A 60,544-nucleotide genomic window follows, 5' to 3' on the forward strand; every position below is an offset into this window, starting at 1 on the left:
GCATTATCTCCAGAACACACCCTAAAATGCAAACCGCTTAAACCCTAAACAAGATAAATCATAAACAGAGGAATGAAAGAAAAAAAGAAAAAAGAAAAACAAAACCTAGATACAGAGAGATAGATGGTAAGAACTCAACATTCAAGTTTTTAGGATTTGCCAGCAACAATGATGGCTGAACAAGGAGGATGATGACTAGTAGGGTAATAAATAAAAAGGGTGATAATGAAAAAGTACAAAAACTGGGAAGAAGGAAAAAACAAGGTCAAAACGTCTTGTAAATGCCAAAGGGGAATTTCGTCCAGCTTTTACTGACAAGACCTCTTTTGTCCCTCGTTGATAATTTTTGAAAAGCATGGGTCCTGTTGATAATTTCGCCTAATGTTTGTCCCCCATTGGTAATCGACCATAATATTTATCTCTGAAAAAAATACTCTCTTCAAAAAAAGAAAAGAAAAAAGAAGGCTTAAATTTCACGTTTTGGTAGGAATCACAACCATCTTAATTTTTTAGTTTTTATTTGAAATGATCTTGGATAGTTGTGCAGCAAACAATGAGTAACCTTTATCTTCTAGGACATTCTATCCTACAAATACAGCCGGTGTGGGTAGGGCTGCCCCCGACCCGCATCGACCCGACCTGAAAATGACATGGGCTGGGTTTAGAAATCATGGGTCTTGGGTAGGGTCGGGTTTAAAATTGGAAAATCCGAGGGCTGGGTTTAAAGAAAGAAAAACCCGAAATCCGACCGGACTCATATGGACTCATATGGGTGTACTGTGACTTTTTAAAATATCTATTGAATAACATAGCGAATTATTTTCTAATATATTGATACAATTGTTTCCATTAAGGTGATCATCTCTGTTATGAGAAAACATAGTGTCCTTAAATTTATACACTTGCTGACATAAATGTAGAGATTTTTGGTGTGAAGATTTGTTTTTTTTCTTCCAACAATCTTTAAAATTAGTCACTATCCTACACTAAAAAATGAAAACCCGACCCAACCCGAGAAACTATCTTGGGTAGGGTTGGGTTTACGAATGTCAGGTTTTACTCTAAAAAATTAGAGCTGACCCAAAAATAACATGGGTCAGATTTAGAAATCATGGGTCTTGGGTAGGGTCGGTACACTACAACAAAAATGGTTTTTAGCAGCGGGCAAGACCGCTGCTCAAAGACGGCAAAACCGCTACAATTACCTTTAGTAGCGGTTATCTAACCACTACTAAATCTCTCGTCGCTATATCTTATAGCAGCGGTGAAAACCGCTGCTATATGGACCGCTTGTGTATGGAACTATGTAGCAGCGGTCATCACCGCTACTGTTTTCAAGTCTTAATAGTCTAGGTTCGCCAATATAGTGGCGGTCTTAGACCGCCGCTAAATATCGGTTCAGACCGCTGCTAAATATCTGAATATAGCAGCGGTTAAAACCGCTGCGGAAGTTGTCTGAATATAGCAGCGGTTAAGACCGCTGCTAAATATCTTCATATAGCAGCGGTTAAGACCGCTGCTGAAGTTGTTGTCACCGTGACTAAAGATCTAACACTGGACTGGGTTTTGCACCATACAGCGACGGTCATGACCGCCGCTAAAAGTTACAGTTTTTTTTTTAAAAATTTAATTTTCAGCAGATCCCTAAACACGGGAATATAAAATTTGTTTGATACACCTGTTTTACAATTAGAACCTGTCATATACACATCACATTTATAAAAACCAGAAACTGTACTATTTCAATCAGCTCCAGTAAGTCGAGCTCCACACAAGGCACGCTTTTCAGTGGCCAGAGCAAATGGCTTTGGAACAGTATAGTTAGATCTAACATTTCCAACAGCCACAGATCTTGCTGCCAACTTTGCAGGAGAGTTTAACTTAAAAACGAAAGACATGTATGTATAGAAAGTATAAGCACATATATACATGTATGGGCAAGTTTCTTACAGTGAGTAGAGCATGTGACTTACAAAGATTCTGCGAACTGAGCAGCATCCAAATCAAGCTCTTGTCTCATAACACAATTCATGACCCAGTCGCTGGTGTAAGCACACACCCCTTTCTTTGCCGCTGCCAATGCCTCCTCCATGTCTTCTTCACATGCTATAAAGATTGTTTTCGATGGCTTTTGCACTTCATCCAACCCATGAAGAACCTGAAAGTATGAAAATTAATCTGGTGTGTCTATGCATGGAGTTTAAAATACAAGGCAACACTTTGAGACCATTTCATTTGCACCAGTCACCATTGTAAGCATCCATATACTTCCAATAATCAATATTGACCCTTATGTGGGTAGGGATTGGGTAGTCAGGAACAAAATTCACAGCACCTATGTTACATGCATGAGTATGGATACTAGTGTCGGAATTTGACAAGGATATTGATTGTCGGATTCGGCTAACCTCAAAAAAAGGAATCATGGATTCGGCTAATTTTATTTCTTTTATAATATAAATGGTTATATATTGGAAAATTTTGAAGGATTCATGTTCTATGTTATCCAAGGTCATAACAGAGAACATGACCTTGGATAGGATAGAATGGAAGAAAAAGATCTGCATAGAAGAAGCCAACTAGAGCCAGGATTAGAGCCGAGTAGATTCCTTTGACTTTTTTCATGAAATTTTTCTAAAGGACTCATTTAGCCGACCCCAACTAGTTTGGGGCAAAGGCTTTGTTGAGTTGAGTTGAGTTAAGTAAGTGTAATGTTCTATTTTCATATAAAAAATTATTATTAGTATTATAATGGCAAATTTGTTGCAGTGTTTATAAAAAACAGATTAAAGAGATCTAGAAGTGTCCCAGTGAATCCTAAAGTATTGGTGTCCAATAATCAATATTGACTTTTGAGTAGGGATTGTGCAATCTGTAACAAAATTCCCAACACCTATGTTGCATGAGTACGGATGCGAGAGTCGTAATCTGATATGGGTATCGACTATCGAGTGTCAGATTTGGCTAACCAAAATAACAAAGGTTTGTGGATTCGGCTAATTTTAATTCTTTTAGAAGATAATATGGTTATATATTGGAAATTTTTGGTAGATTAACTGTATGTAATGTTCTATTTTCATATATATAAAACTTACTATTAGGATAGATAGCATGTTACAATTGTAAATTTGTTGGAGTATTTAGAAAAAAACAAAGAGATCTAGAAGTGTCAGTGAATCATAAAGTATTGGAATCCGACACATCTTCAACATGGGTAATTCTCTGGGTCAGAAGTAGTCATGTACCATAGCCCAACACTGATATCTTAAACATCAATCTATTCCATGGTTATATTTGGCAACAATCATTAGTCACATAAATGCTACACAAATTCAAAACCACCACATTGTAATTTTGTTGTCGAAACAGACTCAACAACACAGTCAAGTGGCATCAGCCACTCTTTTTTCCTCTTAAAGGAGGAGAACACTGAGAACAAAGAAACCAAAGGGAAGGGAGCCCTTTTGTAAAATGAAATCGTGAAAATTATGTTGAGAATTTCAGTTGCAGGAATAACCATGGTTTCAAGAGTGCCACAAAGAATCAAAGATGCCCAACAAATTTCAAACAAAAAAGGAAAAAAGAAACAATTGAGAACAGGATTATCAGAATGACTTTATTTAATACCAGATACTAAATGGCACTTCAACTGACCCACAAATCTGCTCTCCCTGAAACTGGCCTTGGGTAATTGGACGAAATTACCCAAGCTCTACATCAAAGGTAATAAACCACACATTAAGATGACTAGTAAAAAAGACATGTACATTTGCATAAATAGAACCATGTAAAAGTTTGCACACTAACATGCTAGAATTCCCATGCATCTGTTGAAACCCTAACGCTATCTCTAAACCCTAACCTCATTCTCATTCAACTCAAAACCCTAACCCCTATACCTACGCAATTTAAAACCCCAGACCATCCCTCACCAATTGAAACCTTAAACACCAACCCATCCCTCACCAATTTGATTCCATAAATCTTAATCCTATCCACACCCATGGATAGGTTTCCTTTTCTTGTTCTCTTCTCTGTTTTTTTTTTTGGTGAACAGAAAACTCATGGATGCTCAATGTTTGTTGCACTCTAGAGTCCTCCAGTTGATCTACTCTTTCGGAGTTAAATTAAGAAGTAAGATGTGCAATGAAGCTGTCTTCATGAGGACTGGACAGTGGTATTGCTGCACTTAAGCTGTGAACTGGTATGCCATTGTCTAAAGCCTAGTGTGCCTGTGTAGCAGCCATGGTTTGCGGGAAGACTGTTGTGTCTTAGTGTGGCTGTTGTGGTCTCTTAGTGGGCTGTTGTGCCTGTCTAGACTGGCATCCCTTCTTGTGGGTTGTTGGGACTAGCACGGACTGTTCTACTCTTGCATGGACTAAAGCCTCTTGTTCCAACACTGTAGAGAAAATCATCATCCTCCGTCCGCGATTATTTCATGGTCTCACTCACCAGTGCTAGAGGCCGGATTATCGGAGGTGCCAGACCTTTGATCGCTTCTAGGGCTGTCATCATCGCCACGACCCGATTTATCACTGTCTCCTCATAAGGGCCTAAAATAGCATTGACATGACCATTCACTTATGTTGATATTCAACTATAAAAAGGATGACATGAGTGACTTCTCATGTGCGCTACTCTGATCCTAACCAAACAACTCCTCATTAACATTTGATACCTACCTCAAATGATCTCATGGGTACAAAATCCAAAGGTGACACAGTCGCAACTATCTCATACTTAGCATGTAATGGGGACTGAAACATAGACTGAATTGTGCTAAAATTGGGATTTAAAAAAAATAGACTTGTACTGTGCGTAACAAGGGCTGAATCAGTGCAAAACATGGGCTGAATCAAAGGACTGAATTGTGAAAGAACTGGGACTGATTCGGGGGGTGAACTATGGACAGAATTGTGCTAAAAACTAAGGCTGAATCCAAGGACAGAATTGTGCTAAAAACTAAGGCTGAATCCAAGGACAGAATTGTGCTAAAACAGTGAGTATATCTATGGGCTGAAATGTGCTAGCAGGGAGCATATTCATGGGCTGAAATGATAGTAGCAGGGCTGATTTGTGGGTTCAAAATGTGCAGATGCTTTAGCTCTTAGCATGACAAATAGAAGAAAAGTATGACCTCAGGTAATTCTCTCAAAATAGCTTCCTCTATGCTTTAGCTCTTAGCATTCTTGATGGAGATGATGAAGATGCACCTAAGCAAGAAACTTGTATAAATCTCATGATGCCGCCATGTTCTTTGGCGATCTGGATGTGTAAGCAAGAAAGTCCAGTTATATAATTAAATTGAAAAAATGCAACCAAACAGCAGATTGGATCATGCCCATTGTGGAAGATGATAAATGGATATGCTATGCCACAGTCAAAGCTACAAAGATCATCCAGTTCAAAAATAAATAAATCAATAAACATCATGAATTGCTAAAGGATGCCTTAGAAACCTCTATACATGAAAATTGACACTTATATTATTCAATAGATAAAAAGGCATGAATGTGAATATAAAAGTGAGACCTGAGATTTTACCAACCATTGCAAGCTGTTCTGCCATAGCATGGTTCACTTCCTCAAAACTATAGTTTCTTGTCTCATACTCCCGTCCTGCCAGCACAAATTGTTTATGTTTATCAGCATGATATATCCCCCAAAAAATAGCTCAAAAAGAGCAAATCCTACATAAGAATACAAACCAATAAGATTAAGAACAACATTTGCCTTTGCCATCACCGCCTTGATTGAATTTTCATCTCTTGGGTTGTATTTCATCGGTACTATCTGAATGCATTAGATATCACAACATCAAAAGATAACCTAAAGGAAATAACATGAATTAAAAGAAGAAGAAAAAAAGAGTACAACCCGTGTCCCATGTACATCCATTTATACAACCAGCAATTCCAAGCTGGAAAAGACTCTTCCCAAATGCAATATTGGAATTAATGAGAATGAATGGCCTATCATTTACCTGGCCCAAATGACCCATCAATTTGAGATGGCGAGGAGAATCCTCGGGAACCTCGAAAAGGAACAAGCACTTGAGATCCCATTTTAGCTGATATGTGAAAAAAGAATATCAGCACCATGTAGCATTATGATGATAGTCTACGGAATTTCTTTTTGATGAGATTGAGATTCATTGTATCACAATATTATCGAGAAGAAGAAGCATTCGGAGTTATCAGGTTAACAATTCCAGCACACCCAACTCAAAAGTTATTAAACTTTCCAGCAAGAATACAAAAAGAAAAGAGACAAAACAAGACGAAGAGCACAGCATATGAATCCAGTATTAAAAAGAGAGGGAATGGCAATAAATTTCTATTCGGCTTACCGAGCTGTTGCACAACATAGCGACCATTTACTTTTTATATTAGCTATAAAAAAGAAACTATTTTATGAACCTTCAATTACATCCTTATACAATCTAAACAAAAGTTACAATCAAAACCATCTGCATTTTAATATTAGCTATAAAACAATTTCACGCGGTTAAAGTTCTTTTCAATCAACTTAAAAGTAGAAAATATAATGAAAATGCAGTTGAACGCATTACCTAACAGAAGATCTTCCGCCGGTACCTTTGTGCACAAGTGAGGGGGGAAATGGAGATAAAAGAAGAACATATAATCTGAGAAGAAGAAGAGGGAAAACAACCAACCTTTCCATCACCCAGTATTTCCTTGTATTCTCAGAGTTCTTGTTGATGCTTTTCCAAGACTGATGAGCCCTCTGTATGTGCAGTAAGACAGGCAACTTTCCTTCTTGCAACTTCCAACTGCTCTTCTATACTCTTCTTCTCAAACCTGATAAAATTATTGAAACTCTAAGCATTTGGGCTACATTCCAGAGAATATAGAGAAGAGAAAAGTATATAATTGATTTTTTTTTTTTTTGAAAATAAAACTAAATAATTGATTACCGCTCCTTCTCTAGTTCTATTTGCAGCTCTGCAACATTGAGACTGCTTCTCTGAACCTTGGATTGTGATACATCCAAAGATTGCCTTAGCTCCTGAGATACTTTCTGTACATCCAATAGTCTACTTCTAGTACTCTCCAAAGCCACTGAACTCTGTCGCCCATCATCTGTAAGTTTTCCAACCTGCTCTGACCACATTTTCAGCTGCAAAAGAAAGTAAATGGCTCACACACACAAAATAAATTGATTGTCTATCAGTGGTATTTCGTGCCAATAGTTGCATCAGAATGACCCATAAAGACCAGTGAGTAGCCACACATAAACCAAACAATAGTATATGATCGTGCAACAAAGATATCTGGATATCTAAAGCTGTAGTGAATGATCAAATAAATTAGAAGTTCAGTGACCCTGGCAAGGGGAATGGATACAGGAAAGGTGAAGTGGGCACAACTTCAGTCACATGCTAGGCTGAACTAACTGGGATTGTTGCCACTCCAAGTTGTGCTCATCAAGAGAAGACTTAAGACTTTGAACGTGGGCCCATGCTTTATATTCCAAGTCCCTAGCGTCAATGACATCCCTGCAGATGGAAAAGATATCAAAGCAGAAATTATGGCATCAATTTATATCAGAAATGAAGTGAACACTTCACAGTTCACATTGACTAAACCATCTCTTTCAAGTATGACATCATAGGCTGAATTAACAGTGCCTGTTTAGCAAAACCATCACACAATGAAGAGAATAACTAAAGTATGTATAGGGAAATCAAGTTAAATTCATCAAAGTTCCATGCTCTAAAAGTCATCTGTTACATGTCATGATGGAACTCGTAGTTCCCTGCCAACACATCTCCTCTCCTCCATCTCAACATTACCTCCTTCAACAATCCACCATCAGCCTCCTCTCCTCCATCTCAACATCACCTCCTTCAACAATCCACCATCAGCCCCCTCTCCAATACATCCCAACAACCATCATCTCTATATAAAGGTTGAGATTGACTGTAATGATGCACTACTTCAAACTTAGAAATGAAATATAAAGGTTCATACATCAACCATAGAAATGGAATAAGACAAAGGGACTGAAGTGCTTCGTGTTTGGTTAAGTACATCAAAACCCCATACAAAAAGTTACCAAAATCCATGCATGTACTAAAGAACAGAAATAGAAAAGACACAAGAAACTGGCTTAAGTGCTTCCTGTTCGTTTGACCTGCAAAAAAAATATTTTAGAATAAGTGACAGATTCAACAAAGTCGAAATAAATTTATTAATAAATAAAAATATCATATACTTACAAAGGAAGAAACCCATGGCACATGTCCTCCTGCGGCGTCTCTAATAGTTTTGCGTCGTCCTGATGGTCTTATTAGAGGTTCAGTACCCACCATTGCAACCCTGATACTAACCAGAGAGAATCCATCTCCCATTGGTTTGCCATCAACTAGAGTCATCGGATCATCACTCACAAGAAGTCCCTTGGCCACTTCAAGCCCCGGTTCTTTCATGCTCATCAAAATAACCTTAGCAACATTAAAGAAATGAAGCCAAGTACATTTATACTCCAAAATTATAATAGTAAAGAAAATACATGATTAATTGGATGAAAACGTAAAAACCATTTATACCTCAGGGCGGGAGCGATCTATATTGATACTAGAGGGGGACGAAGCATCCATTCGTGTAGGTGTCCCCTCAGCGGGAGCCTTAAATATTTTAAGGTAGATCCATCATTCAAAAGCATCATATCACATATTTATAACTAACTCCTAACGAACAAAATTCAAATTTTACCTGGCTGCGCATGTAAGTCGATATGAAATCATCAATCTTTTGGGTAATAGCCTCCTTAAACTGGCTATTCTCCTCCCTAAGTTGTTCAATTACATCTCTTTGTTGTTCGATCTGTGTACAGTAATTCATGCGACTTGAGGATGACCCAAATGTGTTAGTCAAGTTTGCACCATATCCCATCATCCGCACTCGGCCACGCCTTTCTGATCCCACACACTGGGCAAAGCCGTCGTCCCTAGCAACAATGCCGGTAGTGGTAGCCTCTGGATGTTGTGTCTCATACTCTTTAAATTTGTTCTGAAAGTAAAATAAAGATAACTTATAAAAAAACTACCCAGTTAAACCAAGAAATATATAAATATAAACATTTTATACCCTAACATACCATCAGTTCCTCTGAGGTTGGATCAACAGGCTTCCCATTCTTCTTCGTATGAGTACGCTTAAACATTTCGATGCGGCTAAGATTCCCACCCGCCTCACTATGTATCATTGCGAAACTCTTACTTCCCGCAGTATGCATACTTTTTTGTTTGGACCTATTAGCCTTATTGGTTTTACTCAGCTCCTGCAATTTAGAATTAATATAATATAAATTATAAATCTCGAGCTTGAATGAAATCACAGGAAAACCAAAACAATAATATCACATCTTACCTGACCTAGCGGGGAACGCCAATGGATGCAAAGTTTCGTCCACTGCGATTGTTCTACTCTCGGCTCTGTGCATGGCATATTTTCATCGAAGTACTGTTTTTTTTATCTTACACTTCCAATTTTTCCATTTCAGACCGATATTACTAATCACCCAACTCTTATGTATCTCATGAACATCGTAAGTTTGCTAAAAGGTCATGTAAAATGTTAATAATATGATGGAATTAAAATGAATGCAATAAGAAAATCTAACATAAATTTCATTTTCATCGTACCTGAACAATATCCCACACATCTTCTTTGTTTTCATTCGGCATTTGTCTCCAATCAAGATAGTCAATGGGCAACTTAGGACCAATTCTCGCAACAGAGCCTAGGAAACTCGTGAATTTTTTCCCTGTTTTACCTATAGGCTGGCTCAGCCCATTGAACTTCACTCTCTTCTTCGGGCCTTGTTTTCCCCACGTATCTTTGCAATAAGTCGGACCCCGAGTCCTCCTCGACGAGGAGGGAACATCTTGTGTCTCTGAGGGCTGGGAGTGTGACAGCTCATCCAAGTGCTGAGCCAGGTCATCTTGGTAGTGATCCTGAGCATCATCAGATGAATCTTGATCCTGTAACTGTGACGATGGCCTCAAGAGATTTTGTCGTGTCATCTCTAATTACCTGCACAAGATTATCAATTGAGATTAGTATTTAAATTAAAAAACATACAACTAGTGTAAAAAAAGATAACAATTTCACAATTTAAAAGTGGGTCAAATAACAATGAGAGAACAAAATTATAGAAATAACAACAATGAATAATAATTTAAAATTTTGATGGTATGAATAATAATTTAACAAGTCCCTAGCTTAATGCATCAAATAAACAAACTAACCTACTCGTGAGGCTAATGCATCAAATGAAAAAAAATACTACAATAATAAGCATGAAAGGGCCAATTGTAGATATTCTAGTGGATGCTCCTTCATGAAACTAACAGCCAATTGAAAATAATAATTTACAGTTTTGCCAACTAAATAAAATTGATAGAGTGTAGTGACAATACTCTAGATCATCCATGTCAACATTAGCATCGTCAGTATCATCTTCGTCACTACCATCTGATTCACTATCACATTCTTCGTCATCATCTTGAATTTTCTGGGTCAAGGTTTCCAACGGTTCATCAAATATTGTCCCAACTATATCTGTCCGTTCCCATCTACCAATGTCTTCCAAATTTTGGATTTCCACTGCCTCGGTCTGGACATATGCTTCCTCATTTTCCCCACCCACGTCATACAAGTCCCTAGGTTTCGTCTTCACAACCACGTGCCAATCTTTTTTGCTGGGGTGATCTTGCACGTAGAATACCTGCTCAGCTTGAGATGCAAATACAAAAGGCTCATCTTTATAAATTTGTCGTGCCATATTTACAACCGTATAGCCGAACTCATCTATTTTCATTCCCCTGTCCGGTGTCAGAACATCAAACCAATCACACTTGAAAAGTAATGCCTTCAGTCTTCCGTAATAGTTAAGTTCCAAGATATCTGTCAAAACACCGTAATAACTAACATCTCCTGCCATTGGATTCCGATCCCTAGAGCTTGAAAAACTTCTTGTACTTGCAGTGACAACAACCCCGCTATTTTGTGTTTTTCTTAACCGTTCGCGACTTTTCGTGTGAAAGCGGAAACCTTTACTAATAAACCCTTTGTATTTCGTAACGACGGTCGATGGACCTCCGGCTAACCATCTAAGCTTTTCTGATAGCTGCTCACTTCTTGAACGATGCAACTCTTGAACCTATTTAGAATTTGATCGTTCAATTACAAAGATCAACATTTTTGCTAAATAAACTTGAAGATTTGCGTATGGTTCATAACAAACTTACATGTGTGCGGAACCAAGTTGGAAATTTTTTGTTGTGAATGTTTTCTATAACCCTTGGTCTACCACGAGGATGCTGCGTTTGAATATGTTTAAGGTGTTCTCTGCATAGAAATTAATGTTTGTTAGAGAAAAGAGCTTTAACGTATTTGCTCAATAAATGATTAGACAATTTAATTGACTTACTCAATAAATGGTTCAACTACAGGGCAGTTGAAGAGAACATATCGATGTGCGTGATCAACAATGACTTGATCTAAGGCACACGTCTTAGCGTTGCCTATAGGGCGTCCTGCTACGGAAAAAATAGTGAATCCTTCTTCTATTTCACTCGGAATATCCTCATCATTTCTAACTGGTCGATTCAACTTTGATTCAACACCTTCAAAATATCTCGAGCAAAATGTCATACATTCTTCTGCCAGGTACCCCTCTGCAATAGATCCCTCGGGACGACTTCTATTGCACACATACGACTTTAATGTGAGCAGGTACCTAAACGAAAACAACTTTTCATTACTTTCACTAATACGAATAAATTTTCAAGTATGAAAAACAATTTCATGAACTATGCATACCTCTCTATGGGGTACATCCATCGGTACTGTACCGGTCCAGCCAACACTGCCTCGTCTGCTAAATGTATAGGTAGGTGCACCATGATATCAAAAAAGGCAGGAGGGAATATCTTTTCCATATGACAAAGTGTTAGTGCAATCCGATCTTGGAGTTGGAGGAGGTCACTTACATTAAGGACTTTTGAACATAACTCTCGGAAAAAGTTACATAGTTCAATCAATACCGAGCTGACATTCTTAGGCAATGATGAGCGTACAGCTAACGGAAGTAGTTGCTGCATCAAAACATGACAGTCATGGCTCTTTAACCCGGAAAGCTTGCGCTCTCGAACATTCACACGCCGCGAGATATTAGACGAATAGCCATCTGGAACTTTGATGTCCTTCAGGATGTTGCAAAGAACTTCTTTCTCCTTTGGAGACATTGTGAAACATGCTGGGGGCAAGTATGTTTTGTTCCTCTCATTATTCATCGGGTGAAGTGTTCTTCTTAGTTTCATTTCTTGCAAATCTAGCCGCGCTTTTACAGTGTCCTTTGTTTTTCCTTCAATATTCAGTAATGTCCCAATTACACTGTCACATACATTCTTCTCAATATGCATCACATCTAGGTTGTGGCGCAGTAGGAGTGTTTCCCAGTACGGCAGACTGAAAAATATACTTTTCTTCTTCCAATTGTGTTCCTTGGGATGCTTCTCTTTTTTCTTAGATGCAGAATTAGAACTTCCTTGGTCCAATGTATTCTCCTCAGTTCCACTTTTTTTCCGACGGGTGCTTTTCTTCTTCGGATCGATATCTTTCTTTTTGCCAAATGTTGTGTTAATACTTTGTAATTGATGAAATACCTGTGTCCCTGACAGGGGGATCGGAGCTGACCTCTTTTCTACAGTGCCATCAAAAGCAAACTTTTCAAACCTAAATTTGTGGTTCTCCTCTAAGAAACGCCGGTGACCCATGTAACAAAATTTTCTTCCATGCTTCAAACGAAGAGAACAGGTGTCCTTACTGCAAGAAGGACATGCAAGTTTTCCTTTGGTGCTCCATCCCGACAAGTTAGCATATGCAGGAAAGTCACTAATCGTCCACAAAAGTGCTGCATGCATTTGAAAATTCTCTTTCTTCGATGCATCATAGGTCTGCAAACCTGTCTCCCATAGTTCCCTCAACTCTTCAACCAAGGGTTGTAAGTAGACATCAATATCATTTCCTGGACTAGATGGGCCAGGAATTAGCAACGACATCATTATATATGGTTGCTTCATGCACATCCATGGTGGCAAGTTATATGGAATGAGCACAACAGGCCATGTGCTATGAGCAATACTCATCGTCCTAAATGGATTGAATCCGTCGCTTGCTAACCCAAGTCTGATATTGCGAGGCTCTGAGGAAAACCACTGGTGAATGTAGTCAAAAGTTTGCCATGCCGCAGAGTCTGCAGGATGCCTTAATATATCATCTTTCGTACGGTTGTCATGATGCCATGTCATGAAAGAAGCTGTTTTGGTAGACATGTATAGCCTCTGCAACCTCGGCTTTAAAGGAAAGTGACGCAGAATCTTTGCAGGAACTTTTGGGTATGTAGAGGATGAATGAGTTCCCTGATCTTTCGAATACCATTCAGTTGTTTTCCACCTTGAAGCCCCACACATGCGACATGTCTCCTCGTTGGAGGCTTCCTTCCAGTATAGCATACAGTCATTAGGGCATGCATCGATTTTATCGTAATGGAGGCCCAAATCCCCAACAATCTTCTTCGTTTCATAAAAGGATTTCGGCAGTGCAGCACCCTCGGGAAGTACCTCTTTCAACAATTCAAGCAACATGGTAAATGACTTGTTACTCCACCCATTCAGACACTTTATGTGAAACAACCGAACCACGAAAGATAATTTTGTGAACTTGCTTCCAGGGTATAATTCATGCTCGGCATCTTGTAATAATTTATAAAACTTCTCTGCATCTCCACAAGGCCCGTCCCTACTTGCATCTGCTAGCTCAACGTCCTCATCTGCTTGTCCATCATCATCGTGGTTCGACCTTGGATATAAATCATGTAACACTTCATGCATTTCATCTTCTATAATTGGTTCATCGACCACTCGATTAGCATTATCATCCCTACCAAGAGTTGACCTTTCCCCATGATAAATCCATCTAGTGTAGCCCGACAACATCCCATGCCATAGCAAATGTGCCATGGCGTCATCTTTATCAACCCTTCTAATGTTGCCACATTTCGTACACGGGCAGAATATCTTTCCTTCAACAGCTCCATGAGCAAATGCGAAGTTAAGAAATTGAACAACACCTTCCTCATACGCTGGGTCATTCCTATTTTATTCAAATCCAGACACACATTAGACATCGTAAAATAATGCATCTCCTTTCTAATTTATACTATATTTGGAAAACTAAAGCTTCAGGTGGCCATACCTTGGAAGTTGAATCCAACTTCTATCCATAATTGTTTTTCTAATTTTCTCCAGAATAGAAGAAAATGATGGGAAGAAAAGCGTACAACTGAAACCACCACGGAGATCCGGTCGGATGGTCAACCCGGATATGATTGTCCCTAATATCATGGGTATTCACTGAAGAAGTAAATGATTGTCTCTAAGAATAATTAACTTGTTGGAATTTTGTGATCCAAAGCACATGTATCAACTCAAGGGGAAATAAAAATGAGATTTAAAAACTTCTTTATGCATCATACGAACAACAAAATGCACCACAGCCAATGCTTCTACAGTTCAACCGTATTCCAACGAAGAAGAAACAACATATATACAATTCCCTCTTTATATAATCAAGTAAAGTCAAGACTAAGATGCTTCCTTCTATACATAATAACTACGTCTTAGATATGTGAGAATTGACTTTGGTACCTCCAGAATGCCATTAATACCTTCAAAGAGATTGAGAGAGAGAGAGAGAGAGAGAGAGAGAGAGAGAGAGCATGCAAAAAGATCTCTCACTAAAGATAGCTGATGATGAAGAAGAAGAAGAATTACTACTAGATGAAGGTCTGAACCAACAACATGAAGAGAATAAAAAACATAGAGAAGAAGAAGAAAATGAAAAAGCATCTTTAGAAAAACCCTTTTATGTCATATTTCGCCGAAATTACCGAAATTTCCAAAAATTCGACCGAAATTTCCTTGTAGATTTCGTAAATTTCGGATTTCGGTCGTTTTGGTGTCGGTGTTGACCGCAATCCGAAATTTCAGATTTCGGTCGAAATTTCAAACCATGTTCAGAACTATGCCACCTTATCTCACTAGCTTCCACCCCTTCCAGAGCGGGGAGAAATAGTAGAACCAAACGAAGAAATTCCTCTCTTTGGAAGGAGATAGAAAAGGAGATCAAATTCATTGTAAACATGGGTATGGAAAAAAGACACAAGAAGCCATATCTAAAATACGACCTTTATAATGATCTAAGGATTGTTGGGGAGGATGTAGACTTATTAAAGGATTCAGAGAGAAAGGGTAGAAAAATTAGTGCATGAGTTTGGGGAATTGAATTGGGAAAGGGCGGGGATGATGGATGTTGCAACCGCTTTCCCCATCATCCTCCCAATAGGACCGTATCGGTTCTACTCAAGTAATGACATAACCCATTAGGTTCTTTTGTGGCTGTCTGGCTGGGTATAACCCGTGTAGCTGCCCTATGGCAGGGGATCCTCTTTCACTCCAGAACCTAACCCAACACTGATTTGAATGTAAAAAGGGTCAGGCATTCAAGTTTCTACTAATACTGGTCTCGGTCGGGGAAGCCTTTTGGAGTTAGTACGCATCGACTGCGTGTTATTACGGGCATGAGGAGTCAGATTTTTTATTTTTTATTTTTTTTATGACGAGCCCACTACCATGAATCCTCAATCTCGAGACTCAACTCCTAAATTGAAGCTTGAAACATAGTAGGGAAGCAAACCCATAATGTTGACATCTCACCCAAAGTTAGACAAAGGTTAGACATATACTTTTGGATATATATAACTTTCGAATTGTGTAGTCCACATAGCCATCTCTAGGAAAAAATCTCAAAAGAGACAATCGCAAGAAAATCACATTTACCACCTAGCACAATAAAGAATAAGGTTCATAAGTTTCTATTTGAAAAGGCCCTTGTTAATAGGGGCCCCTCTTATGTTACTAGTTGACCAAAATGGTCTGGAGCTGGTTCTTAGAATAACTAACAGGCTGTTGGACCACGAAGAGGATTAGGGGAATACATAAGCAACATAGGTCCATGGTCTAAAATTTCTGTTGTTTTCCTAATATTATCTATTTTACATGAAAGGTCACAACTCAGGGAGCCCCACCACATCAATCGTGTGACAATAACAGTAGTAATTAAGTTGTGTTTTTCCATTGGTTACCATTCAAAAAAAAAAAATAGTAATTAAGTTCCCAGCAATGTACAATTATTGAGAAAATGAATGACTTCATTGTATTAATAAAAGAAGGAAAAAAAATTCTTGGACGAGCTTGCGAAAACAAGAAACCTGAAACATGCTGAACATCACCATGACATTAATGTTTGTGTCACCTCTTTGATTTAATAGGAAACATACCTTCTTCTTCTTATTCTTCTTCTTCTTCAAACCCTAAACCCTGAAGACCCTGAAGACCCTGAAAAGAGAAAAACAAAAAATCAGAGAAGAAATGAGACAATAAAAAAGAAATAACAGAAGAAATCCTATTAAATAAATATGGAAACACTAGAGATGATTACCTTTATCCAAAATCCACGGATTTCTTCTACGAAATTCCAAAACAGAGCGAGATTCTTAGGGCAATATCGAAAGAGAGGGAAAGGCGAAATAGTTGTCGGTTGAGATGATGATAGAGAGGGAAAGAAGTAACAAGAAGAAACCCTACATGAACAAGAAGAGAAGAGAGGTGGAATGAAAGAGAGAATAGGATAGAGGGGATTGAGCACAGAGCCGATCGATGCCTTTCTCTTTTTTCTTCCTCCTATTTCTCCTCAGCCAAACCCTAAAAGGAATTGCATCCTCCTTTCTTTCTCTACAAAAACCCTCTCTTCAAAAGCTTTTCCCCCTTTTTGCCGAACCCTAAAAGTTGAGAAAGAGATTGATAGAGATGATAAACCAAAATTTCAGAGGAGATGTTAGAAGGGCTGTGACGGTGATTTGCAGAGGTGGTGGCAAATGGAGGTTAAACGGGAGAGATGAAAAGAGGGTTTAAGCTTCAGAGAAATGGAGGAAGGTTTAATCGTGGTTGATTTGGGCGAAAATGGGAATGGGATTTTAGAGGGTTTGAGGGGCGTAGAGGTGGCTGATGGAATTTTAGAGGAAGAAGAAAATGAAGAAGAGTGTTTGAGCAGGGATTTAACAGGGGAAGATGAGTTTGGGTGGTTCGGCGATGGTGGGAAGGGAGAAGAGCGCGCGACGAAGAAATGGGGAAAAACTCGCGCGCGACGAAGAAAATACTCGCGGGACGGGGAAAATTTTCGCGCCCAACTTGCTCGTATATACGAGCGGTCATATTCTATATTTAGTAGCGGTCATGACCGCTGCAGAATTTAGTCCTTCGAGGGACATTCAACAGTGGTTTAGACCGCTGGCAAATACCCATTTGGTGGCGGCTTTTATGACCGCTGCTAAATGTCCGCTCCTAAATCTCACGTTTGTTGTAGTGGTAAAATTGGAAAACCCGACTCAATCTTGGGTAGGGCTGGGTTTAACGAAAAAAAAACCCGAACCCCAAAATCCGATCCGACTCATATGGGTGTACTGTGACTTTCTTAGATATCTCTTGAATAACATAGCAAATTATTTTCTATTATATTTTGATACAATTGTTTCCATTGAGGTGATCATGTCTGTTATGTGAAAATATAGTGTCCTTAAATTTATACACTTGATGACATAAATTTAGAGATTTTTGGTGTGATAATTTGTTTTTGTTTTTTCCAAAATCTTTGAACTTAGTCACTATCCTACGTTAAAAAAATGAAAACCTGACCCGATCCGACCCAACCCGAGAAACTATCTTGGGTAGGGTCGGGTTTAAAAGTCTCAGGTTTTCCTGTAAAAAATTAGACCCGACCCGACGCAAGATAATTCTGGGGTAGGGTAGGGTTTTTGAAAACCCGACCTTCCCGAGCCAAGTTGCACCCCAAGGTGTGGGTTCATATTTTATTCAGGTGAGTGATATATCCCCCCCTATTCTTCCTTGGCCATCATCTCTAGGGTATTTATGACTATATTTTTTAGTTTTTAATAGGGTTGCAACTCAAGTCAGGTTTTCCATAACCCAACCCTACCCTTCCCGAGAAATTATCTCGGGTCGGGTTGAGTCTCTATGGGAAACCCCGAGATTCATAAACCCGGCCCTACCCAAGATAGTTTCTCGGGTCGGGTTTTAAACGATTAGATTATGATAGTGATTAATTTCAAAGATTGTAGGCTGAGTTTTTAATGTTTAGATTAAGACAGTGATTAATTCCAATGATGGTAGAAAACAACAAACCTTCAGACCAAAAATTTCTAAATTTAAGTTGTCAAATGCATAAATTTAAGAATAAAACTACTTTTTCACATGACAAACCTGATCACCTTATTGAAAACAATTATATCAAATATAGTTGAATATAATTCGGCATGTTATTTATGAGGTATCAAAGAAGATCATCTCAAACGTACAAGAGTTTTCTTTCCTTAAACCCAACCTATGGGTCGGTTTATTCAACCTCAAACCCGACCCAACCCAAGACCCATGATTTCTAAACCCGACCCATGTTATTTTTTAGTTGGGTTTCAGGTTAGAATTCTTTAAACCAGACCCGGCCCGAGATAAGGTCATCAAACCTGACCCAACCCAAGACCCATGATTTCTAAATCCGACCCATGTTATTTCCGGGTCGGGTCAATGTGGGTCGGGTAAAACCCTTTCCAAGTTGCAACCTTAGTTCTTACATAACAAGGGATGACCCTGGAAAGACAGGGGAGAGAATATGTTATTTCCATTTATCCAGTCATTGCTATTGTGGATTCTGGCTATGGCTGGTATCTAGTATAAGTTTTAGGATGCGTTTGGATTGTAAAATCAAGCTTTTGAATCATTATTCTCCTATTCTAATTCTGCCCGATCCCAGCACAAAAATAAGTAGGGCCGAAAGTGAAATGGGTGGAATTGAAGAGGAAAATCTGTGGAAATTTGTTTCTCGTCCCAAGAGGTGGTATTCTAATACCACCTGGTTAGAATGAAATTTTTATTGGATTTTTATTTAAAATGGGTGGAAGTGAAGAGGAAAAGCTGTGGAAATTTGTTTCTCGGCCCAAGAGGCGGTATTCTAATACCACCATGGTTAGAATGAAATTTTTATTGGAATTTTATTTAATTGTTTTTTTTTTCATTCCATTTTCAATGGAATGTGAATAGGAATCCAAATAGGATGTGGGTTTGATTCCTAATTTTAAGTTCTAACAAAACAAACACATCCATAGGGACTAGTGCCACGGACCTCTATTGCGCGACTCTGATATGATAAGGGAGAGTTCAAACTTCCAAGCTGCCATACTTTGCCTCTTTGTTAGCCGAGCTTACAAAACAACATGTGCCGCCAACACAGCTCAATGATGTCTCACACACAACACTGAGAAATCTTTGCATCCGCTCTTTAGAAAAAACATCCTCACACAATTTCTGCTCTATGATGGGCTGACTAATGGACTTTCAAGGCATCAGTTTCAAAGACTATAACAAACCAAGCTGCCACCACTTGGAGAGCATTCAAGATCTTTCCGACTTTGCCACAACTTGATGAGTTTCCCTTTCTTTTTTGCACTGCCACTTGCATTTGAGATGCACTAACCATAGCCACAAACAATGTTACTTCCTGCAACTATGCCAAGCACAAACACCAACTGTATCACAGCTCCTTAACAAGCTCTTGTATTCACAACTTGCTTTGATTCTGTCACTTGTTATCCAACTTACCAACTATCAAAGCATTCTTCTAAGCACACATGAACTTCGGCTCTGATACCAACAGCCACTGGCCTCTTGTTTTAGCAGCGGAATAATCTGTGCGGCACCTCAACATATGCGTATGTTAAGGCGAGCCTTCAATCGTGAAAGGCTCTGAAGGCCATACACGCCCAACACCTCTTGATGATTCATATGTGCACACAATTTCTAAGCTGTTCAATAGGCTACTTGGCTAAGATCATGACATGCCCTTCTAGATGCTTTGCTCACGGCCACCAAGCTACTGAGCTTGGACTTGCCGAGACCAACTCTGAACCCACTCTCGTGATCAGCTAGCATCACAAGTTCATCGAACATCAGGCCTTGAAGCACAATGCAAAGTCCATTCAGTACAAGGCATTAAGATGCCATTTACAAATCCTCCAAGCACAAAGGCTTGGTCATCCAAGAAGTAAGATGCCCCATGGACTGATCTGCAAGGTGTGCATCTCGCAAGGGCAACCGAGGTCGCTTCGGCATGAACTCGTGGAAGACCTAGAGATTGGTCTAATCACAATACATACCGCGGCAGAAGGCAAGCTATATAGATAGAGCCCCCTACACCAGTCCGTATGCGCAATGCATGCATTGTCTTTGGCCCCCGACCTCGACTAAAGAAACTAGTACATCCCTTTGGAAAACTCGCAGTCCGCACCCAAAGCTCCCTTAGGGCACGTACATGAGCTGTAATACGATTTCGTATTGTGTGCCTCGCATGCACATGCAAGTCCACGTACAATCCACAAGCAAACCACTAAGGTTCCGGCCCACACATGCTAGGCCTATCGGTGGAGGAGTCAGCATGTCACGGGGCCAACTCCTCCTAAGAAGTTTGGCCAACCAACCCTCTAACCAGGAGTGCCCACCAAAAGTTCTATTAGAGACAACCCCTGAAGAATTCACTAGACATTGATGGCCCAAAATACTAACCGCGTCCCCGTGACACGGAGTGCTCTTCGAAGACTGGGTTGCCCTCAACTGTTTCCCCATGACACTAGGGTTGCAACTTGAGTCGGGCGCGGGTCGGGTTTGCCGGAACCCACCCTACTTAGGAAATTATACTGGTCGGGTAGAGTTTTTTTTTATGAGAAAACCCAAGATTGATAAATCTGATTTTATTCAAGATAGTGTTCACATTACAAACGTGACCGCCGCCTTAATGAAAGCAAATATATCGATTCTAGTGGGACAACCCGTGCGATTCATGGGGCGACCAAAAAGTAAATGATTCATTACAAATGTGTCAAAAATGTTGCAGGAAAATAAACTTAGTTTATGAGCCCAGGCTACAGGAACCACCCCAACAAACTTAGTTTATAGATTTAAAAAAAAAATTAAAATTATTCTTAGTTAGGACCCACTAATTTGCATCACATTTCTGGATGGGGTGGGTCCCACCATTTTACACCCATGAATAGCATGGGTGTAAAACAATGAGGCCTAACCCATAAAAAAAGTTGTTAAATGTTGGTCACCGCATCAAAACAATGAGGCCCACAACATGGGAACAGATTTTGTCATATTCATTTACTCATCTGAGGTGGCTGCTCTCTCATGCAACAGCCACCCCACGGAATGCCTTCTGTAAAGGTCTCCTGGTTCTAGCAAATCCCATCTAAACCACCCAAAATAAATGTTTAATTTGTGCACCATATGGGAACTGTTTAATGTGTGCACCATATAGGAACTTGGATGGCAGGACATGGGCAACTTAGGAATCTCCTAGATGGTTGTGTTCTCCTCTGTAAATAGGCTTTGGGTCTCACTTCAAGTGCAAAACACTCTCTCCCCTTAATCCATCGGTCTCCTCACACGTGCACTTGAATCGCCCCATGAGTTTATGCATTCTCCAACCTTTTCTTTAGGAAAGGTTATGAGGATTTTCGTCCTTTTTTTATCTTGTAAAACTGCAAACAAACTCACTGGACAAGCAGCTCCATATCTGCCCCTTTTTTTCTCAATCTCTTGCAAATCATCCTTTGCTTTTGTCCACCCTCTTCCTCCAAGCTCTTTGTAATACCCAGCCCTACACCTGTCTCTCGCATGCACCAACACATGCGAGAGAAGGCTGTAGAAAGTTAAAGATAAGTCTTGAGTTGTTTTTATTTTTTATTCCTGATGTTAGTAAAAAGGTCATAAAGTTGGTCAACATTACAAAGTTGCCATCCGATAGAGATAAGCAGCAGACAATGAGTTATGTTTGTTTTGCTCTTATGTGGGTTATGAGAAACATGTCTGCATCCCTTTTTCTCCCTGATTTGAGCATCGAATATTTTCAAAACCCCTTCCTTAGCTATGATCTAGCTGCATATTTCCTCCACACATCACTTCACCGGAAAACTGCTATTTTCCTCGAGTTAGCATTATTTGATATATTTTTTTGATTTGTTTATTTTCTTCACTCAAATACCTAAAAGTTAATGGTCTTTGGGCATATTGATGATCAATGGATGAATTTCAAAGATGGGATATTAAGGGGATTCATTTGTGTATTTAGATAACTTAAATGAAACTTGAGATTGTAAATTTTATGTTTTTGTTTTGTGTGGGGTGTAGTTGAGCGTGACGGGTCACAGAAAGAGAAGGGAAAGGCCGTGGCAATTAAGTGATGTGATGCACCTTTGGCGTGTTCTGTATGTGCATTTCATATTAAGACTATAAAAATTTGCATTGTTTTAGCATGACGTGATAAATTGTTTCTATCAGTAATAGTAAATTGTTTTCTTAGCTATAATCTAGCTGCATATTTCCTCCACACGTCACTGCACCGGAAAACCGCTATTTTCCTCGGGTAAGCATTATTTGATATATTTTTTTGATTTATTTATTTTCTTCACTCAAATACCTAAAAGTTAATGGTCTTTGGGCATATTGATGATCAATGGATGAATTTCTAAGATGGGATATTAAGGGGGATTCATTTGTGTATTTAGATAACTTAAGTGAAACCTGAGATTGTAAATTTTATGTTTTTGTTTTGTGTGGGGCGTAGTTGAGTGTGACGGGTCACAGAAAGAGAAGGTAAAGGCCGTGGCAAGTGATGTGATGCACCTTTAGCGTGTTCTGTGTGTGCATTTCATATTAAGACTATAAAAATTTGCATTGTTTTAGCATGATGTGATAAAACTGTTTCTATCAGTAATAGTAAATTGTTTTCTATCCATTGCTGGGTATATCTGTAATTGCACGATGTCGGTATTTGTGTATACCACTCGTGGTTTGGCTCATGATGGATGGTACGTGTTTGTAGGCCCACCAATGGGATAAAAATTCGTTGGCCCTCTTATGTCAATGGAGGTAAAATAATTGACCATGTCGACTTGTATTAGATATCAGACTACGAGAATGTAGTGTTTGTTGACGACCATGCCTATTATATGAGCATATGTTCATCTTTTGCCTATTCCGATAGCATGATCAATATTTTGATATTGTGATAGCAAAGTAATTAAGTTTGCATCCTGTGATATATACCCAGTAAATTGTAGTTTATGATTTGATAATTGTATTTGTTCTTAGTTTACAAAACCGTATAGAGTATAGACCATGGTTTTGTTGTGTTATGTTACTTACCGGCTTTCAAGCTGATATGTGATAAATAATTTTTTTTTCAGACACTGAGACTGATCGTGGTGAGGGATCCACCCAGTACTTGCGGGATTTTCTGGACTAGGTTATATGTGATCTTTTTGACATTTTGGGGATGTGAGTATATTGTTATAGATAAACTAATGTAATATAAGGGGTTTTAAAGTTTGTAAATAAGAATTTTGGTAGTTGTTTGTATATAAGGTTTTAGAACTTTTAGTTGCTCTGAATACTACCTAAATAAATTGTGAATGTATCTTTGGTGTTATATTGATGTTTTGTAAGAAAGTCTTGCGTGCCTGTAGACACCCCATTTTGACCGAACCCTAATAGAGTCGTTAGGATAGAAATCCGGTCAAACTAGGGTCTTAATATCCCAAATTTGCTCCCGAGCTAGCTTAGGGTCCCACCGGGGCCCCTGTGAAATTTCGTCAAGATCTGAGCTGATTCGCCTAGTGAGCAAGCCTCGATAGTGTCGCGGTGCAAGTTCAGAGGGGCGGAGGTGAAATGTCATTTTCCGTATACAAGAGGGCATTCTTGGAAATTCCTATTGCTTCCTCTACAAGCAATGAGTGAGGGCCATTAGATCAAATTAGAGGGTTAGGATCATCTAGAGAAGGGGGAATCTTTGCCCCTATTTTCTACTTGCCCCCCCCCCCTTATTGTGCAAAAAGTTGCCAGAAGTTACACTAGAAGGGGCTGTCCAGGGGAGAAGTAGGGGGGTCAAATTTATCATTTTCCTTACATAGCCCATCGAATTAGGGTTGCAAGAGGGGAGCCGCTGGATTTTCTCATTTTTGTGCAGCCACAAGAGATGGGGCAGAGAGGAGAGAAAAAATGAAAGAGGGATTGAGAAAAAGAGAGAGAGGTAGAGGAGGAATCGGTACCCCATCTTCATCTCTACCTCCACCGATCCGACCACCACCCTCCGACCACCATCTCCACCCTCATCATCCTCGCAGCCACCACCACTCTCACCATCCTCCTCCCCCTCTGCAAACCCATTTCCATCTACGCATCTTCTCCGGTGGATTCGTCACCGGAATCCGGCTCCATCCCCACCCATCTTCTCCGGTCGTGCCACCTCCATCCACCGACCAACTCCAACCACCTCTGCAAATCCCCCACCTCCATCCCACTCCGGCCGGCCACCTCTGTCACCTCCGGTTCCATCTCAACCCCTCTCCGATTGCCACCACCTCCACCACCAACACCTCTATTTTCATCTCTTTCACAAACCCAAACCCATTTCTGTTTTCCCCTTTTCACAAACCCCATCTTCTTCAAAACCCATTTTCATCTTTCTCTTCACCACCGACTCCATTTCCACCAATCACCGCCCCTAACCTTCATCTCCTCCACCTCCAATCGGTTCCAACCCCGATTTCCACCCCCACCACCATCGTCTTCTCCAAATTCCAAACCCATCTCGTCGCCGTCCTCGGATCGGGGTCCACAGGCTGGCGACTCTGCTGGGGAGTTCTTGAAACATTGCCTAACTCTATAAAAATGCAATTTTTACTAACTTTGGAGAAATTTGAGCTAAAATCATTTTAAATGGGAATTCTATCGTTAGAATCCAGGGGCACCAGATAGGTGCGTAATTAAAACAAGGGATTCACACACTGCACATCATGCATTGTCATATTTTTATTTCTTTCATTGTTTTTCATTATTGGCTCCACGGGATAGATTTAATGCGTGCCTGACTGGGATGTTATTACATCCTAATGGTACTGTTGAATCTATTTCCAAGCTATGCGCCGGTGCTGCAGCCGTAAACACTAGGTGTACTTGTGTTTACAGCAGCCGATGAGCAATGAAGCATACTATGTATAACACTAGGTGTACTTGTGTTATACATATTAGGTATGTTTCATACGCATAGTACCAGATAGATTGAGTCCGGAGCCCTACTTTGTTTTATATATTATGTATATACTTACTGACTTAGTGAAATCCAACTAGGAAGTACCCGTGTTTACATATGTATATTTTGCATTCACATAGGGTCGAACATGTGTTGTTCACACATGTGGAGCCTAGAGTTAGGAGCCTTGTCCCATTTGTAGACTAGGGTAGCTCACCTTGCGTGGCTACAACACGGTCCTAGTACACTCACTGGTCTGTCGCGAGTCGAGACTTTCTCGACTCCGTTAGATAGATTAGGGCTGGTGGCCCTGGTTAGGATATATGTGTATGTATATATACTTATATATACTGATTATGTATATTAGGATTCTCCTCTTAGTTGGAGTTCCTTATTCATTTCAGTTGGTTATATCCATTCTCAGTTCAGATCTAGATCTAGTCAGTGGCTTTTGCTTGCCATTTTTCTTGGCCGAGTTTTGTCCTTTGATCTGTTGATTATAGGATTTGACCCGTTGTCATATATGTTCTCACCTTTGGTTGGTCCTTCATTTGGTCACCTTTTTCTGGTAACCATATTCCGAGCTTATCTTACAACCGTTATTCATATACCTTTGGTTGAGTTGTGGGAATCATTTCTAGCGTCGTCATGCTGCCGGATTTTGTCCAGAATATTTTGAGCATGACCGCTATCCTTTAGAGTTAGTTAAACCATGAGTTTACCTTAACTTAACTTTCTTGTCTAGTCGTTATGCTGCCGAATATTTTGCAGAATATTTTGAGCATGACTGCTATCCTTTAGAGTTAGTTAAACCATGACTTTACCTTACTTCGATCTTCTCGTATAGCTGTTATGCTGCCGGATTTTACCTGAAATATTTTGAGCATGACTGCTATTATTCAAAGTCGGGGATAAACCATGAGTTTGTTGTATCGTGATCCTTTTGTTTATTCCTATTTATCCATTTATGGATTATCATCAGATTCTTGACTTTAGTCATAATCTGTTTTTTTTTTAATCTTTTGTACATATAATTAATTCATATTTTTCATCATGGATTTACCTTTCTTATATCATGATCATTGATAGATTAACTAAATCTTGCCTATCTGTCACGAGTGCATAATTGTTGTTGAGGTCCAAACTCATTTAGATTAGGGGTGTTTATCATTCTTAACTTTTTCATACCCCAAAAGAGAGCAGTCATATTCCAGAAAGACTTAAAGAGTTAAAGGGATAAATTGAAGATTTCTTGAGATCCCGTTGGTGTAGGTCATGTTATCAGTGCCTACCTTTCTTTGACCTTCATAGATTGACTTACCTGTTTTGTAATTCAAACATGTTCAGGATTATTCTTGTCTCTATTTGCAAAGGATATTTTATCCCCATGATCATTCATTTAACCTAGTGTTTTAACTTCCACTTCAGTGATTCTTAAGGTGAGCAACTATCATTATCACCCTCAAAAGAGATAACCAATTGAAACCTGCTTGGTCTAGACCATCTTCGGTATCTAAACTCAGTTGATCATCCCATTACATCGAGAATACCTTGACTCTCTTTGTCTGAATTACCAGAGGTTCATCCAATGGCTGTTAACAGGACTTCAGAGGACCACCATTTCCAAGGTTTCTGAACTAGGGTCGAACTCCTTAGCCAGCATTAACATGGAGGAAGGCGTGCTACTTGTGAACTTCAGTGCCAAGTCCTCGCCTCTGTTCAACTGTTATGTTTCAAGAGTCATATGTCAAGTATCTTGTTTCTAGATTTGTTTTTTGTGAAGTTTATACCAACTCCTAGGTTGAAAGTTGGTGAGTCTGGTAGTGTCAATGACACCAAAAAAAATATAGAGTCGGTGTTTTGTTTTTTATCAGAACCGATGAAGAGCCCATAGAGGCATGTCTGTGAGTCATCTATGTACTTCAAAGTTTTCAATTCAATATAGCATTTGGTTCTGTATCTTCAATGTTTATGATTCACTCTTGGATTTAATGTTTAAAACAACTAAAGACCCCCTTCTCGGATGAGAATGCAGACGAAATTCACCTCGAGATCTGAAAGATGGTCAAACGAGAGGAAGAGCGTCGAGCATAGCCACTTGAAGAAGAAATCGAAGCCATTGATAATGGTATCGAAATTCGAAACTCGAGAAAGATGAAGTGGCAAAACTTTATCTCCCCAGGAGCGCAAAGAATTGATAAACCTGTTTAGAGGGGTTTGAGGTAGTCTTGCTTGATCCTATAAGGATAAACCAGGGGAATGCCCTGTCGTTGAGCAAAGCAAGACTTCATCGGCTTTAGACATCCAGTTAAAGAGTAAAATTTTAAAGAGTGAAACATCAGACATCCTGTGGAGCTGATGAAATATTGAGAGAAGACTTTCTAGCAAGGAAGTTGTATGATAAATTTGAGCCCTAAGAAAGAAAAAAAAAAGAAGAAGAAAGGGACAAGGAGTTGTGGAACCTTAAGCATAAATTCAAGATCTTCAAGATGGGAGTGGAGCACAGTGGTTGAAGTTTTGCTTGACATGCCGTCAGACTCCTAGAAATTTTTTTAAGTCTTTGAACCTTAAGCAAAAGAGCTTGTACATCAAATACATCAGGAGGCCATCCTTGGACGTCTGAACTTTTATGGCCAAAATCCCAACGTTTAAAAATCCTTCTATAAACCCTTTGGGCCAACAGCAAAATTAAACAATTTCTTTTCAAACACATTATAAACCCGGGGCATTTATGCACCCGAACTACGTTGGACCTGATCCCCATTTCTTCAGGAGTACGTAGGCAACTTGATTAATTCAAGTTTGGTCAAACCTTGGGATAAATCCTTTCAAAATTTTGAAGCTAAATGCTAAACCATTCTTTGAAAAACCCCAAAGCGAACTACGCGGATCTGATCCTCCATTTTTGGGGTACGTAGGTAGTCTGGCTAGACCAGATTCGGTCCAAATCGTTTGAACCAGAACATCCTGCCCTTTTGAACCCAAGCTCACCTAGAAAGTCCTTCTAGTGCAAGCGAAAGTTGAGACAAGTGGTCTTTTAGACCGAATATTAGAAGGCAATAGTTGTGACTTCCTGTGAAGAGAGAAATTAAGGAGACAGAGAAGCAACCTCTACATAGGGCAAGATTCTGGAATCCGAGTAGTGTCGACCAGACTTACTTTGATATCCTTTTAAACTAGGGGCATTAAAACCGAGCAACCCAAAGGGGGTAATAACCATGACGGATGTCCCGATTGGGGAAACTAGAGCCTCTTGACATGGTTTTTGAGAGTACTCTAAGAGTGGCTAGCCTTACCATAATAAAATAGCACATTTTATCTAAGGGTGAATCAAAAGTGAGTCAAGTCCCTTGAGTAATTTGAATCTTCTTTGATTGAGTCATTGGAAGTCTTTTTCTTATTTTTATCCTTTTTTCTCTCAATGTCCGAAGTGTTTGGCACTGGAAGAGCGAGAGTATACCTTTTGAAATATGAAGAAAATTCAGAGTAAATCCTGGTTTAGAAATCAAGGAAAGGGCAAGAGACATTTTGTTCAAACTTGCCAGAGACATCAAAGCCTCAAGTAGTGAGCAATGAAAGAAAAAATTCTCAGACTCATCCATTGTGGATATCCTTTTACCCATATAACAGAGAAAGTACCCATACAAGCTTAAACTTTCTTGCCTATCCTGGTCTTGCTCTCTTATGAATCCTGTCATGGAAGTAATCATACTAGGAGCATCTTTTATGACTTGCGTCATAAAAGATATCAAACAAACAAGATATTTGAGATAAATATTCTCAGCAGATAGAGACAAGAGAAGCTTGAGCACATCTCATGAGCTAAACTTCCAAATTTCTAAATTGAACTCATTCTTTGAAAGAGTCAATGTTTCAAAAAATCTAGTACCCAACGGAGTCTAGAATTCACCTTTGCAATCTTCAAAATCTTAGCAGAATGCTTTTTCTTCTCTTTAAAAGAGTCAATACCTGAAAATTCCATCAAGTTTTTCGAGTCTGGTCTTCAGCAATGATCATGCACTCCCATTTATTCTCGGCAGGAGATAGCTATGCTATCAATGAAGTCGATATAATATCGATAAACCCATCAATCATGTTTGCAAGCCCTTTGGGCCTCAAAAAATCTTTTCTTTGTTAAACCCAAACAAGGGGCATTTTTTTCAGAAAAAAAATGAAATCTTTTCATGTTTGGTGAGGTGCCAAGTAGTGGCCTGTTTATTTTTTGTTTGGTGAGGTGCCAAGTAGTGGCCTATTTATTTTTTGTTTGGTGAAAAGTAGTTTCGCCTTGGTATTGAATGTTTGGGCGAAAAGTAGTTTCCTCCATTGTTTGAAAGATTGGGCGAAAAGTAGTTTCCCCGTTGATTTTAAGATTGGGCGAGAAGTAGTTTCCCCTTTGATTTGGAAGACTGGGCGAAAAGTAGTTTCCCCGTGATTTGAAAGTTTGGGCGAAAAGTAGTTTTCCCGTGATTTAAAGATTGGGCGAAAAGTAGTTTTCCCTTTGATTGGAAGATTGGGCGAGAAGTAGTTTCCCCATGATTTGGAAGTTTGGGCGAGAAGTAGTTTCCCTATGATTTGGAAGTTCGGGCGAGAAGTAGTTTCCCCGTTGTTTGGAAGATCGGGCGAGAAGTAGTTTCCCCGTTGTTTGGAAGATCGGCGAGAAGTAGTTTTCCCGTTGTTTGAAAGATCGGGCGAGAAGTAGTTTCCCCGTTGTTTGGAAGATCGGGCGAGAAGTAGTTTCCCCGTGGATTGGCAGATTGGGCGAAAAGTAGTTTCCCCATGATGTGAAAGATTGGGCAAGAAGTAGTTTCCCCATGATTTGAAAGTTTGGGCGAAAAGTAGTTTCCCCGTTGATTGAAAGATTTGGGCGAAAAGTAGTTTCCCCGTTTATTGGAAGATTGGGCGAAAAGTAGTTTCCCCATGATTTGGGAGATTGGGCGAAAAGTAGTTTCCCCTTTGATTGGAAGATTGGACGAAAAGTAGTTTCCTCGTTGATTGGAAGATAGGGCGAGAAGTAGTTTCCCCGATGATTGAAAGATAGGGCGAGAAGTAGTTTCTCCTTTGATTGGAAGTTGGGTGAAAAGTAGTTTCCCCTTGGATTTAAAAAGATTGGGTGAAAAGTAGTTTCCCCGTGATTTTGAAGATTGGGCGAAAAGAAGTTTCCCCTTGGATTTGAAGAAGTTTTGAAGAGAAAAGTAGTTTCTCAATGATTGGAAGATTTTGAAGAGAAAAGTAGTTTCTCAGAGATAGAGTTTTGAAGAGAAAAGTAGTTTCTCGATTATTTGAAGTTTTTGGAAGAGAAAAGTAGTTTCTCAATTATTTGAAGTTTTTGGAAGAGATAGAGATTTTAGAGAAAAAAGTAGTTTCTCAGAGATAGAGTTTTTGGAGAAAAGTATTTTCTCGTGTTTATGTTGTTTATTGGAAAAGTAGTTTCCTTTTGGTTTTGATTGTTTGAGAGAAAAGTAGTTTCTTTTGATTTAGAATGCTTGTTTGAAAGCAGTTTCCCCATTGTTTGGAATATGCTTGAGGTGAAAAGTAGTTTCACCAATATGGTTTGTTTTGCCAAGTTTAGAGTTTAAAGAGAAGCCATCCCATTGATATGTAATGATATGTTTTCTTGAGTTAAGAGTCGGTGAGAGGTTATCTCCCTTTTGTTTTCAATCTTTGAGTCTCGTAGTGTTATTATGTTGTTTTACCTTTGTGAATATCATTTTAGAGTCAAAACCCAAAAACTTGTTTTGCTTTGTTTTCGGGTCGATCAAAATGTGTTGTCTGTTCAGCTTTGCCATTCGCGTGTTGTACACGCTCTGCCAAAGAGGGGCATCTGTAGACACCCCATTTTGACCGAACCCTAATAGAGTCGTTAGGATAGAAATCCTGTCAAACTAGGGTCTTAATATCCCAAATTTGCTCCCGAGCTAGCTTAGGGTCCCATCGGGGGCCCTGTGAAATTTCGTCAAGATCTGAGCTGATTCGCCTAGTGAGCAAGCCTCGATAGTGTCGCGGTGCAAGTTCAGAGGGGCGGAGGTGAAATATGTCATTTTCCGTATACAAGAGGGCATTCTTGGAAATTCCTATTGCTTCCTCTACAAGCAATGAGTGAGGGCCATTAGATCAAATTAGAGGGTTAGGATCATCTAGAGAAGGGGGAATCTTTGCCCCTATTTTCTACTTGCCCCCCCCCCTCCTATTGTGCAAAAAGTTGCCAGAAGTTACACTAGAAGGGGCTGTCCAGGGGAGAAGTAGGGGGGTCAAATTTATCATTTTCCTTACATAGCCTATCGAATTAGGGTTGCAAGAGGGGAGCCGCTGGATTTTCTCATTTTTGTGCAGCCGCAAGAGATGGGGCAGAGAGGAGAGAAAAAATGAAAGAGGGATTGAGAAAAAGAGAGAGAGGTAGAGGAGGAATCGGTACCCCATCTTCATCTCTACCTCCACCGATCCGACCACCACCCTCCGACCACCATCTCCACCCTCATCATCCTCGCAGCCACCACCACTCTCACCATCCTCCTCCCCCTCTGCAAACCCATTTCCATCTACGCATCTTCTCCGGTGGATTCGTCACCGGAATCCGGCTCCATCCCCACCCATCTTCTCCGGTCATGCCACCTCCATCCACCGACCAACTCCAACCACCTCTGCAAATCCGCCACCTCCATCCCACTCCGGCCGGCCACCTCTGTCACCTCCGGTTCCATCTCAACCCCTCTCCGATTGCCACCACCTCCACCACCAACACCTCTATTTTCATCTCTTTCACAAACCCAAACCCATTTCTGTTTTCCCCTTTTCACAAACCCCATCTTCTTCAAAACCCATTTTCATCTTTCTCTTCACCACCGACTCCATTTCCACCAATCACCGCCCCTAACCTTCATCTCCTCCACCTCCAATCGGTTCCAACCCCAATTTCCACCCCCACCACCATCGTCTTCTCCAAATCCCAAACCGATCTCGCCGCCGTCCTCGGATCCGGGTCCACAGTGCCTGTGAGGTTTTATTTTGCAGGTATGCGGCGATTGTCGTGCCTTCGGTTCGAGGGCGTGACATCTTCCATCATTGGATTCTTATTAAAAAAATGCAAACCCATAAAAGCTATGAAGAAATGAAAATCCAAAAGGAAGAAATAATACATGAAAGAAAAAAAAGGTGAATGGCAAACTCAAAAGAAAATACAGAACAATAATACATGAAAAAAAAAAAAAAGGTGATTGGCAAAGTCAAAAGAAAATACAGAACACCTTTTTCAAGTCAAGCTCAGGCCCATGGACCATTGTCCTGTTGCTTCAAGGAAATTCGTTTGCCTCCTTTTTTTTTTCTTAAGAACATCCAACGGAGGAGGCGCTATTGAAATGGTTGAATGTTATTGGAAAAGCCAAATTAATAGGGGATAATGACATGTTGGCGGCAAAATCTTTAGGAAATTGAAAATCAAAATTGAATTAGTATGGGAAATTTTTTAGCCCTGATATAGTAGGGGGTGACTGTTAGTGGGAAGATTTCTTCCCTCTCACATTAGGTAGTTGGAAAAGCTGAACTAATAGGGAGCATATCAGCGGCAAAATTTGCTCAAATCAAAATTGAATTGGTAAGGGATAAATATTAGCCCACGATGATAAATAGGCGGGAGATTAAAAGTTAGTGGTTGAGAACCGACTTTCTAGGAGAAAACCTTTTCCCGGAAAAAAGGCGAATGACAGTGGAAAGTTAGCTGCTTAGTATTGCTTAGTATAGATAGATAGATAGACAATAAAAAGAGCACTACTAGGAAAACGGGATTCCGTTCTTGGAAAAAAAAAGGGCATCAATTATTGGGCCATGTCCATTAAAATACAAATGGAGGGTGCTCAAATCCCCATAAAAGCAATAAATACACATAAAAAAGGATCAAATCAACGGTCATTTCACTCCAGCTTTTATTCTCTAAACAGAATCCCGTTTTCAAAGTGTTTTCCTATGACAGTCAGTGATAAGTTTTAAACCATGGGTGTGGGAATAACATTTCTATCAGCCCTGTCCCGGATCTTGTTCACAAATCAGTCTACTTTTAATTGTTTAAAATCCACATGAGAATACATCTTCCATCAATCTTAGCGCATTGATAATGGCACAGATAACTAAAGATAAACTCCTGTGAGTTTAGCATTCCTCACTAACTAAATAGGAAATCAACTTGCTAAAAAACTACTAGATAAGAAGAACAAAGTCTTGTAGAAGATAAGACTACCCATGACTCCATGAGACCTTCAAACTTTCAATACTAAGTGATACAACAAAATATCTAAAAAATCTTTTTTTTTATGGGTAAATATCTAAAAAATCTAACAAACAAACAAACGAGTTTTCATACAGTGCCCTACTGTCAAGTACCATATGGGCGCACCACCATGTTATTTGATCTCACATGTTTTCAATTAAAAGGCCAATAAAAAGACTCCTAAAATAAGAGTCCAATCAAGAAGATTACATTATGTAGCCAACTGGAGTTTTACAAACTTTTTACAAACTATTTACTTTTTTTGAAAGAGAGAAGGGACTTTCCTCTTTCCGTCATTTCATATTTATTTTTATAGTAGTAAGTACCGGCACCCCGTCATTTCATATTCATTTTGATAGTAGTAAGTACCGGCAGCACTTAAACTTCAATTCGTGTCAATCAACTATCATTACTGAAAACAAAAACCATGTGTTACATGAGTGAAGCGCTTAAAAATTCCATCTCGTCACTGCTTGTCTCATAATCACACCTTAGTTAAGATAAGCTCCTCATCTCCTCTTCCCTGTCCGCCCCATCTTCTTGTTCCTCTTCGCAGCATCTTAGAAAAATTTCAACATGGCCAATCACCTTACAACCGTTTCAAGCAGTCAAACATTGAAGCTGACTATCACCCGGCGATCAGCAAATTACCAACAAAGCTTTGCAGATTATGATTTCATCCAATCACTAAAGAGTGACTATAAGGTGATCAATGGAATTCGTAATGTTTTACCCATAGTTTCAAAATCCCGGCCCCATAATCATTAATTAATTATTAACTCGTCCAAGTTGGCTCCTTTTTGCCTTGGCTGTGTTCTTGTTCTACTCCTCAATTTGTTCTATAAATTCAATCAAATTAAACTGCTTTTGACTCTCTCGAGTACTCGACTGTATCAACCAAGTACTCAGGCCACATTAATTGGTTACTCAACCGCATCACTCCAAGTCAACTAAACTTTGCTTTGGCTGCGTTTTGAGTTGTATCTGTGTTTTGAAACATTGATTTTCCCATCTTTAGCAATGTAGATTGTACTAACTTGTTGGGTGTTTGTAGGGTGAGATGTACGAGAGGCACTTCAAAAAGCTCAAGGAAGATGTGAGGTGTTTGCTCGTAAAAGTAGACCAAAGTGTAGATCGACTGAACCTGATCGACTGAACCTGATCGATACTCTCCAATGCTTAGGGGTTGGGTATCACTACAAAAAGGAGATCCAGGAAGCACTGAGGATAATATCCATAAATGACTACAGCATGGGAGATGATCTCTATGCTACGGCTCTTCGGTTTAGGCTACTTAGACAACATGGGTTTGAGGTCTCACAAGGTGAATATGCTCTCCATGGTTGCAACTAGGGCTGGCAACGGGGCGGGTCGGGGCCGGATGTTGGGGTCCCCCACTCCTTCCCCTCTGCGGGGATTTCCCCCCCTCCCCTTGCCCTCCCCACTGCGGGGATGGTGGGGAATCCCCCTCCCCTCCCCACGGGGAATATCTAATTCCCATCCCCTTCCCCGCCCCGCATCCTTCGGGGACAATCACTTTACTTTCTCACTTTACTTTGTTAAATGTTAGGTTTAAAACTGATGATTTGCTAGGGACAATCACTTTAGGCATGTTGCGGCTTGGATGTTGCATGTGAGAGTAGCCACACAACCCACATAGGCTAAGATTTTGTCTTATTAATTTTATTAACATGGGGACAAAGGTGGTTGCTCTCAAATTCATTTAATTGATTAATAGTCCCTAGCAGATCCCTAATTCCCAATCCCACTTGCCAAAAAGTACTGTACGTGCCACACCATAGGAAGATCCAAACCGTCCATTTGATGGGCATACCATACTACCATAGGCATAGGATGATCCAAACCTTCCACTTGATGGGCACATTGTAGGATAATCCAAACTGTCCATTTGATGGGCCACAACGTAAATGGGTTGTGGCCCAAAAATCATTTCCATAGGATAATCCCAACCCTCTGATCTATAGAGGAATTGCATATTATGGTACCTTCTATAGATCGGAGGGTTGCAATCATCCTATGGAAATGATTTTTGGGCCGCAATCTATTTACGTTGTGGCCCATCAAATGGACGGTTTGGATGATCTATGGTGTGGCCTGTAAAGTACTTTTAAATTGTAGCCTATCAAATGGACGGTTTGGATCATCCTATGGTGTGGCCCATACATTACTTTTTGAAAAATAATGGACTATACAAGCGCACACCAAATAAAATCTCATTACTCATCTGAGAGATGTTGCCTTTATTTGGGAGAGGGAGATTTTCAAAGAATTTAATGTTGCCTTACAGTGATGGTTCGATGGAGAGATTTTAGGGATTTCTAAGGGTAATATACTAATATAATGAGGGACAATGCCCAATGGATTATGGGTAAAAGAAAAAATAAAAAGCTATTTCAGGGACAAAACTGTACTAATGGAAATTATGAAAATTTTGGGGGAATCTTGTAGATATGTTTTGATCCAAGGGGTTTCTAGTAGTTTTCCCAAAAGAAAAAAAACACTTAAAAAAAAACAAGAAAAAAATGGCATTAATGCGGGGCGGGGCGAACTCCATCCCCTTCCCCGCACCGGGGAATTTTTTAAATCTCCTTCCCCTTCCCCTTCCCCTTCCCCACTCAAATCGGGGAATCCCCTCCCCAAGCTGGGCGGGGCGGGGCGGATCCCCGCTTTTCCGGGTGAAATTGCCAGCCCTAGTTGCAACTTGGGTCGGGTAGGGTTGGGCTTTTGCTAAAAAATGAATTGGAATCAACCCGAACCCGACACGGTTTTATGGTACAAGCTCAACCCGAATTCCCAAAAAATTGACCCAAGTTACACCCAATGACTTATCCACACAATGTTGCCTGTAAACTTGTTATGGATCTCTAACCTTTGCAGTGCTAATTTGTGAAAGACAGATGTTTTCAATGGCTTCAAGGATGATTAGGGTGATTTCATGGCATCACTTTGTGAGGATACGAAAGGTATGTTGAGCTTGTATGAAGCATCACACCTTGCTTTTGAAGGAGAAATTGTGATGGATGAGGCCAGAACTTTCACGACCATGCATCTCACGGATGCTCTCAAAGGGAAGAGCATAGAGCAAAAGCTGGCAAGACAAGTAGAGCATGCCTTGAAGCTTCCATTGCATTGGAGGGTGCCAAAGTTAGAGGCTAGGTGGTACATAGAAGAAATATACCTTAGAAAAGAGGACATGAGTCCTTTGTTATTTGAGATGGCTAAGCTTGATTACAACATGGTGCAAGCCATATACCAGAGAAACGTTAAAGCAATGTCCAAGTAAGAGAATAATAGTTTCAACTGATACATCTCTATTTGTCTATCTATTAGCTGATTTTTTGGGCACGCCCAATCCTTGTCAGGGCCCATCAGATGAATGGTTTGCATCATCCAAACAATGTGGGCCCTCACTGTATTTTTGGCCGAGTGGAAACATTTTTCCCTATATATATAAGATATTTGCTAGGAACCATCGCATAAGGCATTTCACGGACCGGCTGTTGCATGAGAGAACAACCACATAGGTTGAATTAAATGAAGAAGACAAAAAGTGAGCCTATGTGGCTGGTCGCTCATGCAACACCCGGTCCGCAAAATACATCTCCACTCCCTTGTTTAAATAGTGAGAGAGAGAATCCCTTGTTTAAATAGTGAGAGAGAGAATTTATAGAGGGAAATAATATCTCCACTCCCTTGTTTAAATAGTGGCACAACTTTCTTCGTCCACTTTTTATAGAGGGGTGTCACTATCAAAGCATGGGATGGGGGTTGAATAGGAATTTGTGTGGGTGTGTAAGGTACGTCTAGGGGTGGCAAAATTGGCCGAAACGAACTGGAACCGAGCCGAAACCGAACCAAAAATTCGGTTTCGGTTTGGTTAAACCAACTTATTCAAATTTTGGTTTGGTTCGGTTTGGGGATCAAACCGAACCGAAACCGAATATTTCCAATGAGTATGAGTAAGGGGTGGCAAAATTGGCGGAGCCGAACCGAAACCGAACCATTGCCACCCCTAGGTACGTCCCAATGGAATTACATTGCTCTTATCTGATGTACTTATCTTGGCTTAGGTGGTGGAGGAAATTGGGTCTTGGTAACAACCTGAGCTTTGCTAGAGACCGTTTGACGGAGAGTTTTTTATGGTCTATTGGAATTTTCTCCGAACCTGAGTCTGGGTACTCCAGAGAAGTGAATACAAAAGTGATTCAACTAGTAACATCCATTGATGATATCTACGATCTATATGGAACCTTGGGAGAATTAGAGCTTTTTACTGATGTTGTAGATAGGTTTTTATTTCAATATTTTGCCTTTTTTCTAGTAGAAAGTTTTTCAATACTTGTCTTAGTTCTTATGAAAATATGTCGTATTTTTGTGTCCTTCCCTTAGCCATTTCACTTTGGACTTTTGAGTCCAAGAGATTTCCTCATGCAAGATTATCCTTTTATGGTGATGATTTTTTTTAGATGGGATGTTAACGCGATGGAACAGCTTCCAAATTACATGAAGATATGTTTTCTGGCTCTCTTCAACACTGTCAATGAAATGGCATATGACACCCTAAAAGAGCAGGGATGGGAAATCACCCAGTATCTAAAAAAAATGGTATTGCATTAATTTTCTTCATTTAGTGATGTAAAAACTAATTTCATTCTCATTCTTGGAGGTGTTACAGAAATTTTCATATGTTCAACTTATCTAGTAAGTGTTATTGTGTAATTTAGTGGGCAGATTTATGTAAAGCATACCTCGTGGAGGCAAAATGGTACAACAATAAGTACACACCAACCCTTGACGAGTATCTTAACAATGGGGTGATTTCGATAGCCGGATCCGTCATACTAGGACATGCTTATTTTTCACTGAAACCAAAGATAACTAAGGAAGCACTAGATTGCATAGAAAACAATCCAAATGTCGTTCATTGGGCATCGATGATTGTTCGACTTTGGGACGATTTGGCGACTTCTACGGTACATTTTACTTAGCAATCTTGTTTCCTCAACCATACTGGATGTTACACTACTTTTCTAAACTCATTGGCTTCATTGTGTATACATATGTATGTATTTTTTCAGGCGGAGCTGGAGAGAGGTGATGTTCCCAAATCTATTCAGTGTTACATGTATGAAACTGGTGCTTCAGAGGCAGTTGCTCGCGAACATATCAGAGGCTTGATTAGTGATACATGGAAGAAGATGAATAAAGATTCAATCTCTTGTTCTCTGTTTCCTGAACCTTTTATCAGTGCCGTATTGGGCGGGGCACGGATTTCCCATCACTGTTACCAAGAGGGCGATGGATTTGGTGATCCAAAAAACCAAACCAAGGAGCAAATCATGTTATTGTTGGTTGACCCCATCAATTTCGGTTAAGGAATAATATGCCCAATTTGGTTTTGGTAGTTGATGGGGATTGGTATTAGTTTGACACTAGGGGTTATCAATATATGCCCAAATGTATTGTTATCTGTTAAAGAGTGTGTGGACATAAGATTTGTATGTAATCTTATGGGACTTACTGCAAATAAAGTTAACACAAAAGGGGTACTTTTATGTTATTTTGGTATTATAATTTCTCTCCAAATATTGCCTTTTTGCGGTGTTTTTTTGTATTGTGGGCTGATGTCGCCTTTTTGCGGGAACTTCTCATCCCTGTTGTAATCTCTTTTCTTCTGGAATAAATTCTGTTACTTTCTTCAAAAAAAAAAGGGGTGCTTTTCTGTTATTTGATATTATAATTTCTCTCCAAATATTGCCGAAATACATTGTTAATGACACAATACAATTTACTTTCATACTAAATGCCAGTAAGGAATTCTTTTCCAACCTATACGGTCAAAATTGACACAATTGCCCCCCAAAGAGACCTTTCAATCCTTCAACTCTTGTAGGGCCGCAGAAGAAGAGGTGGCCAATTCAATAGAAAGTTCAGCTTTTGTCAACTAGCTAATAGCTGCTAATTATCTTAAGCCCTTTTTAATGACGATTTACGATTTCGAAACACCGGAATATCCACTTCTAAAGCAGTGAAATCAAATTTTACATTAGCCCCAGATCCACAACTGAAATAGAAAAAGAACAATCACCAACAAGATGTACTTCAATGCGTATGCTAGAAGAACTAGAATACAAAATAAGAATAATAAAAAGAAGCCTTCAAAACATGGAGAAAATGGGGCAAGTTGGAACTTTGCTTCAAGCTTGCACACAATAGAGCTTCAATGGAGGTCTCTCTAGTTGAGAATCTCTACAAACAATTCTAGCAAAAAGAAGTAAATGAAGGTTGGCTTTGTCAATAGAAAATAGAGAGTTAATGGCTTTGGAAAGTGGCAATGGGTATGGAAAAGTGGAGACATAATTGCTTAGGAAAGTGGTGGTGGAATTAGAGTTTCTAAATAGAGTTTGAATTTGAAATAGAAGGCAAGTGGGAGGTTTTAAGAAAAGATGGAGCAAACATATGTGACTCATGTGCAAGCTAGGTCAAACAAAACTATAGAAAGAGTAAAAGTAACAAAGCAAAGCTCTATTTCTTTAGTCCCACATCGGTTGGGAGAAAAGTTGGAGGTGATTGAAGAGGCTATAAAAAAGTCTCCCCTCCTCTTGCTTTCTACACAATACCTCATGTGAGTGAGGCCCTCAAGGCATGGCCTACAAGACTAGCCTAGGGTAATATATATATATATATATATAAGATAAGATAAGAACCAACAAGTTTAAACTTTTGGTCCAACGGTCACTTCTACTATTGGGAAGGCGTGCCTTACCTTAAGAAACTCTTGGGGTGTCTCATGTCTTTTATAATATTATAAAAGACGACAAAGACCAGTGGGGAAAAATAACTTCTGTTCTTCCCTGCAATAACAGTCCCCTCTATTATGTTTTCTACAATTTCTGTTTTTTTCTAAACGGCATACTGGTTGCTTTGAATTTAGGGTGCAGCCCTTATTTTTAGTGTAGACATTGTATCCTCGGGACTTATTTCATGGTAGCCACCTGCATAAGTGGGGAAATTAAAGTCTTTAAGAGAAAGCCTTTTGCATGCCTTGCCTACTTTATCTTCTTTCTTTTTATTACTTATTATTTGATTCTTCCAAATCTGTTTCTTCATTCCAAATTTTGCCATCACAACCCACAAGCAAACCACTAAGGTTCCGGCCCACACATGCTAGGCGTATCCAGGGAGGAGTCAGCATGTGACGGGGCAAACTCCTCCTAAGAAGTTTGGCCAACCAACCCTCTCAACCAGGAGTGCCCACCAAAAGTTCTATTATAGACTACCCCTGAAGAATTCACTAGACATTGATGGCCCAAAATGCAAATTGCGTCCCCGTGACATGGAGTGCTCTTCGAAGATTGGGTTGCCCTCAACTATTTCCCCATGACACTAGGGTTGCAACTTGAGTCGGGTGCGGGTCGGGTTTGCCGGAACCCACCCAACTTAGGAAATTATACTGGGTCGGGTAGAGTTTTTTTTTTTATGAGAAAACCCAAGATTGATAAATCTGATTTTATTGGAGATAGTTTTTCGCCTTATAAACGTGACCGCCACCTTAATGAAAGCAAATATGTCAATATATTAAAAATAGCACTACTAGGAAAACGGGATTCCGTTCTTGGTAAAGAAAAGGGCATTCCTCACTAACTAAATAGAAAATCAACCTGCTAAAAAACTACTAGATAAGAAGAACAAAGCCTTGTAGAAGATAAGACTACCCCAGAGACCTTCAAACTTTCAATACTAAGTGATACAACAAAATATCTAAAAAATCTAACAAACAAACGAACGAGTGGCCGACCGTCAAGTACCGTATGGGTGCACCACCATGTTATTTGATCCGACATGTTTTCAATTAAAAGGCCAATAAAAAGACAAGAGTCCAATAAGATTACATTACGTAGCGAAGTTGAGTTTTACAAACTTTTTACAAACTATTTATTGTTTTGAAAGAGAGGAGGGACTTTGCTCTTTCCATCATTTCATATTTATTTTGATAGTAGTAAGTACCGGCAACCCGTCATTTCATATTTATTTTGATAGTAGTAAGTACTGGCAGCACTTAAACTTCAATTCGTGTCAATCAACATCATTACTGAAAAGAAAAACCATGTGTTACATGAGTGAAGTGCTTATAAATATGAGGCGGGAAAGGTCTTCATCATTTAGCCACCATTAGAGGCGGGAAAGCTCGAAAACTTGAAACGTGAGTTCATTCTCATCTATCTCTCTATATCTAGGTTTTATTTTTCATTTGTTTTAGGGTTTTGCATTTCTACTTCTCCCTTTCAATGGAGGATGAGGAAGATGAATCGCAGGGTAGAAAGAAAAAAACAGTGAAAATGAAAGAATGAAAAAAGGAAGTAAAAACGTGTTCATAAGGGACTCGATAAGCTCATTCGGAATTTGGTAACCCCATTTTGATACTGGATAACCCCAACCCGAGAGAGTTCAAAACCCCCTTCCAAAACTCCAGTACCCTCGGCCAATTTTAAGGGACTTGATAAGCTCATTCGTAAATTGGTAACCCCATTTTGATATTAGATAACCCCAATCCCAAATACTTGAAAACCCCCTTCCAAAACTCTAGTACCCTCAGCCAATTTTCAGGGACTTGATAACCCCATTCGGAAATTGGTAACCCCATTTTGATACTTGATAACCCCAATCCTAGGGACTTGAAAACCCCCTTCCAAAACTCCAGTACCCTCGGCCAATTTTCAAGGACTTGATAAGCCCATTCGGAAATTGGTAACCCCATTTTTGATACTAGATAACCCCAATCCCAGAGACTTGAAAACCCCCTTCCAAAACTCCAATACCCTTGGCCAATTTTTAGAGACTTGATCACCCCATTCCGAAATTGGTAACCCCATTTTTTATACTAGACGACCCCAATCCTAGGGACTTGAAAACCCCCTTCCAAAACTCCAGTACTCTCGGCCAATTTTCAAGCACTTGATAAGCCCATTCGAAAATTGGTAACCCTACTTTTGAGAGTTACTAACCCCATTCCAGAGAGTTGATAAAGCCCTTCTGCTACAAAACCCCCTGCCTGTAGCAACTCTTCTAATGGTATTACAATTCTGCTCATGATAGGAATAACAAAAGAAATGTATGTTGTTTTCATTAAATGTGCTTCATGTATTACATCCCAACCTGTGTATTACAACAACAAAAAAATTAAGTAAATCAAAAAATGTGTAGCCATCCTTTCATGTATTACATCAACTTTTTCTTATACACAACCACTTGTCTTCCAAAAAATTGAGTGAAGCCATCCATGCATTATCTCCAGAACACACCCTTAAATACAAACCGCTTAAACCCTAAACAAGATAAATCAGAAACAGAGGAATGAAAGAAAAAAAGAAAAAAGAAAAACAAAACCTAGATACAGAGAGATAGATGGTAAGAACTCAACATTCAAGTTTTTAGGATTTGCCAGCAACAATGATGGCTGAACAAGGAGGAAGATGACTAGTAGGGTAATAAATAAAAAAGGTGATAATGAAAAAGTACAAAAAGTAGGAAGAAGGAAAAACCGAGGGCTGGGTTTAAAGAAAGAAAAACCCGAAATCCGACCAGACTCATATGGGTGTACTGTGACTTTTTTAAATATCTATTGAATAACATAGCGAATTATTTTCTAATATATTGATACAATTGTTTCCATTGAGGTGATCATCTCTGTTATGAGAAAACATAGTGTCCTTAAATTTATACACTTGCTGACAGAAATGTAGAGATTTTTGGTGTGAAGATTTGTTTTTTTTTTCCAACAATCTTTAAAATTAGTCACTATCCTACACTAAAAAATGAAAACCTGACCCAATCCGACCCAACCTGAGAAACTATCTTGAGTAGGATCAGGTTTACGAATCTCAGGTTTTACTCTAAAAAATTAGAGCTGACCCAAAAATAACATGGGTCAGATTTAGAAATCATGGGTCTTGGGTAGGGTCGGGTTTAAAATTGGAAAACCCGACTCAATCTTGGGTAGGGCTGGGTTTAACGGAAAAAAAACCCGAACCCCAAAATCCGATCCGACTCATATGGGTGTACTGTGACTTTCTTAGATATCTCTTGAATAACATAGCAAATTATTTTCTATTATATTTTGATACAATTGTTTCCATTGAGGTGATCATGTCTGTTATGTGAAAATATAGTGTCCTTAAATTTATACACTTGATGACATAAATTTAGAGATTTTTTGTGTGATAATTTGTTTTTGTTTTTTCAAAAATCTTTGAACTTAGTCACTATCCTACATTAAAAACTGAAAACCTGACCCGATCCGACCCAACCCGAGAAACTATCTTGGGTAGGGTCGGGTTTAAAAGTCTCAGGTTTTCCTGTAAAAAATTAGGCCCGACCCGACGCAAGATAATTCTGGGGTAGGGTAGGGTTTTTGAAAACCCGACCTTCCCGACCCGAGTTGCACCCCTAGGTGTGGGTTCATATTTTATTCAGGTGAGTGATATATCCACCCCCTATTCTTCCCTGGCCATCCTCTCTAGGGTATTTATGACTACATTTTTTAGTTTTTAATAGGGTTGCAAGTCAAGTCAGGTTTTCCATAACCCAACCCTACCCTTCCCGAGAAATTATCTCAGGTCGGGTTGAGTCTCTATGGGAAACCCCGAGATTCATAAACCCGGCCCTACCCAAGATAGTTTCTCGGGTCGGGTTTTAAACGTTTAGATTATGATAGTGATTAATTTCAAAGATTGTAGGTCGAGTTTTTAATGTTTAGATTAAGACAATGATTAATTTCAATGATGGTAGAAAACAACAAACCTTCAGACCAAAAATTTCTAAATTTAAGTTGTCAAATGCATAAATTTAAGAATAAAACTACGTTTTCACATGACAAACCTGATCACCTTAGTGAAAACAATTATATCAAATATAGTTGAATATAATTCGGCATGTTATTTATGAGGTATCAAAGAAGATCATCTCAAACGTACAAGAGTTTTCTTTCCTTAAACCCAACCTGTGGGTCGGTTTATTCAACCTAAAACCCGACCCAACCTAAGACCCATGATTTCTAAACCCGACCCATGTTATTTTTTAGTTGGGTTTCGGGTTAGAATTCTTTAAACCAGACCCGGCCCGAGATAAGGTCATCAAACCTGACCCAACCCAAGACCCATGATTTCTAAATCCGACCCATGTTATTTCCGGGTCGGGTCAATGTGGGTCGGGTAAAACCCTTTCCAAGTTGCAACCTTAGTTCTTACATAACAAGGGATGACCCTGGAAAGACAGGGGAGAGAATATGTTATTTCCATTTATCCAGTCATTGCTATTGTGGATTCTGGCTATGGCTGGTATCTAGTATAAGTTTTAGGATGCGTTTGGATTGTAAAATCAAGCTTTTGAATCATTATTCTCCTACTCTAATTCTGCCCGATCCCAGCACAAAAATAAGTAGGGCCGAAAGTGAAATGGGTAGAATTGAAGAGGAAAATCTGTGGAAATTTGTTTCTCGTCCCAAGAGGTGGTATTCTAATACCACCTGGTTAGAATGAAAATTTTATTGGAATTTTATTTAACATGGATGGAATTGAAGAGGAAAAGCTGTGGAAATTTGTTTCTCAGCCCAAGAGGCGGTATTCTAATACGACAATGGTTAGAATGAAATTTTTATTGGAATTTTATTTAATTGTTTTTTTTTCATTCCATTTTCAATGGAATGTGAATAGGAATCCAAATAGGATGTGGGAATGATTCCTAATTTTAAGTTCTAACAAAACAAACACATCCATAGGGACTAGTGCCACGGACCTCTATTGCGCGACTCTGATATGATAAGGGAGAGTTCAAACTTCCAAGCTGCCAGATTTGATCTGCACCGTTGGATCAAGATGAAGGTGGACCGGTTGGATGGGTGGGTCAAATGGTTCGTAGGCCCATCAAGCCGACCGGTTGGGTTGGGCTTCGGTTCGGGCCTAATGGTTGGCCCAACGGGCCCATAACTCCAACGGTCAAAGGGTGTGATCAAATGGCTTGTGTCCCTTCCCCCAACGGTCATGTGCCAAGGGGGTGCGATCCACACCATAGATGGTTGATCTAACGATGACTGGGTTGGAGAGAGGTTTTACTCAAACCAACAGTCACGTCTAGGATCGATCAGGACCGTTCAATACCAATGGGTGCGATCTAACGGTCAGATTTCAAACATTCTGGAAAGGTGCCCTGTAGAGGTGTTTTTCACACTGAAAAGACACAGGTGGTCTACAAATTGTGCAGAATTCGGTCATTTCATAGAAAAAAAACGAATTGAAAATTCTGACAGACTTTACACTCTCTTCTACACTCCTACAAAATCCCCAAGTATTTCTACATACTGTTTTTCTTTTGTTTACTGTTCTAGATACTGTTTTTCTGCAGAAACATTATCTAGAAATTTCTCTAAGGCTTGAAATTTCGGAAGGGCATTTCGGGTTTGATTATGCTAGTGCTACGCGTCATCAAACATTAGTAGGGCTTCCCTACTAGGCTTCATTGTATCTTGGAGGCAATTCGCGGATCCCCTTTGCACACTACTAGTGGGGGCGAATCTTGTCTTAAGGAAAGTGATATCACGCCTTGGAGCAACAAGTTTCTGTTTTCTATCAACAACAGTACCCTCATGTAGACACCCACATTTTGCTTTACTTTAACCAACAATAACCTAATATATGTTTTAGGTCATTAATATCTTGATCTGACTTTACGGATCATCAATCGGGACAAAATAAGATAGGGTCACTTCATAGCCCGGACCCTGATTCCATTCCAAGACCCGATTTCCGTAAATCGTTATATCAATGGCAGATCTCGACCTAGGTCTAACCATCCAAAATCACCTAACCTCTCCTCTCATCCTAACCATCCAAACCTCACCTAACCTCACCTAACCTCTCCTCTCATCCTAACCATCCAAACCTCACCTAACCTCACCTAACCTCACCTAACCACCTAACCTCACCTAACCTTACCTAACCTCACCTAACCTCACCTAACCTCACCTAACCTCCTATCCCATTCTCCTATAAATACCCTCTCATCCCACCATCCAAAGGAGAGGATGGAAGAAGAGAAGAAAAGAGAACCCCTCTCTTAGAAAATTCATCCCTCTCCCTCATCTCTTCAAGGGTTCGGCCATCCTTGCCGGATCGGGTGATTTTATACGTTGGATGATATATATCAAAAGCAGTCATTATCAAGCAAGGAATCATCTTCAAGGAATTAACATCAAAGAAAAATCAAACACAAAGTGGGTTTCCAAAGAGGTAGGCATTTATTTCAATTCTATGTAGGGTCTGTTTTCATGCATATCTTTTACTTTAAAAGAAAAACCATGTTAGGAAGCATGTAGGGTCCGTTTTCCCCCTGGTTAGCCTCTGGTTAGACCCTGGTTGCACCCAGGTTCGCTGCTGGTTGCACCCAGGTTCGATGCTGGTTGCACCCTGGTTCCCTACTGATTCGCACCCTGGTTCCCCTGCTGGTTGCACCCTGGTTCCCTACTGGTTGCACCCTGGTTCCCTGCTGGTTGCACCCTGGTTCCCTACTGGTTCGCACCCTGGTTCGATATTGGTTCGCACCCTGGTTCCCTGCTGGTTCGCACTCTGGTTAGACCCTGGTTGCACCCAGGTTCGCTGCTGGTTGCACCCAGGTTCCCTCCTGGTTGCACCCTGGTTCCCCTGCTGGTTCGCACCCTGGTTCGCTGCTGGTTCGCACCCAGGTTCGCTGCTGGTTGCACCCAGGTTCCCTGCTGGTTGCACCCTGGTTCCCCTGCTGGTTCGCACCCTGGTTCCCTGCTGGTTCGCACCCTGGTGCACCCTGGTCCGCACCCTGGTTTGTACCCTGCTTCCTCCTGGTTAGACCATGGCTAGTCTCGGGTTTGCTCCTAACTTAGACCCAACTCACTAAACCCCATACCCATAAGCCTTAAACCCTATAACCGAGTCACATCAACCCAAGCCATACCTTTGTCCACTCACTGAGGCACACCATTTATCCATAAATCTGGTTACATTAAATCTAACCCAGCCAGGCCACCTGCAGCTTAAGTCAAATCGCCCCAATACAATCCAACCAAGTGGGATCCCAACCCAGCTCAACTGAGTCAACTCTAGCCAACCTCCCTAGTCGAGTTGACCCAACTCTCTAGTCGAGTATGCTCAACCTCTTTAACCGATTGGACTCTCCCCTTAGTTGACTCAATCCAATTCCTTAATCAACCCATCCCAATGCAACCGAGTCGCATTCGACCAAGTGGCGGCCTTCCATGTCACAACCGAGTCATTCCCCTATTCTACTAATGCCCGTTTATACCTAATAGAACTTCCTCCCTTTTGCCTAACCAAGTCATATCCCAACACAATCTGAGTCGCATGTCTGAATCCATTTGGCCAAATCTCATAAGCCCGCCCATTTTGAATTCCCAAAATTCAAACCCTTGATGATTCCTATATGCTCAATTCTTTGATGCAAATTCCCAATTCCAAAATCCCATTGCTAAATCAATGTTTCTGAATCTCAAGTCCAATGCTCAAATACAAACCCGATTCCTGATCCAAATACCAATTCTGTTTTCCAAAATCCAAGTAACCTCGCCAGCGGAACTACGTGTGGCTTGATCCCCATCGCGGGGTACGTAGGCAATTTGGCACTCCCAAGTTCAGTCGCACATTTCTCTATCTTTCTCATTCCCTCACACTATTTCATCATCTCTTCCATCCTTTTTTTCACTAACCTCGAGAATTTAAATCGATTTGTCTTGTGTCTTTCAGAACCGTTGGATCACGGTTTCCGTCGTAAGGACCCTTAGAGCCCAATTTAGGAACACCGGTGTCGTGTCGTGTCCTAAGTTTTAGGGAGTCCTAGAGTTAGGAGTCCGGCCTCATCACGGACGCTTGCTATGTATAGCAACCGTGCCATAGGTCAAGTTACACTAGTCATCCAGTTTTTCCCTAGGACAAGCCTAGTAAACTAGGATGTAGGCTAACCTGCATTAGTCTAAGGGACAACTTGCATTTAGATAGGATCATATAGCATCTTTGATGAAATCCTAAGATAATAAAATCCTCAACTTGAATTAAATAACTTCTCCTAAAACTGTTGAAACAGTCAATCCCGTCTAGGTCGGTGTCCTAGTTGAGTTAGGCATAAGTAGCTTAGCTTAGGTGCACCGAACTACGTCGACTCTGATCCCAGTGAGGCTTGGGTACGTAGGCAGCTTGGATGTCTGATGGCATACCACCCGCGAGTCGGCACCACAAACAAATTGTGGTGTTTTGTATATTAATTTTCTTGTAAATGCTTAATCAAATCACTTAGGACTTTCCATGAAATTAGAATTTTAGGAGAACTTTCACTTAGATTGAATCCAGACAAATTAATAAATCAAGATACACATTTAGGATTCACATTGAAATTAGATCATAGGATGCATGTCACTTAGTTCGCACATTAACATAGAGTTGAATGAGCCATTTAAAATAAATTTAAAAGAGTTAGCTTTTGGAATCGAAGACCGATTATCGGGCAAGAATGGTGCATGTGGTGGATAACTCCCCATACCTTCCATTCTCGTAACCAGGTAGCGAGTCTAGATTTCTGGTTAATTACGGGTCCTAGATCCCACATCTAGGTGGCGACTCTGTCAGTCTCTTTCGTGTGGAATTCGGATTGCCTTAGTGATCCCAAGTTCACAGGAAAGATTAATTCAAATCAATAATAAAATGCACACGCCAATCGCGTGGATACGAGAGACCAAGAGAGAGAGAACGGCGGCTCGCGCCCCACACCCCTCTCGCGGGATCAGGGTACCACAGTTTGGCGACTCTGCTGGGGATCACCTAACTTCATTAAAATTCCAAAAGATAATTCATTTGAATTTAATTTAACTGGCTCATAAGAACTCTATCTCTTGTATACTTGTCAGATTAGTTTGTCTTGTTTTATTTTCTCATCACATTTTACTCAAACTTAATTTAACAAAACCTGAAGGCATCATAGATCGCGCGAACTTATTGCACACACTTACATCACTTGCATCTAAACTCTTGCATCTCACGTGCACACACGTCCTATTTTAGGAACCCGGAGTGTTATCTAGCATGGTTGACTGGGATTTCATCACCTGGTGCCTCTGTGCTAGAGAAGCATTCCACCCTTAGCCTGGTACCTTTATGGTACGTAAACGGATCTCTTGTTCACGTACTGATACGCCGGACACTGGTACAGTATATCGAGCAGGGATTCGCGCTAAGGGAACTCTTGGCCTTACCCCTAGATTAACCTACACATGCATGTAGTATACGAACACATGTGCATCACGTGTGTGAGCCTAGTTTAGGATATCCTACCCATTGGTGTCTAGATTAGGCCGTGGTCCATCTTCCAATGGTCACGATCGGTCCTTATATACACGAACAAAGTCATGAGTCGAGATTCTCTCTCCACTCCGATAGATTAGGATTAAGGTTGATGCCTTCAGGTAACACTGATAAAATGTGAAAAAAAAAATTCCCTTTGGGTTAGGATATAAATCCCATCATTTCCAAAGATCTCATAGGATTAGTCATTCATGATCTATCCGTTGAAAGCAATCTTATGCTATCTCATCTAATCTTTTGATCGTGCGCCTTTCGTTCTTCTGTCATACGATTCGATCGTATCTTCATGCCATCCCCTAACTGGCAGATGCAGAATCTCACAATCTTTCGATTATGCGTTCTCATGATCTAATCATGCCTGGTCCAGATAATCCAATCTTGCTTGTACCCCTGGTCTGTTCCTCCTCTAGGGGCTACCTTTTTCAAGATTATTTTGCTAAGTCCTTCAGAGTTCACTCTCAGAATCCTTGAGCTAGGGGCATTTCCCTATGCGAATCAGTCATCATTGTCCAAAATTGAAAGTATCAGCCATGATGATGTTCAGAACGAACCAGCCTTCGCCGAGCCTTCAACGCCAAACAGTTGCAGCAGTTAAAGTTTTAGTCACTTACTATTTTATGTTGAGTCAATCATCATGGTCAGTATAATTGTTGAGTCCGGTCTTACAGTTAAAGGTCAATGCCTAGTCCAGGCAAGTTATCTTCTGTTTCCCTTTCTTATTTAGAGTTGTGAATCCTGAGCATGTTCAGGATAGGTCGTCTGATGTAATAGCTTTTCTTTAAATAAAATTTCAGTCAGTTCCAAAAAGTTCACTTGTGTCTGTTCTTAAGTGTGCTTCTGATCTTAAAATAAGACTCCCTCTTCAAATGAGGACAAAATTGACGAAACTCCACTTGAGTCACAGCAATTACTTGAACGAGAGGAGGAGCGCCAATCCCAACCTTTCAAAGATGAAATTGAAATGATAAACACTGGCACTGAAACTTTGATTCAGTGAATGCCGATTGAAAATACATTACCCTCTAAAGAGTGTGAAGAATTGATAAAATTATTTCAAGAATAAGAAGATTGTCTAGAAAAGCTACAACCGATACCAGGGGCAAGACATAGATGGAAAGCTCAAAGAAAATGAAGAAAGTGAGAAGATATATGCTATACAAGGGGCATAGAGTGGAAACAACTTTCATATTTCCAATCAATGACCTTGGTTCTCAAATTCATAACATAAAGCCAACAAATTCAAGATGAAAAGTTCAAGAGCAAACAATGAAAAGTGATCATCAGATATCGAGAGTACGAATCCATAGATGGAGGATGTCAAAGAACAAGTTTCACTCTATGAAAATCAAAAGCACGTATTAGAATCTTGGAAGAAGAAGATCCATTATCTCTTACCTGGAAATGCCGTCAAATTCTGTGAAAAAAAAGAAAAGAAAAAATAAATAAATAATCAGTACCAGAGGGACCCTAGTAACCTAGATCGATTCCCAATTTGAACATCGGAAGGCCTCCTTTGGCCGAATAAATCCCAAAATCAGAACCCAACGTCAAAAGAATACCGGTTTGCAAACCCTTCGAGCCTGAATCAAATTTTCTTGAAAACCCATCAAACTAGGGGCATCCGCCCCGAACTACGCGAGACCTGATCCCTACACTGGGGTACGTAGGCAGCTCGGTTAAACCGAGTTCGGTCGATTCAAAAAAAAAGAAAAAGAAAAATCAATCGTTCCAGAAAAAAAAGAGGGACAAGTTCCAAAAGAAGAGAAGTTAATTGTTCCAGAAAGAAAAGAAAAAAGGAAAAAAATCAATTAACCTTCAAACAATTGATCTTCAAACTAGGGGCATTCGCCTTGACCTACACACGACCTGATTCCTACCTTGGGATATGTAGGCAACCTGTTCACAGGTTCGGTCGAAATCTTTGTTGAACCTTAAGCCATTCTTTGAAAAGCCCTATCCTACCTATAAAGTCCTTCTGGTGTTCAGAACTAATGAGCTAGGTCCCGAGACACAATAAAAAAAAATGATGAATAAGAAAACGAACGGAGTTTGAAGATCTGCTAGACTGAAAACCTGAAAGGGCGGTCTAGGCAAAATTTAAGATGGTTCCCCTGCTAAGTTGAAAACCCGAAAGGGCGGCTTAGGCAAAAGCTAAGGGGATAGCCTGCTGGATCGAAAACCTAGAATGGTGGTTCAGGCAAAAGTTAAGGCTAGCGCGGTCCGCCAAGTTAAAAACCCCGAAGAGGTGACTTGGTCACGGTAAGAGAATCATTATAAGAAGGCTACAGCTGGTATCAAGACTGAAGATCAACTGAAGTTCAAGCAAATTCAAGTGATATCCTCAAAACTGGGGGCATTGAAGCTAAGCAATCTTAGGGGGCGTAATTAAATCCTTGAGGCATTACTGTTTTAAGGAAAAAGTCCAGTGTTTACCAATTGAAAAACTATTTCTCGAAAGGATAGACTTACCAAACAAAATATTAACTAAGTCAGAAGCATCACTGTGTTTGTCAGTATAGTCAGTCAATCTTTGTTATTCTAAGTTCACTCCTTCAGGGCTGCTCAATCCTTTGAGTAGTGCCTTTCATCTAAGTTTTCTCTTTAGAAAGAGTCAATCGTCGTTCCTATGTCCAAATGATGTAACTGTCTTGGTGAAGGAGGCCCGGCCTAGGCAGCTCCCTGCAATTATACCTGAAAGGGTTCGAGAATCTAGTCAAACAGCTACATTTCAAAGAAGATCAACTCAGAAGAGTTCAGAAGTAGAAACATCAGAAAGCCCAGCTTCCGTAAAAAGATCATACCCCAGGAAGGCACCTTAAGCTTGGAAGAGCCCCAGATGCAATGGTGGTTGAGCCAATTTCTCAGAAAGATGAACCATTAAAATTCAGAATTTCCTTCCGGTTAGTTAAATACTATCCTGGTCAAGAAATGTTCATCTAAGCACCTGTCAAAAAACAGATCCCGCTTTTCCATGTTAGAGAGCCATTGTTCTAAATTACCAATTTCAAGTATCTTGTTCAAGGTTTCAGTTATCAAAATCCCCAGAAGACAAGACCAACAGTCTCATTGAGAAAAATCTTGTTGAAGTTTCATAAAAGTGTTCCTAATCCATTCTTGTTACTAATGGTTCTTCGTTCATAAGGTTGGTCGTCTCATCATTCGTCAAAGTCTTGGTTTCCAATATCTTTACTGGGCACGATCTATAATGTCCCCGATTTCATTGAGTTCAAAAAAAAAAAAAAAAAAAAAAAATCCAAAATTCATCAAATCCAATCCCCGATTCAAACAAATCCAATCTTACGTCAAATTCAAGTTCATGAAAAATCTCATGTCCTCTTTGAGCCCTTTTGTGAAAGGTGCCTCATTTCTCGAGTCCATTTGTGAATGGTCTCGTCTTCTCCTTGAACCCGTTTGTGAACAGGTTTCTCATTCTCTGAGTCCATTTGTGAATGCTCTAATGTCCTCTTTGAGCCCGTTTGTGAACGGTGCCTCTGTTCTCGAGGCCATTTGTGAATGGTCTCATCTTCTCCTTGAGCCCGTTTGCGGACGGTACCTCATTTTCCAAAAATAAAAAAAATTATCAAATCTAAATCCTTAATTAAAAAAAAAAATAAAAAAAATCCAATCCTACGTCAAATTCAAGTTCATAAAAAATCTCTAAATTCTTTGAGCCCGTTTGTGAACGGGGCCTCATTTCTCAAGTCCATTTGTGAATGGTCTCGTCTTCTCCTTGAACCCGTTTGTGAACGGTGTCTCATTCTCTGAGTCCATTTGTGAATGGTCTCATCTTCTCCTTGAGCCCGTTTGTGAACGGTGCCTCATTTTCTGAGTCCATTTGTGAATGGTCTCGTGTCCTCTTTGAGCCCGTTTGTGAACGGTGCCTCATTTCTCGAGTCCATTTGTGAATGGTCTTGTCTTCTCCTTGAGCCCGTTTGTGAACGGTGCCTCATTTCTCGAATCCATTTGTGAATAGTCTCGTCTTCTCCTTGAGCCCGTTTGTGAATGGTGCCTCATTTCTCGAGTCCATTTGTGAATGGTCTTGTCTTATCCTTGAGCCCATTTGTGAATGGCGCCTCTTTTCTCGAATCCATTTGTGAATGGTATCGTCCTCCTTGAGCCCGTTTGTGAATGGTGCCTCATTTCTCGAGTCCATTTGTGAATGGTCTTGTCTTCTCCTTGAGCCCGTTTGTGAACGGTGCCTCTTTTCTTCGAGTCCATACAACTATGGTCTCTTATCCTCTTTGAACATCATACATCTATGATGTCTCATTTCCTTGGAATCCGTACAAATACGGTATTTCATTCTCTTCGAGTCCATACAACTATGGTCTCTTATCCCCTTTGAACATCATACAACTATGATGTCTCATTTCCTTGGAATCCTTACAAATACGGTATTTCATTCTCTTCGAGTCCATACAACTATGGTCTCTTATACCCTTTGAACATCATACAACTATGATGTCTCATTTCCTTGGAATCCGTACAAATACGGTATTTCATTCTCTTCGAGTCCATACAACTATGGTCTCTTATCCCCTTTGAACATCATACAACTATGATGTCTCATTTCCTTGGAATCCGTACAAATACGGTATTTCATTCTCTTCAAGTCCATACAACTATGGTCTCTTATCCTCTTTGAACATCATACAACTATGATGTCTCATTTCCTTGGAATCCGTACAAATACGGTATTTCATTCTCTTCGAGTCCATACAACTTTGATCTCTTATCCCCTTTGAACATCATACAACTATGATGTCTCATTTCCTTGGAATCCTTACAAATACGGTATTTCATTCTCTTCGAGTCCATACAACTATGGTCTCTTATACCCTTTGAACATCATACAACTATGATGTCTCATTTCCTTGGAATCCGTACAAATACGGTATTTCATTCTCTTCGAGTCCATACAACTATGGTCTCTTATACCCTTTGAACATCATACAACTATGATGTCTCATTTCCTTGGAATCCGTACAAATACGGTATTTCATTCTCTTCGAGTCCATACAACTATGGTCTCTTATCCCCTTTGAACATCATACAACTATGATGTCTCATTTCCTTGGAATCCGTACAAATACGGTATTTCATTCTCTTCAAGTCCATGCAACAATGATCTCTTATACCCTTTGAACATCATACAACTATGATGTCTCATTTCCTTGGAATCCGTATAAATACGGTATTTTATCTTGCCCAAGCCCATTCAAAAATGATGCTGCATTTTCATTAAGAATCTTTCAAAAGTCATCCATTATTCTCTCTGAGACCATTTGAAAATGACGTCTCATTTCCTCTGAAGCTGTTCAAAAGCGATATTCCTTTCCCTCCGAAAATCCATTTGAAAATGGTATCCCATTTCTCTCGTTGTCAGCGGCACCGCAGCGGGTTTGTTTTATTGCATTCCAATTCTAGGATTTCATCTAAGGTCTTGCATTATATTAGGTTGCATTGTGTTTAGGGTGTTCCTTTGTCGATTAAAGTTACGCAAAATGGTTCTGTCATTTTAACTTTGGTATTCGATGACTACGTCGTCTCTACCAAAGAGGGGCATCTGTAGACACCCACATTTTGCTTTACTTTAACCAACAATAACCTAATATATGTTTTAGGTCATTAATATCTTGATCTGACTTTACGGATCATCAATCGGGACAAAATAAGATAGGGTCACTTCATAGCCCGGACCCTGATTCCATTCCAAGACCCGATTTCCGTAAATCGTTATATCAATGGCAGATCTCGACCTAGGTCTAACCATCCAAAATCACCTAACCTCTCCTCTCATCCTAACCATCCAAACCTCACCTAACCTCACCTAACCTCTCCTCTCATCCTAACCATCCAAACCTCACCTAACCTCACCTAACCTCACCTAACCACCTAACCTCACCTAACCTTACCTAACCTCACCTAACCTCACCTAACCTCACCTAACCTCCTATCCCATTCTCCTATAAATACCCTCTCATCCCACCATCCAAAGGAGAGGAAGGAAGAAGAGAAGAAAAGAGAACCCCTCTCTTAGAAAATTCATCCCTCTCCCTCATCTCTTCAAGGGTTCGGCCATCCTTGCCGGATCGGGTGATTTTATACGTTGGATGATATATATCAAAAGCAGTCATTATCAAGCAAGGAATCATCTTCAAGGAATTAACATCAAAGAAAAATCAAACACAAAGTGGGTTTCCAAAGAGGTAGGCATTTATTTCAATTCTATGTAGGGTCTGTTTTCATGCATATCTTTTACTTTAAAAGAAAAACCATGTTAGGAAGCATGTAGGGTCCGTTTTCCCCCTGGTTAGCCTCTGGTTAGACCCTGGTTGCACCCAGGTTCGCTGCTGGTTGCACCCAGGTTCGATGCTGGTTGCACCCTGGTTCCCTACTGATTCGCACCCTGGTTCCCCTGCTGGTTGCACCCTGGTTCCCTACTGGTTGCACCCTGGTTCCCTGCTGGTTGCACCCTGGTTCCCTACTGGTTCGCACCCTGGTTCGATATTGGTTCGCACCCTGGTTCCCTGCTGGTTCGCACTCTGGTTAGACCCTGGTTGCACCCAGGTTCGCTGCTGGTTGCACCCAGGTTCCCTCCTGGTTGCACCCTGGTTCCCCTGCTGGTTCGCACCCTGGTTCGCTGCTGGTTCGCACCCAGGTTCGCTGCTGGTTGCACCCAGGTTCCCTGCTGGTTGCACCCTGGTTCCCCTGCTGGTTCGCACCCTGGTTCCCTGCTGGTTCGCACCCTGGTGCACCCTGGTCCGCACCCTGGTTTGTACCCTGCTTCCTCCTGGTTAGACCATGGCTAGTCTCGGGTTTGCTCCTAACTTAGACCCAACTCACTAAACCCCATACCCATAAGCCTTAAACCCTATAACCGAGTCACATCAACCCAAGCCATACCTTTGTCCACTCACTGAGGCACACCATTTATCCATAAATCTGGTTACATTAAATCTAACCCAGCCAGGCCACCTGCAGCTTAAGTCAAATCGCCCCAATACAATCCAACCAAGTGGGATCCCAACCCAGCTCAACTGAGTCAACTCTAGCCAACCTCCCTAGTCGAGTTGACCCAACTCTCTAGTCGAGTATGCTCAACCTCTTTAACCGATTGGACTCTCCCCTTAGTTGACTCAATCCAATTCCTTAATCAACCCATCCCAATGCAACCGAGTCGCATTCGACCAAGTGGCGGCCTTCCATGTCACAACCGAGTCATTCCCCTATTCTACTAATGCCCGTTTACACCTAATAGAACTTCCTCCCTTTTGCCTAACCAAGTCATATCCCAACACAATCTGAGTCGCATGTCTGAATCCATTTGGCCAAATCTCATAAGCCCGCCCATTTTGAATTCCCAAAATTCAAACCCTTGATGATTCCTATATGCTCAATTCTTTGATGCAAATTCCCAATTCCAAAATCCCATTGCTAAATCAATGTTTCTGAATCTCAAGTCCAATGCTCAAATACAAACCCGATTCCTGATCCAAATACCAATTCTGTTTTCCAAAATCCAAGTAACCTCGCCAGCGGAACTACGTGTGGCTTGATCCCCATCGCGGGGTACGTAGGCAATTTGGCACTCCCAAGTTCAGTCGCACCTTTCTCTATCTTTCTCATTCCCTCACACTATTTCATCATCTCTTCCATCCTTTTTTTCACTAACCTCGAGAATTTAAATCGATTTGTCTTGTGTCTTTCAGAACCGTTGGATCACGGTTTCCGTCGTAAGGACCCTTAGAGCCCAATTTAGGAACACCGGTGTCGTGTCGTGTCCTAAGTTTTAGGGAGTCCTAGAGTTAGGAGTCCGGCCTCATCACGGACGCTTGCTATGTATAGCAACCGTGCCATAGGTCAAGTTACACTAGTCATCCAGTTTTTCCCTAGGACAAGCCTAGTAAACTAGGATGTAGGCTAACCTGCATTAGTCTAAGGGACAACTTGCATTTAGATAGGATCATATAGCATCTTTGATGAAATCCTAAGATAATAAAATCCTCAACTTGAATTAAATAACTTCTCCTAAAACTGTTGAAACAGTCAATCCCGTCTAGGTCGGTGTCCTAGTTGAGTTAGGCATAAGTAGCTTAGCTTAGGTGCACCGAACTACGTCGACTCTGATCCCAGTGAGGCTTGGGTACGTAGGCAGCTTGGATGTCTGATGGCATACCACCCGCGAGTCGGCACCACAAACAAATTGTGGTGTTTTGTATATTAATTTTCTTGTAAATGCTTAATCAAATCACTTAGGACTTTCCATGAAATTAGAATTTTAGGAGAACTTTCACTTAGATTGAATCCAGACAAATTAATAAATCAAGATACACATTTAGGATTCACATTGAAATTAGATCATAGGATGCATGTCACTTAGTTCGCACATTAACATAGAGTTGAATGAGCCATTTAAAATAAATTTAAAAGAGTTAGCTTTTGGAATCGAAGACCGATTATCGGGCAAGAATGGTGCATGTGGTGGATAACTCCCCATACCTTCCATTCTCGTAACCAGGTAGCGAGTCTAGATTTCTGGTTAATTACGGGTCCTAGATCCCACATCTAGGTGGCGACTCTGTCAGTCTCTTTCGTGTGGAATTCGGATTGCCTTAGTGATCCCAAGTTCACAGGAAAGATTAATTCAAATCAATAATAAAATGCACACGCCAATCGCGTGGATACGAGAGACCAAGAGAGAGAGAACGGCGGCTCGCGCCCCACACCCCTCTCGCGGGATCAGGGTACCACACCTCAATATTCTCAACAAATAGGATGTGGGTTTGATTCATAATTTTAAGTTCTAACAATACAAACACATCCATAGGGACTAGTGCCACGGACCTCTATTGCGCGACTCTGATATGATAAGGGAGAGTTCAAACTTCCAAGCTACCATACTTTGCCTCTTTGTTAGCCGAGCTTACAAAACAACCTGTGCCGCCAACATAGCTCAATGATGTCTCACACACAACACTGAGAAATCTTTGCATCCGCTCTTTAGAAAAAACATCCTCACACAATTTCTGCTCTATGATGGGCTGACAAATGGACTTTCAAGGCATCAGTTTCAAAGACTATATAGCAAACCAAGCTGCCACCACTTGGAGAGCATTCAAGATATTTCCGACTTTGCCACAACTTGATGAGTTTCCCTTTCTTTTTTGCACTGCCACTTGCATTTGAGATGCACTAACCATAGCCACAAACAATGTTACTTCCTGCAACTATGCCACGCACAAACACCAACTGTATCACAGCTCCTTCACAACCTCTTGTATTCACAACTTGCTCTGATTCTGTCACTTGTTATCCAACTTACCAACTATCAAAGCATTCTTCTAAGCACACATGAACTTCGGCTTTGATACCAACAGCCACTGGCCTCTTGTTTTAGCAGCGGAATAATTTGTGCGGCACCTCAACATATGCGTATGTTAAGGCCAGCCTTCAATCGTGAAAGGCTCTGAAGGCCATACACGCCCAACACCTCTTGATGATTCATATGTGCACACAATTTCTAAGCTGTTGAACAGGCTACTTGGCTAAGATCTTGACATGCCCTTCTAGATGCTTTGCTCACGGCCACCAAACCTGTCACCAAGCTACTGAGCTTGGACTTGCCGAGACCCACTCTGAACCCACTCTCGTGATCAGCTAGCATCACAAGTTCATCGAACATCAGGCCTTGAAGCACAATGCAAAGTCCATTCAGTACAAGGCATTAAGATGCCATTTACAAATCCACCAAGCACAAAGGCTTGGTCATCCAAGAAGTAAGATGCCCCATGGACTGATCTGCAAGGTGTGCATCTCGCAAGGGCAACCGAGGTCGCTCCGGCATGAACTTGTGGAAGACCTAGAGATTGCTCTACTCACAATACATACCGCGGTGCAGATGGCAAGCTATATAGATAGAGCCCCCTACACCAGTCCGTATCCGCAATGCATGCATTGTCTTTGGCCCCCGACCTCGACTAAAGAAACTAGTACATCCCTTTGAAAAACTCACAGTCCGCACCCAAAGCTCCCTTAGGGCTCGCACATGAGCTGTAATACGATTTCGTATTATGTGCCTCGCATGCACATGCAAGTCCACGTACAATCCACAAGCAAACCACTAAGGTTCCGGCCCACACATGCTAGGTCTATCGGGGAGGAGTCAGCATGTCACGGGGCCAACTCCTCCTAAGAAGTTTGGCCAACCAACCCTCTAACCAGGAGTGCCCACCAAAAGTTCTATTAGAGACAACCCCTGAAGAATTCACTAGACATTGATGGCCCAAAATACTAACCGCGTCCCCGTGACATGGAGTGCTCTTCGAAGACTGGGTTGCCCTCAACTGTTTCCCCATGACACTAGGGTTGCAACTTGAGTCGGGCACGGGTCGGGTTTGCCGGAACCCACCCTACTTAGGAAATTATACTGGTCGGGTAGAGTTTTTTTTTATGAGAAAACCCAAGATTGATAAATCTGATTTTATTCAAGATAGTGTTCACATTACAAACGTGACCGCCGCCTTAATGAAAGCAAATATATCAATTCTAGTGGGACAACC

The 60,544-nt window shown here is 40.5% G+C and overlaps 3 protein-coding genes, 1 long non-coding RNA gene and 1 pseudogene across 5 annotated transcripts; 1 reads left to right on the plus strand and 4 right to left on the minus strand.

The window, feature by feature from the left end:
- Window positions 1–5,169: 5,169 nt before the first annotated feature.
- On the minus strand, window positions 5,170–5,749 carry LOC143875751 (uncharacterized). The gene is made up of 3 exons (XR_013250184.1): window positions 5,709–5,749; window positions 5,549–5,619; window positions 5,170–5,265 (listed from the first exon to the last, which is right to left on the minus strand). It is a non-coding gene; the product is annotated as an uncharacterized LOC143875751 (long non-coding RNA).
- A 957-nt stretch (window positions 5,750–6,706) lies between these two features.
- LOC143875946 (E3 ubiquitin-protein ligase BRE1-like 1) lies at window positions 6,707–7,813 on the minus strand. The gene is made up of 5 exons (XM_077377527.1): window positions 7,755–7,813; window positions 7,418–7,519; window positions 7,239–7,308; window positions 6,938–7,140; window positions 6,707–6,821 (listed from the first exon to the last, which is right to left on the minus strand). Exons 1-5 carry the CDS (start codon window positions 7,811–7,813, stop codon window positions 6,707–6,709), a joined length of 549 nt encoding a protein of 182 aa, XP_077233642.1.
- A 129-nt stretch (window positions 7,814–7,942) lies between these two features.
- On the minus strand, window positions 7,943–9,231 carry LOC143875947 (uncharacterized). The gene is made up of 5 exons (XM_077377528.1): window positions 9,124–9,231; window positions 8,739–9,035; window positions 8,573–8,650; window positions 8,243–8,467; window positions 7,943–8,157 (listed from the first exon to the last, which is right to left on the minus strand). The coding sequence occupies exons 1-5, from the start codon at window positions 9,229–9,231 to the stop codon at window positions 8,134–8,136; spliced, it is 732 nt and encodes a 243-aa protein (XP_077233643.1). The 3' UTR covers window positions 7,943–8,133.
- A 2,225-nt stretch (window positions 9,232–11,456) lies between these two features.
- LOC143875948 (uncharacterized) lies at window positions 11,457–14,317 on the minus strand. The gene is made up of 3 exons (XM_077377529.1): window positions 14,289–14,317; window positions 11,853–14,186; window positions 11,457–11,769 (listed from the first exon to the last, which is right to left on the minus strand). The coding sequence occupies exons 1-3, from the start codon at window positions 14,315–14,317 to the stop codon at window positions 11,457–11,459; spliced, it is 2,676 nt and encodes an 891-aa protein (XP_077233644.1).
- Window positions 14,318–34,078: 19,761 nt separating this feature from the next.
- LOC143875949 (alpha-terpineol synthase, chloroplastic-like) lies at window positions 34,079–38,963 on the plus strand (annotated as a pseudogene). The gene is made up of 7 exons (XR_013250242.1): window positions 34,079–34,272; window positions 34,622–34,891; window positions 36,486–36,867; window positions 37,659–37,877; window positions 38,055–38,193; window positions 38,313–38,561; window positions 38,667–38,963. The product of XR_013250242.1 is annotated as an alpha-terpineol synthase, chloroplastic-like (transcript).
- Window positions 38,964–60,544: the final 21,581 nt, after the last annotated feature.

The sequence above is a fragment of the Tasmannia lanceolata genome, unplaced genomic scaffold (assembly GCF_043159265.1).
Source record: "Tasmannia lanceolata isolate RefF3 unplaced genomic scaffold, GAP_Taslan_0.1 ptg000004l, whole genome shotgun sequence".
Classification (NCBI taxonomy): domain Eukaryota; kingdom Viridiplantae; phylum Streptophyta; class Magnoliopsida; order Canellales; family Winteraceae; genus Tasmannia; species Tasmannia lanceolata.

Bases quoted from the DNA above. Each gene is read 5' to 3' on its own strand.
- LOC143875948 (XM_077377529.1), bottom strand. From the start codon at position 14,317: ATGGATAGAAGTTGGATTCAACTTCCAAG. The intron at 14,187-14,288 runs GTATGGCCACCT...TGAATAAAATAG, and splicing joins AGTTGGATTCAACTTCCAAG to GAATGACCCAGCGTATGAGG. The intron at 11,770-11,852 runs GTATGCATAGTT...GTTTTCGTTTAG, and splicing joins TGGATGTACCCCATAGAGAG to GTACCTGCTCACATTAAAGT.
- LOC143875946 (XM_077377527.1), bottom strand. From the start codon at position 7,813: ATGTTGAGATGGAGGAGAGGAGATGTGTTGGCAGGGAACTACGAGTTC. The intron at 7,520-7,754 runs GTAACAGATGAC...TTCCATCTGCAG, and splicing joins TACGAGTTCCATCATGACAT to GGATGTCATTGACGCTAGGG. The intron at 7,141-7,238 runs GTCTTTATGGGT...TTTCTTTTGCAG, and splicing joins TTATGTGTGGCTACTCACTG to CTGAAAATGTGGTCAGAGCA.
- LOC143875947 (XM_077377528.1), bottom strand. From the start codon at position 9,231: ATGATACATAGTGAGGCGGGTGGGAATCTTAGCCGCATCGAAATGTTT. The intron at 8,651-8,738 runs GTAAAATTTGAA...AAAATATTTAAG, and splicing joins CGACTTACATGCGCAGCCAG to GCTCCCGCTGAGGGGACACC. The intron at 8,158-8,242 runs GTAAGTATATGA...TTTTTTTTGCAG, and splicing joins TGCCATGGGTTTCTTCCTTT to GTCAAACGAACAGGAAGCAC.